At 49.2% G+C, this 67260-nt stretch overlaps 22 protein-coding genes across 22 annotated transcripts; 14 read left to right on the forward strand and 8 right to left on the reverse strand.

Moving 5' to 3' along the window:
• Nucleotides 1-5091: 5091 nt before the first annotated feature.
• Nucleotides 5092-5800, forward strand: FTJAE_7393 (DUF1014 domain protein; the record flags this gene model as incomplete). Its single annotated transcript, XM_037354105.1, has 2 exons — nt 5092-5243; nt 5299-5800. The coding sequence occupies 2 exons, from the start codon at nt 5092-5094 to the stop codon at nt 5798-5800; spliced, it is 654 nt and encodes a 217-aa protein (XP_037205515.1).
• A 1075-nt stretch (nt 5801-6875) lies between these two features.
• On the forward strand, nt 6876-7638 carry FTJAE_7394 (ubiquitin-conjugating enzyme; the record flags this gene model as incomplete). The annotated part of the gene is made up of 2 exons (XM_037354106.1): nt 6876-7502; nt 7558-7638. The coding sequence occupies 2 exons, from the start codon at nt 6876-6878 to the stop codon at nt 7636-7638; spliced, it is 708 nt and encodes a 235-aa protein (XP_037205516.1).
• Nucleotides 7639-8843: 1205 nt separating this feature from the next.
• Nucleotides 8844-10304, forward strand: FTJAE_7395 (uncharacterized protein; the record flags this gene model as incomplete). The annotated part of the gene is made up of 4 exons (XM_037354107.1): nt 8844-8981; nt 9033-9087; nt 9139-9244; nt 9308-10304. The coding sequence occupies 4 exons, from the start codon at nt 8844-8846 to the stop codon at nt 10302-10304; spliced, it is 1296 nt and encodes a 431-aa protein (XP_037205517.1).
• Nucleotides 10305-10405: 101 nt separating this feature from the next.
• Nucleotides 10406-11368, reverse strand: FTJAE_7396 (ribokinase; the record flags this gene model as incomplete). Its single annotated transcript, XM_037354108.1, has 1 exon — nt 10406-11368. One exon carries the CDS (start codon nt 11366-11368, stop codon nt 10406-10408), a length of 963 nt encoding a protein of 320 aa, XP_037205518.1.
• A 2044-nt stretch (nt 11369-13412) lies between these two features.
• FTJAE_7397 (cytochrome p450) lies at nt 13413-15117 on the forward strand (the record flags this gene model as incomplete). The annotated part of the gene is made up of 9 exons (XM_037354109.1): nt 13413-13632; nt 13677-13809; nt 13874-14223; nt 14287-14402; nt 14487-14636; nt 14691-14857; nt 14918-14940; nt 14999-15055; nt 15113-15117. 9 exons carry the CDS (start codon nt 13413-13415, stop codon nt 15115-15117), a joined length of 1221 nt encoding a protein of 406 aa, XP_037205519.1.
• Nucleotides 15118-17771: 2654 nt separating this feature from the next.
• On the forward strand, nt 17772-19479 carry FTJAE_7398 (Purine-cytosine permease FCY22; the record flags this gene model as incomplete). Its single annotated transcript, XM_037354110.1, has 4 exons — nt 17772-18034; nt 18092-18259; nt 18319-18720; nt 18783-19479. The coding sequence occupies 4 exons, from the start codon at nt 17772-17774 to the stop codon at nt 19477-19479; spliced, it is 1530 nt and encodes a 509-aa protein (XP_037205520.1).
• A 279-nt stretch (nt 19480-19758) lies between these two features.
• Nucleotides 19759-20556, reverse strand: FTJAE_7399 (riboflavin biosynthesis domain protein; the record flags this gene model as incomplete). The annotated part of the gene is made up of 1 exon (XM_037354111.1): nt 19759-20556. One exon carries the CDS (start codon nt 20554-20556, stop codon nt 19759-19761), a length of 798 nt encoding a protein of 265 aa, XP_037205521.1.
• Nucleotides 20557-23280: 2724 nt separating this feature from the next.
• On the reverse strand, nt 23281-24620 carry FTJAE_7400 (CUE domain protein; the record flags this gene model as incomplete). The annotated part of the gene is made up of 2 exons (XM_037354114.1): nt 23281-23982; nt 24036-24620. The coding sequence occupies 2 exons, from the start codon at nt 24618-24620 to the stop codon at nt 23281-23283; spliced, it is 1287 nt and encodes a 428-aa protein (XP_037205522.1).
• Nucleotides 24621-25037: 417 nt separating this feature from the next.
• Nucleotides 25038-26197, forward strand: FTJAE_7401 (peroxisomal targeting signal 2 receptor; the record flags this gene model as incomplete). The annotated part of the gene is made up of 3 exons (XM_037354115.1): nt 25038-25210; nt 25274-25499; nt 25550-26197. 3 exons carry the CDS (start codon nt 25038-25040, stop codon nt 26195-26197), a joined length of 1047 nt encoding a protein of 348 aa, XP_037205523.1.
• A 386-nt stretch (nt 26198-26583) lies between these two features.
• Nucleotides 26584-28685, reverse strand: FTJAE_7402 (ATP-dependent RNA helicase cyt-19 mitochondrial; the record flags this gene model as incomplete). Its single annotated transcript, XM_037354116.1, has 2 exons — nt 26584-28267; nt 28324-28685. The coding sequence occupies 2 exons, from the start codon at nt 28683-28685 to the stop codon at nt 26584-26586; spliced, it is 2046 nt and encodes a 681-aa protein (XP_037205524.1).
• A 546-nt stretch (nt 28686-29231) lies between these two features.
• FTJAE_7403 (uncharacterized protein) lies at nt 29232-30273 on the reverse strand (the record flags this gene model as incomplete). Its single annotated transcript, XM_037354117.1, has 2 exons — nt 29232-29818; nt 29880-30273. The coding sequence occupies 2 exons, from the start codon at nt 30271-30273 to the stop codon at nt 29232-29234; spliced, it is 981 nt and encodes a 326-aa protein (XP_037205525.1).
• Nucleotides 30274-31271: 998 nt separating this feature from the next.
• Nucleotides 31272-35207, reverse strand: FTJAE_7404 (inner centromere related pic1; the record flags this gene model as incomplete). Its single annotated transcript, XM_037354118.1, has 3 exons — nt 31272-34838; nt 34890-34977; nt 35032-35207. 3 exons carry the CDS (start codon nt 35205-35207, stop codon nt 31272-31274), a joined length of 3831 nt encoding a protein of 1276 aa, XP_037205526.1.
• Nucleotides 35208-35826: 619 nt separating this feature from the next.
• On the forward strand, nt 35827-39590 carry FTJAE_7405 (structural maintenance-chromosome 2; the record flags this gene model as incomplete). The annotated part of the gene is made up of 5 exons (XM_037354119.1): nt 35827-35853; nt 35916-35956; nt 36005-36125; nt 36183-39271; nt 39326-39590. The coding sequence occupies 5 exons, from the start codon at nt 35827-35829 to the stop codon at nt 39588-39590; spliced, it is 3543 nt and encodes a 1180-aa protein (XP_037205527.1).
• A 383-nt stretch (nt 39591-39973) lies between these two features.
• On the reverse strand, nt 39974-40870 carry FTJAE_7406 (mosc containing protein; the record flags this gene model as incomplete). The annotated part of the gene is made up of 1 exon (XM_037354120.1): nt 39974-40870. The coding sequence occupies one exon, from the start codon at nt 40868-40870 to the stop codon at nt 39974-39976; it is 897 nt and encodes a 298-aa protein (XP_037205528.1).
• A 7263-nt stretch (nt 40871-48133) lies between these two features.
• On the forward strand, nt 48134-50444 carry FTJAE_7407 (transcriptional regulatory moc3; the record flags this gene model as incomplete). Its single annotated transcript, XM_037354121.1, has 5 exons — nt 48134-48442; nt 48488-48515; nt 48572-49227; nt 49283-50082; nt 50153-50444. 5 exons carry the CDS (start codon nt 48134-48136, stop codon nt 50442-50444), a joined length of 2085 nt encoding a protein of 694 aa, XP_037205529.1.
• A 533-nt stretch (nt 50445-50977) lies between these two features.
• FTJAE_7408 (Mps one binder kinase activator-like 4) lies at nt 50978-52525 on the reverse strand (the record flags this gene model as incomplete). The annotated part of the gene is made up of 3 exons (XM_037354122.1): nt 50978-51322; nt 51373-52251; nt 52310-52525. The coding sequence occupies 3 exons, from the start codon at nt 52523-52525 to the stop codon at nt 50978-50980; spliced, it is 1440 nt and encodes a 479-aa protein (XP_037205530.1).
• Nucleotides 52526-53079: 554 nt separating this feature from the next.
• Nucleotides 53080-54440, forward strand: FTJAE_7409 (dopamine-responsive protein; the record flags this gene model as incomplete). Its single annotated transcript, XM_037354123.1, has 6 exons — nt 53080-53179; nt 53226-53309; nt 53358-53369; nt 53420-53516; nt 53568-54063; nt 54108-54440. The coding sequence occupies 6 exons, from the start codon at nt 53080-53082 to the stop codon at nt 54438-54440; spliced, it is 1122 nt and encodes a 373-aa protein (XP_037205531.1).
• A 1352-nt stretch (nt 54441-55792) lies between these two features.
• FTJAE_7410 (cell division control CDC36) lies at nt 55793-57193 on the forward strand (the record flags this gene model as incomplete). The annotated part of the gene is made up of 5 exons (XM_037354125.1): nt 55793-56252; nt 56302-56623; nt 56674-56883; nt 56936-57077; nt 57128-57193. The coding sequence occupies 5 exons, from the start codon at nt 55793-55795 to the stop codon at nt 57191-57193; spliced, it is 1200 nt and encodes a 399-aa protein (XP_037205532.1).
• Nucleotides 57194-57865: 672 nt separating this feature from the next.
• Nucleotides 57866-58493, forward strand: FTJAE_7411 (coupling of ubiquitin conjugation to ER degradation 1; the record flags this gene model as incomplete). Its single annotated transcript, XM_037354126.1, has 2 exons — nt 57866-58135; nt 58194-58493. The coding sequence occupies 2 exons, from the start codon at nt 57866-57868 to the stop codon at nt 58491-58493; spliced, it is 570 nt and encodes a 189-aa protein (XP_037205533.1).
• Nucleotides 58494-59917: 1424 nt separating this feature from the next.
• Nucleotides 59918-62818, forward strand: FTJAE_7412 (uncharacterized protein; the record flags this gene model as incomplete). The annotated part of the gene is made up of 3 exons (XM_037354127.1): nt 59918-60005; nt 60059-61090; nt 61140-62818. The coding sequence occupies 3 exons, from the start codon at nt 59918-59920 to the stop codon at nt 62816-62818; spliced, it is 2799 nt and encodes a 932-aa protein (XP_037205534.1).
• A 1248-nt stretch (nt 62819-64066) lies between these two features.
• FTJAE_7413 (uncharacterized protein) lies at nt 64067-64700 on the forward strand (the record flags this gene model as incomplete). Its single annotated transcript, XM_037354128.1, has 4 exons — nt 64067-64114; nt 64170-64368; nt 64446-64541; nt 64597-64700. The coding sequence occupies 4 exons, from the start codon at nt 64067-64069 to the stop codon at nt 64698-64700; spliced, it is 447 nt and encodes a 148-aa protein (XP_037205535.1).
• A 1247-nt stretch (nt 64701-65947) lies between these two features.
• Nucleotides 65948-67156, forward strand: FTJAE_7414 (solute carrier family 40 member 1; the record flags this gene model as incomplete). The annotated part of the gene is made up of 4 exons (XM_037354129.1): nt 65948-66017; nt 66071-66228; nt 66283-66807; nt 66860-67156. 4 exons carry the CDS (start codon nt 65948-65950, stop codon nt 67154-67156), a joined length of 1050 nt encoding a protein of 349 aa, XP_037205536.1.
• Nucleotides 67157-67260: the final 104 nt, after the last annotated feature.

The following is a 67260-nucleotide window of genomic DNA, read 5'->3' on the forward strand; positions in this document are numbered from 1 at the left end:
GGCCTGACCGCTGTTCGCCCCGGTTCTTGATAGAAATTCTCGAAGGTTTCGAAAAGGGGGCCAGGGTATGAATTTAGCGTGGGTTTGCGAACTCGAACGTGCGGGTGGGCGAAAAAAAAAAAGGACAGCGAGAGGATGGAAGTGAGGGTGGAGGGGGGATACCTCAGGTAGACAAGGTCACGACGGGACGGGAGGGGGTGATTTTAGTGAGGCTGGAGAAAGAGCCAGTAATTTCAAATTTTTTTGTGTCTGTCTCTTTTCTTTTGGGCTCTTTGACTTGCCTGTGACTGACAATTGCTTTTTGTTACTGGGTATGATCCGCTGTGTAAGGATCTGACTACAGCAGAACAGAGAGAGAGACGGGAGGGTGACGGTGGCTCTGGGTCCCGTGATTTGCATATCCATCTCCATGAACGGGGAAGCGTCCTTTGACGATCCGGACGAATTGGATCTGGACCATCCATCCCTTTCGACCGCAAGTAGAAGTTACAGATCCTACGTTAACTCTTGTAGTGGTAGCGGTTGCGGTAGTCGACAAACTCGAGCAACTCTAACCGCGACACCACAACATAACGCGACACGACATGACAAATTGATGATGATGACGATGCTGCTGATGAGGGGGAAATATCACACTATCATGGGATGATGATACAGAGACTGGTCATAATTACTCTTGTCTCCGGTTGCTGTTGTTGCTGTCCTCTCCACTATCACTCCTTGTTTTATGAGGAATTATCACCAATAACTCACAGACAAGTTACAAGCTGAGTCGAGATTGTGGAACCTCTCCCTCCTCTACGCACGCACGCGGGTAAAGCAAATTTCTGGCCGGTTTAGTCATGACTAGACAAAAGCTTAAGCAACAATCAACAAGATTATTACCCAGTAGAGTTTCGTCTACATACATCCTCCCCTCTCCTCTAACTAGGCTCTACCTATAACAAGAAATAACCCAACAATGGAACCCAACTCGGGCACTCACTGTAAGTTTGACTATTAGAGCCTGAAAGATAAAAAAGAGCCCCTACACCCGGCCCCGCTTCCTCGTTATCCGTCATGGTGATCGCTTGGCACCGTTGCGTTGATGACGTCCGTTCGCTCTGAGATGAGGCCGCATTGACTTTGTCGCGATACGATATGAGGGGGTTACATACACTCAACTTTGAGTTTTGCATGTTTTATTAGCTATTTGGGGGTTAGAGATTTACAGTGCCTAGCGCTCAGCGATGTTCAGAGATTGGCCATTCCAACATTGAATCTCATCTCACTGTTGATCTGGTGGTCTATGTTAGTTACTACACCAGAAAACGGACAAGGGCTGATCCAGATCACTGGGTCATCCTCCTTTTTTTTCTTTTTGCTTCTTTGGACATTTCTTGGGAACGGCCTAGGAAAAGTCCAGCCCAAACATAATCTCCCGCATGCAGCCTTGTTCACCAGCCGCATAATACAAAAGCAAATACAGGCACTAATAAAAATATGTTAATAAAATCTTTTGCCGTTCGTACGGTGTAAAAATCCAGGTTGTTTTGTCGGATGATGTTGAACTCGGTGAACGTAAATAACCTCACCGACTTAGACCAGCCTAGACCTCGCTCACCAGAACAACTCACTCACTCACAGCATCCATATTACATTACATTACATTACATGACATTACGGATACACTTCCACTCTCACCACAAACGAGGCCTGCTTTATTACCCTTACCCTACTGCTACTCCCCAAGTCCGATCCCCTGCTCGTCTCTGCCCTGTCTGTCTTGCTTTGGTCTTGTTCCAGGTCCCTTGCTGTCGATCCATTCCTGAGCACCCCATGCCATTTTCTACTGCCTTGGCTTTGACTCAGATGCCTTGCCTTACCTTACCCTGCCCTAGCAGGCCACTCACTCTAGTCACTGTACCACCTAACATTCTTTGCTGCCAGACCAACAGCCCAAAATCTTTCACCAACAGCGCTTGGATCTCACCGGCTCCCCGCATAAATCAACAACACCATGACTGAGAGCCGACGTTGCACAGCAGGGGCTCTCTTCTCATAGTCCACGGGCGTGCATGAGTGTGTTCGCTTAGGGAGCCAGGGGGGGACATATCCTCAGTGTTGCGATGCTCACGCTTCTCATGCTGCGGGCGGCGGTGACAGTATTGCATTGTTACAGTCCCGAGACGAAAACGAGTTCTCATCCTCCTCCTCTCCTCGGTTCACCTGCTTGCATGGCTGAGTGATTCGTCACTTCTCGCTTCAATCATGCAGTCTCGCGTGCAAAGAAAGAGTCGTCAGAATACGTGACATCCTGGTCGTGAAGCCCATTAATCCTAGGGCTCAGACACGGCACAGTCTCGCAGCCTACTTACATCCTTGACAAAGTGAGTGAGCAGCAGGCAGCCCGGGCTTCACGGGATGTACTGTAAGTGTGTTGTATGCATGTATGTATCCGTACATATCTCCATCTGCAACTATATACATACAGTACATACATGGAAATTTGGTGGCTTTGTCAGAACTCATATGAGCGCCCTCAAAGTTCGCTTCCCGTTTTATTCTGCTGTTGCCAACATGGTTCTCCTGGGAATCCTTGGTTCAGTAAGACCGGCCTGTTCCGTTCATGACCCTGAGACTTGTATGCTTGTTGTTGTGATTGGCAGGTATAGTAGTATTCAACCACCCTCTCCTATATGGTTCCTTGGTGACAGATCACTGATACAGGCCAGTCAGTGCTTAATGAAATTGGACGGGAATAAAATGTTTCATTTCTCTGATATGCTGAAACATGGTCCCTCACATAATCAAGCTTAAAACACCCTATGTTCAACCTCTTGGGTCTCACATAGGCCAAGACCTGATCAACTCGTAACTCGTCCTCTCAGGAAACGGCACCGAAACCCGAGCACGGAAATAAAAGCCACCTTATTCCATGTTATACGAGGATTTGGATACGACTTCGCAGTGGAAGGATACGTATTTACAAGGATCGTTTGCTATTTTCAGCCCTTAAAGGATCTTCCTCCAACGGATCTCACTTCTCGGTATGCATCCAACCAAAACGAGAAACCGGGCCAAGGGATATTCGAGCCCCGTGCCTTCTAATCTGACGTATCTCAAAGTCTCACTTATCGGTGAGGATGGTTCTTGTCTCGCGATTTCGACTGCGAGGTTGCAGAATAGCAGGGTTGAAACGGGAATGTAAAGGGAACAAATGTTGATATTCCTACGGACACTGAACTAACAAGGCACGTTCGCTTGGGTACACCATCCGGACGTGTTATCTGGAAACATTGCTGGCAATGTGCTACCTACTGAGTCACATTATTCCCGGGATGTGTTTCTTTGCAAGGCGAAGCTTCAAGGGTCTGCATGGCTCGGTTGAGCGTAAGCAGGCTGCCTAGATACATATCTTAGGAATGGAAATCACAGTAGTAGCGTTATATGCTGACCGCAAGTGATAGTGGTGAGTTGATGTTCATGCCGTCTCGCATGTTTCTACACCCGATAATTCCGGGGAAAGGATTCGTTGTCATGTGCGGTAAGCACAGGTGCAAGTTCTTGCCAGCCCCCAACTCTTGATTGTCAATATTGGTATGGATTCAGCTCCCATCTCATAGACGAGGATCCGAGTTGGTTGCCTGTTGTGAGAGTACAACTACCCTTTGGGTGATGTGACCGTTCGAGCGTCCCGATACCGCGGTTCGGGGAATGCAAGAGGGAGGCAAAGTTGTACCCGATTTGTATATTGATCATGGAGATCTCTTGTTGGTGTTGTCGCGGGCCGATTACAGCCAGCCAAGTACCGTATAAGTCCGTAAGGTCATGGATAGTCTAACTTGACAACCACATGTTGCCTCTAACAAAGAGCGTGTGGCTTGATTGTGATACGCCTCGTTGTAATAGTCGTTGCTGAAACATTAGCAGTTGATTGGTATAGATGATAAGCGCGATACAAGGCAAACGGTGAGTGGTGCGAGGTGATGATGCTGGGGTGACGGGATCTTCAAAGTCAATCGCAAGCTACGGCCTGCTCAATAGCCTTATTTCCTCACTCTCGGTCTTGATCTCACACTTGTAGTCTCGTCGAGCTAACACTAATCGACACCAACAAGTCATTAAGAACCCCTGCTTGTGTAACCCGAAGCTCTGTGCAACCATGAGCTAACTAACCCATGCAAGGCGCCCATGTATTTTTGAGGCTGAAGGGTCAGCATGTGAGCAGCCTGGTTCGACTATTGATGCAAGTCGCTGGTATTGTACTGTACTGTGAGGCAGGGGCATGATACTACTGCAGTGTAAGGCAAAAGGGCAAAGGCCTTTGTTGTCGAGTCTGTCCAAGTACCTCTCAAGTCTCACAACTTACAGGCTCTGATTCGCGCATGACAGTTCACGTCATGATTTGACAAAAGCGTCACGGAGCATTTTAAGCGAGCGTGACGAGTAGTGGACTAATGCTGATGTGATGCTACTCAATATTTCCCAGGTTTAATGGTGATACCGTGGTATCATGAATTGGATGGCAGTGCGTGTGCGTGTGTTGTTATCTTGCTCATGATCAGGTTCGCCGATACTTACTGCAAATGGCCAAGACTGATATCAACCTTGAGAGTTGAGATTGAGAAGTTATGGCTGCCATACCACGTACTCGATCATAGAGGATAGACACTCGATTTGTTAGTAAGGTATTATTCGAAGCAGTCAATATGCCTACTATGATTTTTAGGCATGTTATTATTATGGCCAAGCAGACTCAAGCTATCCCGTATAAGTGATTGCTAGATAGAGCACAGTAGAAGCAGGCCCCAAAAGCATATATCCACACAGTACACCAGAAACTCAGGACCCAGGCATCCGTCATTAGTTGGGCACCATCCTCCGACTCTGTCTCCGACGTTACGACATCGCAACTTTTCCCAACTCAACCCCAGACAAACCCCAGGAGAGCCACATTTCTTCAGCTCTCCCTAGCAACAACAACAGCCGAGCATCCCGTTCCGTTTCGCACGCCTATCTAGTACTATTCTCCGATTCGATTTGCTACTCGTACCACGTAGACATCGTCCCCACCACTCAAACGCATCACCCACTTTCCGAGCTTTCGCAATGGCTGGCAAGAAGGGTGACAACAGCAAGAAGGTAGCGGGCAACGCTCGCAAGGCCGAGGCTGCCGCCCAGAAGCAGGCCGCAAACGACGCCCGTCAAGAAGCTGCCGAGGAGGAGAAGTGGAACAAGGGTGCCAAGAACACCTCCAAGAAGTGAGTCCTGGTGTCGCTTGAGGGCGCAGCTATGGGTCACTGACATCGCATTTAGGGAGGCTCAAGCTGCCAAGGCTGCTGAGGCTGAGAAGAAGAGGGCCGAGAAAGCTGCTCTTGAGGCCGAAGACGACGCCAACACCCCCGGAAAGGCCCCCAAGAAGTCCAAGGCTCCAGTCAAGAAGTCGCGCGGTCTTGATCTTGCGCAGCTCGACGGTGACGATAAGCCCTCTGCCATCAGCGCATCTGGTATCGACAACGCTCTCGACGCTCTGGCTCTGACAGGCGGAAAGGACGAAAAGGTCGACCGACATCCCGAACGCCGATTCCCCGCCGCATTAGCCAAGTACGAAGAGCGACGACTCGAAGAGATGAAGAAGGACGGCAGCGGTGTCGGCTTGCGTCTGGATCAGAGGAAGACTAGAATCCGAAAGGAGTTTGAGAAGCACCCCGACAACCCTTTCAACCAAGTCACGGCTTCGTACAACGCTACAAGAGACGATATGGCCACGATCCGGGCACAGGAGAAGGCCAAGATCGAGCAGCGTCTCGGGCACTAGATCTGGTCTTTGTTTCTTTTATTGGCATTTGCGAGATACCATCATGAGAAGAGGACATGCATGCATGCATGGTTGAGGATAGGATTTAAAAGTTTCATGACGGAGTACTTGCTTGGGAATAGACCATGGCTTGCATCTTATTGAGATGAAGGTGCTGCTACGATTTACGATTATGAGTCTATAGGAAAGTACTCAGAAAAGTATTTGAATAGACAAATGCTTCTCATTCGTTTTCACTCGGCATCGTGATATCACAACTTACCCCACCAGCATGAGATGACCCCGCGGTTAGCCCATGGCAGAATCTGCGCAACTGTAGGGTAGTGGAAGTAGCATCATGACCTTGGATCTAAAGCTGTCATGATACGTGTTACAGCGTGCCTATATTTCCTATAGTTCCTGTAAGTAAGTAAAAGAAGAATAATAGAAATTAGGGTTCTTCATTGTAAATGAGATCAATATTTATTCTGCATTTGGTAGGTATATGGCTTGGAGCGCATGAATACACACCACCAAATTGTTAGCTGTAAGCCTTCACCGCCTGCCAGATAGCATCCGAAAGCTCTCAAGCTTGGAGATCTAATAACGACAAACAAATGCGACACGATCTCCAAAGCCAATTCATTTCCTACGCCTAGATTCCCGATATAATACAACTCCACGATACACAGCATCTCGATACCGGATTGCACCTGTAACACCAATGCCGCCCTTCAATAATATGAGCGCATTGCCCTCGCTGCGCAAACAGCAGCTCCTCTCAGAATTGTTTGTTCTCTACTAAGACACACCATAAAGTACTGTGTTAACATATAAACTAGCGCTGGACTCAAGCAAGCATGCCCTGATGGTATATTTGTTAGTCTAACCCCAGGCGATGCCACGCTCTGGTCTGGTGTTCTCTTCGTTCGCAAAGGTAACCAACACTCGCATGCTTCCTCGACTCCAGGCCTTGACATATGATGCTGATCTTGTGATTCTCATAGGCCCCTATTGCCCTGCTATACTAAGATTTCAAATATCGTTTCCCGACTCGTATCCTCAACTCCCACCTCTCGTCGTCTTCTCAACAGACATGTTCCATCCTCTCATCACACCCTTGACAACATACATGTACACAACCGACATTCAAGAAAGCGGCACAGTGAGTGCCTCAGATCAAGAGCGATTACCGCCAGGAGGCTTCAGCTTACGACATGGATTCCCGGACTGGTTCGGACGAGGACGACGGAGTATGGTGGAAGCGAAACAAGCGCCAGTGACGAGTCCTGTTTCGACCAGTAACTCCACAACATCAGCAAACCCATCATCAGGAACACCTTCGTATATGCGCACTGGAAAAAAGAGTGTCTCGGCTTATGAAGTTCTACACTACATCCGCAGCGCCTTTGATACAGAAGAAGTTCTCGACTCTGTACCCCTGGCGGCGGCAGGGAACCCAGGAGCTTGGCACGCATGGAGAACGCACCGCAAAGCAACGGGGAAGCTGGTGGAAGATACAACTGCGGAGGAAGAGCAGAAGGAACAAGAGCAGAGCGAGCATAGGCCAGAGAGCGTGAAATCGGGGTCATCTGCGGCTACGCCAAGACGACCTGGAGAATGGAATTGGGATGGAGTCTGGGAGGATAGAGTCAAGAAGAACGTCTCTGCAAGCTTGTCGGAGCCTGTCCTCTATGGAGAGACCAAGAATTCCGATGACCTGGTAAGTCTTCTGCCCCTATCATGGCTAGCGAAAGAGCTCTACTAATTCTACGTAGATCAAGTTTCTTGCGATGGAGGACACCGATATCGACTCGGTGAAGGACAATCTGCGGCGAACACTTGGGCAAGCTACATGAACTTCAATTTACCTTAGGACTCCTATATGCTTAAGTCTCTGGTGTTTTCGACTTCTCTGGATGTGGCCTTGCAGTTGTGCCTTAGGTAGCTGCTGCTCAAAGGCATTGCTCTCGACAACAAGGCAGCAACTCTTCACCTAGGTATTGTCTTACCTTAGCATAGCATGATCTTCCGTTTTACTCTGTTCGCTCGAATAGCAAGAGCAACTCTGATACCCCTAAGAACCCTCTCAAACTACTAGGTACCTACCTTAGGTTGCTTTACGCTTCGTTCGTCTCCAGTAGTTGAATCTCAACCAAGAATGTTCATCACAACAACAACATCGTCTTCCTCCTCATTGTATGCATAAAGCATGCTACTGTTGCATCTCAAAACTTTGATCGTTCTCAACATTCTTGCAATCTCACATTACTTACCGCACCGTATAAGTTCCCTGACCAAAACGGAACAGCCACCATCGTTGACCATAAACTATATGAGACTCGCAAGACCCAAATTAAAAGCTCACCGATTCAATTTCATTACTTAAAAGAACCAGAGATACACATTAAAGGAGGGCCCAGTCTCATCCGCCACTACAGTATACATCTCGATGTCGAACCAAAGTTACCAAGATCCTCCCTACTGGGGCATTTGCGCCTCGGATCCTAGCTTTGCCTGCGAAAAGCCGAGCCCTTTGAGAATTGTGAAAGCTGACGGGAACATGAATAAGCGGCATACAGCAAATCATTCTAACCAAAGTAGCTCTAAACACAGGCGGTCAATTCAGGGGGATGGGTCTCTTACAGTCGCCAAGAGACGCAAGATCAACTCAGGACAAGCAGACGCAGATAAAGAAAACTTGAGATGGCCACATGATGACCCAGAACAAGGAAGCCCAACCCTGCGCGAAGCCAAATGCTAGGTGCAGAATGAGGATAGTCCACCCCTACGCTTGGGGGTCACGCCCTCGCCCCAGCTATCAGTCAGGAAGACGAGACAGACGTGCCCAGAGCCCGGGGGCCTACTGGGACAAGGCCACCCGTTCTCCGCCCCGATATCGAGTGAATTGCCTGGGGTGTATGATCTACGGCGACCAGTCAAGGTCCGCCCACCTCTGACCAATATATATGACAGGGCTTTTATGTCTAATGCACAGTTACCGCTGGCGCCTCATGCAGCAAGCCGAGAAGAGGAGTCGCCACTATTCAGAAGAAGTCCACCTATGGCACTGACGGAGTCCTTCAACACACTGCCCAGGCCAAGGCTAGAACGTTGGCCAACACCACAGATTACCATCACACCCGAAGCCACGACTATCGAAGAAGGTTGCCATAGATTTTGGGTGGCTATCGAACTCTCTGTCAGACTTTGGCCGGAGAGTTCAATGAAAAGCCAACCAGGGGCCTGTTAGGAGCGGCCAGATCTGTTCACGGATCTTGCTGGCTTCACGCAATGTGACCAAGAGAGTACGCATAAAGGGCCCTTTCTTGAACAAACACCACTGACGGCATACATAGCTGGGGGTATTGGCGATGATGGTGGTCTCAACGATTTGGACGTCCAAATTCTGCCAACGGAAGAATCTTCGGTTGTCCGTATTCTCCAGGAACAGCCCTTTCCCATGTAAGTACACAGACGACCGAGATTGCCATACTGGCCAAGGCGCACGCTGATTCACGGGAATAGTCACCGCTTGGACCCCGGATCTAGCATCTTTCTTCTAGCTCAAGTGCAGGTCCGTGTCTCAAAGGGTATGCGGCGATGTAAACAGAAGTGTCCACGGTTAGAATCGGACAACCTGATAGAAGCGCTTAAGGAAGAGTTGGGTGATTCTACCGTGAGCTACATGACTGTCCGGCTGTCATATCGAAATTCGGCGTTTCCCATGTGTCAAGATACGGGATTTGCGGAGGACGACATGTTCAGCATGCACAGCAAGATTGAGACGGTAGCCACAGCCTCCGTGAAACTCCACAATGCCAGGTCGCTTTGGTCTCCTCCTCCGGTTTCAAGATCCAACCCACTGTTGCCACTGGTAGAGAGACACTGGGGGACCATGAGCGCCAGGAAGGTAATGGCACAAATTGCTGCAGCAAAATACGACCCCAAGTATTCAGAGCAAACATACTGTTGGCAGCAGAAGCATTCAGAAAAGACAGGCTATAGAACACATGGAAAGCCCACTTGGAATCATAGCCCTACGCCTCGGATTCCTCCCAGAAAGGCAAGCCTTCAACGAGACTGCACTGAAGTCGATCTCGATGATAGAGGAAAGCACTCTCAACCTCGTCAGAGATTGAGACAAGGGTCATCCAGATGTGGCAGCTATGCATCAAGCTACTTGTCTAGGCAGAGTCGTGAAGGTCTGCCAGGGCCGGGAACCTTTAGGGGCGCGGGGGTGAGCAATTCGGCCCATACACGACCGAAAGAAGAGCACAGCCGAGATGGAACTGATACTCCTGCTACTCAAGGCCGAAGAGCCCTTTCTGGCAAATCTGACAGCAGCACGTTGTGGAAGAGGGGGTCACTCGGCGCCGACACCCTCAGGGGCTTATTACCTTTGATGGCGGGTTTGTCAATAACGACAAGGGAGCGGGAAGTGGAGGAGCCCCGAGGAGCATCGCCAGCGCGCAGCAGAGGCAAAAAGGATGCAAGCAAATGGGGATGGGCGTCCTGGTTTTAGACTGACCCAGGTAGTAGACAAAATGGAGAAACCGTACACGTATTGAGATTCGAATGCTTTTTGTTGGATTGTCTACGAAGAAAGCGGTATTGCTACCTTGTCTAAAGTTCGTCTTTCCAGGGGATAGAGATCTGCGCACCCTTTCGCGCAACGGTCAAGGCAGCAGCTCGATTGGCTGCCGCGACAGCTGCTTCGATATTAAATTGGCCATCTTTGGCGGCTACAACGGCCAGGGCGTAAGAACCAACAAAGGTATCACCCGCGGCCGTGGTGTCCACTACGTTCGTCTTAGTTGCCGGAAGCAATGCACTCTGGCCTTGTTTATTGACGAAATAGACACCACGGCCTCCGAGGGTGATGATGACATTGTGGACTCCGCGATCAATGAAGACACGGCCAATGCGGTCCAAGCCTTGAAGGTCATCAAGCTCAGACTCAGCACAATCTGCAAGAATGGCGGCCTCGGTCTCATTAACAACGAGATGGGCCAGCCCATCGTAGGCATCCATAGGCAAGGGCTGAGCCGGTGCTGGATTGAGAAGGACAGGAACACCATCCTTTTTGGCAGCTTTCAGAGCCTGCATGACAGTATCGAAAGGAATTTCGAGCTGCATGATCAGAAGGTCAGGACGGGGGCCAGGAAGGGTCTCAAACTCAGCAGGCTGAAGAGAATGATTGGCTTCAGGAGACAAGATAATGCGGTTCTGGCCAGAGGGCTCATCCACAATGATGATAGCTAGGCCAGACTTCTGGTCTTGGCGGATGGCTACAGAATCGACAGCAACGCCAAAGGAGCGCAGGCTATCAAGCAGGAGGGTGCCATAAGGATCGGCGCCAACAGCACCCACCATAGAGACGACGGCCGAAGGATTGGACAGGTCTGAGTCTCGAGAGAGCTTGCCACAAGCAACAGCTTGATTAGCGCCCTTACCGCCTGGCGAAGTGTTGAAATGGTTTGAGGTGAGGGTTTCACCAGGAAGGGGATGATGTGGGACATAGGAAACGAGATCCATGTTGAGGGAGCCCAGAATGGTGATGTGTGGAGTGCTAGCGTGAGAAGCCATCTTAGAGGTGGGTTGGAAGAGATTTGCTGAACGGGTTACTGCGGCTGAATCGAGGCTGGTGTTGCTTTCGCAATATGATGATGTCTGTGTGTAGTTGAGGATGTAGTAGTATCCGTACCCCGTAGTTGAATTGTCACGTCAGGGGTGAGTATTGACAGCCGAAAGCCGATGGCCCGCGTGTCTGTAGGTGGCGTCAGAGAGAGGCCGAGCGCAAAAGCAATGATTGAAACAAGTCCGTTTATTTGCTTTTCTCAGCGTTTGCGCACAAGGATTCGCCGGTGAAGCCGCAAACTTTAAAGATGGTTCGTTCACAATATGTATTGACACGTTCAGCTTGCGGTGAAGAAAGAAGTTGTCAACTTGAGCCGCTGTTATTGAGACGACCCGAGTCATGTGGAAAAGATGGATCCCGCCTGCCCGAGGAAGGTTAGAGAGCTGAGGGGCATGTGCAAGTGGAAGGTGAAAGTCATCAAGTTTGGTGTGGGGTTGTTTTGTCCTGCCCTCCTTGTCGCTATTAAAGCCATTGTTTACCTGCCCGTAGATGGAGCAGCGAGGATGGGAAATGTTTCAAATTGAGAAGGAACTGTTTCTTCCAATCATATTCCCGGGACCGTATTCAGACCACCTATCATCAGCAAAGACAATTCCGCAACTCGTGGAGCGTCATGAGCTGTAATGTACCCTTGTTTACCTCCGCACTCCCTCCTGCAATGCCCAAAGGCACTATTGAACCTAGGCCTTATTCTAGGTGCATATGCAACAGACCAGACCAAGGACAGTTATGACAAGACAAGTGCCGGCTCCTGACTTTAGCGTCGGTATTGAGCCACATTGTCTCGCCCAATCTCTATTTCTGAGCCGCCGATCCGTAGCTAAATCAGCACATGAATCAGTTCGACAACGACCTTGTACAGCTGCGGCAACTAAATCCTTAGCTTAGAAGCAAGTCGAGTGCTACCTAGCTTATTAGCGGACCCTTCTCGCTCCCTTTGTTTACTAAACGAGACGGTGCGCTCTGTTTCCCAGGGGTTGCAGCTTACGGCGGATGCTTTGACTTTCGCGTAGCGAGAGGTAAAGCAACCAGGATCTGGGCCCGAAGGAACGGAACCGAGATTTGTTGAGGGAACAAATGTAGCCAATCGCATCGTGGGCATCGCTTGGTCGCAGACAAAATGTGACAACAACCGAGACAACAAGGCAAACATTTGCATCATATGAGCTGGTATTGGAGGATCAAGCTGATATTCCTTAGGCTAAATGACTTATCCACAAAATGCGTCATATTATCGGCTAAAACCTTTTCTGTATTAACACGACAGCCAAGTCGTTTAGAGACTGTCCTGATGTGTAAATGTGAAGACTAGTTACAACTCTAGTAATTCCTTATCTCTCACGCAACCAGGGTCAAAGGATGCACATGGGAAGGTGGGTCCGGAAAGAAGATCAGTTTACATATTCCCGGTAACCAGAAGCTTCTTATTCTCTCTCTCAATGCCCGTTCGACTGTTGCATTTTCTGTTGGTCTCGATAATGATACATCAGAAAGCCAGCAACAGCGTTTGCTTTTAGAGGATGTCACACCTTCCAAACCATTCCCTGCTCACTCTGAGTACTGGACAAGTACTTTGCTGTTACAAATAAATCGGTAAATTGAGAGACTTGCAACAATTCCCCGGCCATCCTTGGTTCGCCTACTTACTAAGTCCTTAGTTACCCGCCTTAAGGTGCTAACCTTCAGCTACCACATGGGTCAAGGATGGGTGGAACCGGAGAGATTCAAGGAAGGAACGATGGATGGAGGTTATTGAATGCGGATGGCTCATAGATAGTTGGTTGCTCTGTCCCTGTTAGGAATACCTGTGGCCATGTCGTGCGTGATTCAGTGAAGCAACTTGAGATCATTGCCTGATTCTTTAGCTGGACATTTGCTTCCTTCCCTGGCTTATTCGCTCCAATTATCACTTCAACTCTCTCAAGCAATTCTTATCTCTTCCATTCACTTAAAGTGACTCAAACTCGATCTCACTTTGGCCAAGCTCGAGTCATGATAGAGCACTACCAATCTCAAGCCTTCACTGGGCTGACGCTTGCCGTTGCTACTGGTTTGCTTCTTGCATGGGCCCATTGGCGCTCTCGACCTACGCTACCACTTCCACCTGGTCCGCCTTCTGAGTTTCTTCTTGGCCATTCCCGTGTTATACCCAAGGAGAATGCTGCAGCAGTATACGCGAAATGGTCGAAAGAATACAGTCAGTTTGACCTCAGTACATGCAGATGAATATTTCGCCCCTGACATTACCTTCAACAGATTCAGATATCATACATGTCCGGTCCCTAGGTCGTTCCACAGTCGTGCTCAATAGCGCAGATGTAGCCAGGGACATCTTGGACAAGAAAGGCGCCAATTTTTGTGACCGACCCAGATTCACGCTACTGGAAGTGTAAGCCAACCCCTGCTTCTAGTCTATCTAGAACGAAACTTGGTCCGAATACCTTGCTCATCAGAGCCTTCGATAGCATGGGATGGGGAAAGACCCTGACTTTTCTTCCTTTTGGTGAAAGTTGGCAAATGCACAGAAAGTTCCTCCAGACTTCGTTCAGCAATACGAATGTCCGCCAATGGCACACTCTGCAGATAACAGAAGCCCGACGAACGATTCAGAATATACTCAAGAGGCCTGAAACTTGGGAAACGTCGTTACGCAGGCTTGCGGTTGCCATCGTTCTGCAAGTGAGCTATGGCACCCAAGTCCTCGAGGATGATGATCCCTACATCCAAATCGCCAACGATGCCATGTATGCCACTGGCAATGGTGGAGTTCCTGCCAATAGTATTGTTGATCTAGTTCCATTCGGTACAAGATATCCACATGATGGACCCGAAACCTTTAGAAGACTATGCTAATGTGCCAGTCTAGTTCGCTACCTCCCCGACTGCATTGTCCGCGACTGGTCCCTGCGGTTCGCCCGACAATGGCGCTGGGCTATTAAAAAGCTCCACGACGTCCCATTCGCTGCTGCACAAGCTGAAAATGTGAGTTGAAGGGTAGTGGGTGGTTTGGGAAGACAGCTCAAGAACCATGCCACGTCTTGCCATGTAACTGACTTCCTTCTGCAGCACAGATATGATCATTATACAGACACTTCTCTAGCACATCACCTTCTACGTGAGTACAAAGACAAGGAGTCCCGTGGCCAGGAACAACAATGGTCCCTTGATGATATCAAAGGTGCGGCAGGAGCAGTTTTTATTGCGGGGGCAGATACTGTGAGTGAATCTACATGACAGTTGATTTTTGGAAGCTAAGAACGTGGCCTTCAGACATGGGCTACCTGCGTAATCTTTATTCTCAACATGGTTCTTCACCCAGAAATACAGGAGAAAGCACAGCAAGAGCTTGATGCGGTGGTTGGATCCGATAGACTTCCCGACTTCTCGGATCGGCCCGCTTTGGCTTATATCGAACATATTGTCCAGGAGATTTATCGGTGCGCGCCATTTAATCAACCACTCACACGAAATATAAACTAACAGGCATCTTCACAAAGCTGGTCGCCGCTGGCTCCTCTAGGTGAGTTGTTCATGGCTGGCAACGAAGACACCGTGTAATGGCTACTAATGCGCGGCAGGGATCCCACACAAGTCGCTCCACGATGATATCTACAAGGGCATGCTCATTCCCAAAGGTACATCCATGGCAAACGTCTCTTTACTTCTTGTGCAAGTTGACTGATGATTTACAGGGTAAGATACTCTCTTACGATACTGTCATCATAGTGATGTTACAAGGTGGGGAGGGTATCTGATAAGTACCAGGACTGTGGTCTATGCCAACGCTTATGCGATGGCTCATGATGAGCGGGTCTACAAAGACCCCCACGATTTCAATCCCGACAGATATGAAGCTGGGGAACCGTTTCCTGTTGGAAATTTTGGATTTGGGCGCCGGTACGTGACAGACCAACCCCAACCGAGACGCGTGCCACGGCTTTGAAATCTAGAGCGAACTAATCACCACTAGGGTCTGTGTCGGTCGGTTTCTGGCCGACAATAGTGTCTGGATCATGGTAGCAACGATGTTGTCCGTACTTCGGTTTTGCAAGAAGATGTCTTCAGACGGGAAGCCCATTGAGCCCCGAGTCCGATTTACCAATGGAGGAACCTGGTATGTTGACTCCCCCTGTCTTGAACTATCCCCACTGCCCCCCGATACCTTTGTACCCTTGCCAAACTGGAAACATGCACATAAGTATTTGATAATGTGATTGACACACGACTGACAATGGTATTGCTGCAAGTCACCCTGAGCACTTTGACTGTGTCATCAAACCACGAAGCCTTGCAGCAGAGGCACTTGTCAACAGCGACTAGGAATAGCGACCAGCTATCCCTCCTAACAGCTTGGAAGAGTACTATAATAGGTTGGACTAGGTATCAAGTAAGTCATGCTCAGTATGTCTTGCGATGACTGGTCAATCCTCACATGCTGTACGGAAGCATGACAAGTACTCATGTGCCCATCGATATGAGAAAACAAACGCAGATATCACACTCTTTCACTGCAACCTGACGCTGGTAGATATCGGGCTGTATCTATTGATAGACACCAGCAAAGTCGCAAACTTTTGCCATTTCTGGAATTGCCCTTCACTTTTCCTTGCTCAGCACATTATAGTATGTGTTAATGCTGGCTCTCTCCCCACTGGACTGGCTGCACCTATGGCTTACTTCGCCCTTAACCATTCTCTGCAATGAAGATGATTGAAGCAGGCCGCAAAGGTCACCGTGGCTAACGCGGTTTCCCAAGACTGGCAGTCTATTTTAGCCGATCCACAGGACCCTGTTGTTCAAGAAGGGTCCCAATTGGTTCTTGAGGGAACCCTTTGAGACCCTTGTCCAGGTGGGGTATCTCGGCAGAGTCATTCGCTTGTGTTGTGTTACCTCAGCCCAGCTCGTTGGTAGTCGAGTCAAAGCGCAGGATTATCAAGGCAGTAATACGTCTCTCAGTCAGCTCTGTGGCCACGACTCGTTGTAGACTTAGTGCAGCAAGAGGCACCACTCACTGGAGCCTCATTCATACGCTATTGCAAAGGGCCATGTCTGTTTACGGTCACAGCATGTATAGTGGATGGAGATAACAAGCTGGCCAAGAGACGAGACAACAGCGATATATGACATCTTTTCTTGGCTGCTCTATAGAATCCCTGCAATGTCGATTGGCATGCCCCCCTTGGGATTCACCCATCACTACGAAAGAAAGGCAGGACTTCGGACTTAATGGCGCGTTCTAGGACCAGCCCTTGTCATGAAATTTGGGTGAAGGATGCGAAAGCTGCATCTCCTTCGCATTGTGTTGCATCGAGGTAACAGGGATCAAGCAAACATTCTCCATGTCCACCCTATCCCCGCTAGCTGCATAAAGAAGTGGTTGCTGTCAAAAGCCCGCGGGCTTTTGACAAAGATAGAGTTGTCCTTGATCCGCATTCGTACGACGCTGACCCGCTCTGCAACTAACGATTGGCGTTCCATACGAGTCGTGGGTATATAAAGGCGAAGCAAGATGATGACCCCATATTGAAAGGTTGTATCTATCAAGATTCTTGTGAGTATTTAAGGCGCATGTTTCATCACAGTCCCGCAAGGATTTAGCTTGGTTGGGCCTTGTACACGGGCCGCCGCGCCGCACTTTCATCTGCATTAGAGCAGAATCATGATCCTCAAGGTTTCGGGCCATTTTGGTGTTGGCCCAGTCCCTGTCCTTATGCAGGTAGAGAAATCTTCATGGCTGACTTTGATGAGCATGTGAGTGACAAGCAGCACATAACGCAGCCAGTCGTTGTCATGGGTCTATCTGGTTAGCCGCTCGAACCAACCGAGAAGCACACCACACCTCAGCCCTAAGTACAGTGATATATCAGCCAAGTTGGTTCGGCTCAGCCCCAGAAAACAACATGACTGTTGTGTTGTTTAGAACAAGCACACTGCAGTCAACTCCTAGGCACCAACATACATGGATGCCAGCAAGCCACACTTTATTGTGACACATCAATCGGGAGCAAAGTTGCAAAATCCGGTTCAGCATCCGATTGTGCTCCTTGAAAGTGAAATCTTGGCCTCCCAAGGTTATTGGCCGATGACTGTGATTAGGTCGACTGCAAGAAAAAGATCACAGCGTCTAGACACTACCATTGAGCCTATTGTGGAACGACTGTTAGTTGGGGTAGACTGCAGGAGGCAAACAGACTTCAGCGGCGCATGCAAGAGCTACATGGTTCTTCGTTATCTTAAGGTCGGGTTTGACATACCATGATACTAGAGCAAGTTAAGCTTATCAGATACTTAAGTCCTCCCTTGCATGTCCAGTAAACCTTGGGCTTTTCACAACTGATCACCAGCATCGCAATGGCAGTTCCCAAGGACTTGGAAGCTAACCAAGGGTTCCATTCATCCGAACACGCCAGAAACAATACTGGAAATAGAGAAAGTGCCAGTGTTTCGACTACCAAGAACGCCAAGACTGGTGTGTTTTCGAGGTGGTATAGGAAATTGCTTGACGCTGGTGTCGAGGAGAATGGGGTTCGGCCAGTGCCCATTGAGGAAAGAACCCAAACCCAGCACAGCAACCTTTTCACTGTGTTCTTCACATGTCTGTTGTGTATTCTGCCGTGAGTTGATGGCATAACCTAACCAATAGATGATCACATATGCTGATGAAATCTCAGGTTGCCAACTGGTGCTCTCGGCACGGCTGTATATGGGCTGGGATTGCGAGATGTGTCGTTGATAATCATCTTTTTCAACATTCTAACATGCATACCCCCAGCTGTGATCAGTATCGGGGGATGCAAGACTGGGATGAGACAAATGATACAGGCTCGATATTCCTTCGGGTGAGTTTCTCGAGTTCAAATATCATTGCAAGGAGATTGCTGACATTTCAATTTGCCAGGCTCTATCTTGGAATCATTCCAATCCTGCTCAACGCTGGAACGGTAACAGGTTTTACGCTCGTGGGATCGATTGTGAGCGGACAAGCCATCGCAGCTGTGAACGAGAAGGCCAATATAAGTGTAAACGTAGGCATCGGCATCGTTTGCACTCTCAGCTTTTGTCTCGCATTCCTAGGATATCGAGCGGTCCACGTCTGGCAACGGTGGCAATGGTTACCGAACTTGGTTGCCATTGTCATTGCCGTCGGCTGTGGCGGGAAGCATCTGATAAACCAGGCTGACCATGAACCGGCATCTGTGAAAAGTGTCATCGGATATGGGAGTCTAATGGCGGGATATTTCATGACATTTGGCGGGACTGTCTCCGATTTCACCGTCTATCACGACCCCAAATCATCCAAGTAAGGATTTCTCGACATTGTGTTGTGATAATCAAAGCTGACAACCCTCACCCAAATCGCAGGCTCAAGGTCTTTATGTACGTTTATCTGGGCTTGATCACTCCATCGACGCCTCTGCTCATTCTTGGAGCTGCCATTGGTGGTGCCCTTCCTAATGTCGAATCATGGCAAACGGCTTGGGATATTTATGGGATCGGCGGCGTCATGGCTGAAATGCTCGCACCGGCAGGGGGGTTTGGCAAGTTCGTTCTTGTCGTTCTCGCTCTGAGTGTTGTTGGCAACATGGTGCTGTCTAATTATTCAGTCGCCTTGTGTTTGCAGATGCTTGTTCCTGCATTTGCCAAAGTGCCACGCTTCTTATTCATCGTAGCAACGCTGGCTATCATGATTCCCATGTCGATCTATGCGGCTGCTAAATGGGAGGAGTCCCTTGTTAACTTTCTGTCTGTGATTGGTTATTGGGCGGGATGCTTTGATGCCATTATCATTGAAGAACTCATGGTTTTTCGAAACATGGACTACCATTCTTATGACCCCGAGATATGGAATCAAGCACGACGGCTTCCGATTGGAATGGCGGCAATCGGAGCATCTTTGGTCAGTCTTGGGTTGGTGGTCCCGTCAATGGACACGCCGTGGTTCACTGGGCCCATTGGGGAGCGAATTGGTGACCTGGGTTTTGAATCAGCCTTCGTGATCACTGGGATGGCCTACTACCCGCTTCGGTCCTTGGAAGTCATGTTGATGGGTCATGTCTGAGGCATATGCTCCTATAATCCAGTATGCTTGACAATGTTGAAGAATGAGAAACGGACCTTTCTCCCAGTATTGCTACCGGAATATCCATATCATACTCGGTGGCATTTAGGTCCAATACACCAGTCAATGACAGCAGAAATCATGATAGAACAAGACTACAGGCAGAGATGGGGGTTTGGGTTGAGCAAGGGGGGTTTCCAAGAAACATGTTGAGAAGAGCAGAGGGATAGCTAAAGCTTGATTGGAGGCTTGTATATAAGTATAGCCTAGCTTTAGGCACTAAGCATGCAGCGTGCCACACAGGACAACGTCTTCACCAAAAGGATGCCATGAGACATTCGATAGCCGCGCAGCAGGAATTGGAACACCTGCTGAATCCTGAAGGCGATCTGGGGACACGACAACGCCTCCTTGACCAAGCCAAGTTGGTGCAATAGTAACAATAACGGAGTCAACTAGTTCGTGATATTGAGGATCAAGCAAGGAGTTGATAATTTGGCCGCCTCCCTCGACCATGACGCTGGAGAGGCCTGCATGATGTAAGGCTCTGAATACATCATGCCAGTCAAAGCGCATGCGTTCGTTGGGTCCTACTTTGGTCGGGACATGGATATACTTTCCGCCATGGTGTTCGAGTAGCGCAACGTTTTCAGCAGGCAAGTCCTGGCTAGACACACCAGTCAGGACAAAGGGAGCTAAACCATTACCGAGGCGAGAAACCTCTAGGACTTTGTCGGAGCTGCTAGGAGTCCATCGGAGATGAGGATCAATGACGATGGGCCGAGGCTGACTTGTAGCACCAGTGATACGACAATTTAGGGCAGGCGAATCGGCCAAGAGAGTGGAAACGCCGATGAGAATAGCATCATGCCGTGAACGAAGATAGTGAGTCATTGCTTTGGAGTCGGGCCCGGAGAGTCGAGTTCGGACGCCAGGGGCCAGAGAAAGCGATGAATCAAGTGAGGTTGCAAATGTGAGTGTCACAAATGGCCGTGAGGCTCCAGAAGTGTTTGCTGATGATGGAAGTCTGGACTCTAGCATAGCTGCTGAGGATGCGGGGAAGGTGAGCGCCGACATTTTGAGTTCTTTCCCGTGGTAGTCAGGTTGAATCTGAATAGCCAGGATACGAAGTTAAAGAAAAGATTTGCCCCAGAAGTCAAAGAGAGCTTTGATGCCAGGCACTGTTGTCCTAGTAGCGCCGTTCTGTAGGTTGTATGAGCTTCCAATCTGCGGCCAACAACTTCTTCAAGAGACTGGGTGACGTGGCCAAGTAGAGGAAGAAGATCTGATTTAATCTTTCATTGGGCTCTCGTCTTCTCGATTGATTTGACGCGAAGATGATACTTCGCGGTCGTTGGTGTTAGATTGAAGGATTAAATCGATAGTACTTCCTTTGGTTGGGATGAAGTTGAAATTGGCTTTCCTGATTGGAAGGAAGGATACAGGCAGCGGCTGGCTGAAACCGCTGGCGGGAATGTGACAGCGGCAGGCGCGGCCCACATGCCGTTCGCGGCCCTTGGCAATCAAATCAGCCAATGAATATAGAGATTGTTATGATAAACTTGAACAGTATGGAATTCTTAAACTTCTATAGGATAGGCAGCGATTAATACCTTCAATAAATACTCATTCTCTTTCATTTTTGATTTATTCTTGGTGAAGAATTTTGCTGAGTCCATAAAGAATGCTGGTCATTTATCCTGCCTTGTTACCAAGTGCGAGTGCCGCTCCATATGCGATGTTCTGAATTGAGGCAGTTCGTTTTCTGGTTACTTGGATCATTGGCGACTGGTAGGTCGATTATATCTGTCAAAGATGGTTGTTCAAACAGATCCGAGGAAGCCTGGTTTTAGATCCAAACTTGTTATTGCTCGAAACAGAATAGCTCTCCACGGAACATCTGGCACTGATAATTGATTCCGCCAGCTTTGGACTCAAAACAACTTATATTCACATTCCCGTATATTCCTCAGCTATAGCAGCACTAGATTTAAATAGTAAACAAGGCACCTTATTGTGGAGAGTGAGTGACATACGGTTGAATACTTACTGACATATCTACGGATGGATGTAAGGTTGAAATGAAGTTGCCTAAATTCTTGTTTTTCCACCTAAGTACGAAGAAGATATTCAATCTTCACTTTATGGATTATAGTATTGGACTATCGAATATAAACTTTGGCTGTAGCTATTTCTGGCATGATAATAGCCGATTAGGCTAGATTTCCAAGACTCTGAATGGGGCAATTGGGTAATCCAAGTCACATGAATAAGAGCATCTGCGGATGCTGCGGGGCAGATCGAATAGATCTAAGACAGTTCAGATCGGGTCTGTATCCTCATATATATACTCTGTTTATATCAAGGACCGTTTCAAGCAAGCTATGTGAGCATTTGTGGATTAAACTTGTCACGGTTCAAATAGGAGGAGCACGTCCTCGGTAGTTGAAGCCTCACGCTAACATCGTGTAGATTCGTTGAAATAAATAGATTAAATGCTAGCGCTTACTGATTATAATGGCGAAACATAGAGCTCATTAATGGCCTGGTACCGTACTGGTGGTACGGCTGCTCACAAAACCCCCGAAACTTCCTACCGGGACTCGGCGGAAACATGATGAAATGATAGCGGCCGGGAAAGAAGGTCATATCAAGTCAAGAATTTCAAAGAATCAGGTCCAATTGAAACGGCCCATATCTTGCATGGATCTCGCCCCCAAAGTCAACGGGCTGCTGGTTGGTGTAGACCACATATCTCACGAAGATCTAAATTCCAATGGTTAGCAAGCCATCGCGTTACACAAGAAACAACCACGCACTTTCTGAAGCCTTGGATTTTCGCCATGAATTGCTTTCTATCGGGCATTTCGGATTGAATCTTCAGGGCAATTTGACAAGGCAGAGCAGCCATATTGGTAGATAACCTATCAGCCTGACCACCACCTAAGGCTTAAGTACATAGACGTCATGTATTTCGAGTGAGCATATATCTTCCCATTACATTAAACCATTCTCTTGCGCAGGCTGAGCAAGTGGAGGCAGTTCGATCTGCCACTATTCCTAGGGCTACGTAAAGGGAGTCGTGGATGTTTCCACTATGTCGGTGATTTACCTGGCCCATTCAACAATGAATCAATGATAAAAGCGTCAGTAACATTTGAAATATCACGCTGGAATCCTAGCCGATTGTGATACCGTCAATCTACTTCAGCTAGCCATGGCCTGCCGATTTGGTGCCCTAGAAGAATGGACTGGATCAAGGCCTACGAATACTGCAAGTATATTCGTTACATAAGGATCGCTTAATGCTAACATCATATATTGCTGTATCTGTGTGTCATACAACATATATGGGTCGATAGATGGATTTGGATGTCATGTTGGGGGGCTTATATGTTCCATTATCTGCAAGATGCTTGACATTAAACTTGTAGATACGCAACTACAGGCTACCAGAAGTGCGCATCGAGGGAATTGGCTGGGCCAATACGACTGATTCCATTTCATTCATAGTAAAGTTCAATCCACATTCTTCCGCGTATCATATGGTGTGGTTTCTGTGGTAAATACTAATCTATGGCCCCAGTGTTTGGCCAACTTGCAAACGAAAGTGCAAATTCTATCTGGAAAGCCGTGGCGCATCTCACCGGTATGTTTATGGCCGGTATCTATAGAGCCATTGGAAGGACAGTGGTTTCTCAGTTGGATAACTAAGTATCGAAGAGGGCATCACTGCATCAGACTCATTCAAGAGGCACGGGAAAAGACGAGAATTGGTTTGACAAGGGTTGTATTGATTCCCTAAGTCTTAGTGCCAGCTCCTTTTCTAAACACGGGATTCCCATCATCATCAAACTCAGCCCACTGAAAGAACCCGCAGTTCTCCTGTCCAGGAGAGTTGGCATAACACATCCAAAAGTATTTTCCAAAATTCTCCTTCTTCTTCGTCACAGCTCTCAAAACACACGGCAGCCCACACCGACACTTTGGTGTAGACCTTGGATGTAGGTTTGCCTTGTAGTCTCGGTATGTAATGTTGATTCGAGTCGTGCCAGAGATAGGATGCGGATCGATAGACAATGCCGGGGCGATGCTATGCTTCCACTCTTCTTGCATCTCGGCATGCATCACAAGAAGAGAGTTGTGCGGAAGATGAATTGATATTTGACCTTCTGCATCTTGCTCTTGAACCGTCTTCGTATCGCTGTCTCTAGGAATCACGCGCCTGACACGAAATTCGCGAGCAACCCCTAGTGAAATCGACCCGATGACGGCGCGAGGTCCAAGATATGTGAGATGGTCGCTATGCCAGCCAACATTCTGTTGAGGACCGGTGTATGCATTGACAAATGCTGAGTTTGGAACCCAGGGGTTGGGGGATTGATATTTCAACTTTTTCCCGCCAGGGTATCGAGTCTTGATTCGTTTCTGAATCTCGGAATTGACAGCTTCTTGGACTTTTGGCTTGACCTTGATAAGCTGAGGTGTAATTCGCCGGACATCCTGCACACGATTAATCAAAGACTGTGAGGTGATGCGATCACATAAAGATTTACCGTAAGTCGACCACCATTGTAGTGGTACTCTGTTTTCTGGCGCTCGATCTCGTCGTAGCTCTCGACATAGAAGCTTGACGTGTGGGGACTTGATACTACGTTCTCAAATAGTTGGAAAGTAATCTTCTCGAAAGATTTTGATTCTTCAAGTAGTTCTTGCAGTAATTCGTTGGCTTCTTCAGGTGGTAAGAAGTTGTGTATAATCGTGCACGGAGTATGTTCAGCCACGTCTTCCGGATCATATAAGTGCAATGTGCTTCCGGCTTTTGACTTTAATTTCTTCTTTTTTGGTGTAGTATCCAAGGATGTCGAGTCACTTGGGGTTGCAAATTGCTTCAAGGATTGTTGGTATCCGATAACTCGATTGCCCTTCTTCACCGGGGCCTGGACTTTAAGGGACGCGGATGCCTCCGAAACGGAACCATCATGCGCTAGTAAGATGTCTAGTAGAATTTCCTGATCAAGTTGAGGATGCAAAGACGATAATAAAGCCAACTTGACTTCGGTTGACTCTTCTGGTTCTGCGATTTCCTTTTGAAGCTCTGGAGATGATTTCCGCTTGGGACGAGTCAAAAAAGCTTTCATAGCTTGATCCCCGTATATCCAATAGTACAAGTCATGCGCTGTAACTGAAAGTGCTCTCTGGCAGATGCGCCAGCATTTCGCAGTTTGGGAGACGTGATGAGGGGCGGTTGGTGACACGATATCGCGAAAGGTGCGAAAAGTTGAGACACGAAACCACGTGACTAGAATGACTCCGGTTATCACATACCCCCGCATGACGTATGACCCGGTTAGCCACATAAACGCGACACTTGTGCCCCGCGGGCTTGTGAGATTACCGAAACCGAGGCACATGTCAGTATAGCTTCGAGGGGCTTCGAGGGGAAGCTATACGATCCAAACAAGCCCAAGCCCATTGTCCACTGTAGCTTTCTTTGCTCTACCATAATACCACAGCTAACACATGCGCGCGGTCTCTCAAGACCAATTTTCAGCGCAATGGCTGCAATGCTAGAATTCCGAACCCAAGGGTACAATCCCTACGCCGTCAAGTATTCCCCGTACTACGACTCGCGAATTGCCGTTGCGACGTCTGCCAACTTTGGCATTGTGGGCAATGGTCGGGTATTTGCGCTCGCTCTGACGGCGCAGGGTGTACAAGTTGAGAAAACGTATGCGACGTCCCGTTGCTGGAACTTGTGGAGTGTTACTGGAAGCTAATATCGCTGTCGCAGTTTCGATACAAACGATGCGCTGTACGACTTGGCTTGGTCCGAGATTAACGAGAACCAATTGATCGTCGCATGTGGTGATGGATCGTTGAAGCTATTTGACTTGGGAATTGACGATTTTCCGGTTATGAACTTTCACGAACATAAGCGAGAAACCTTCTCCGTCTGTTGGAACCCTATAACCAAGGATACTTTCATATCGAGTTCCTGGGACGGCACAGTCAAGATTGTACGCCAACTAATCACCTATACATAAACTATGGTTCTAACACTCGATAGTGGTCGCCAACGCGAAATCACTCGATAAAGACGCTGCCCATCGGAAACTGTACTTACAGCACATCCTTCTGCCCCTCCAACCCCGCCTTGATATCCGCCGTCTCCTCCGACTCCCACCTCCGAATCTTCGACCTCCGAACGCCATCTTCGGCAAAGTACCACCTCACGGCGACGATACCGGTCCACGCTTCTGGGCCGCAACCGTCACCCGGGGCTTCTGCGCCTGCCGAGATTCTTACTCACGATTGGAATAAGTACCGGGACACGGTGATAGCTACAGGTGGTGTGGACAGAGTTCTACGAACCTTTGACATACGGAACCCTAACGGAGGTCCGCTGTCTATCATGCAAGGCCATGAATATGCTGTGCGGCGTCTATCGTGGAGTCCCCATTCGAGCGACACTCTTATAAGTGCCAGTTACGACATGACTGTTCGGTTATGGAATGACGGTTCAAGTCAGCAGCAAGTTCCGGCAATGGGACCGGCAATAGGAAGTCAAATGGGAATCATGAATCGTCATACGGAGTTCGTCACGGGAGTAGACTGGTGTCTTTTTGGTATGGGCGGTTGGGTAGCTTCTGTGGGCTGGGATGAGAGAGTGTTACTGTGGGATGCCAATATGTTGATGGGCCAACGAATACCATGATGTTAAGCATTGTTAGTTTGGCGTTGATTGGAGTAAGCGTATCTACGAATACCGTTGGTATAACAGGCGTTGGGATGTATTCCATGGGCTGAGTTCATCAGTATGCAAATCTGCTTGCTGGCCAAACAACCACATACATTAAGCGCGAGTGCCACAAAGCAGGATGGTCATTGAGATTATCGTCATTTCTTAAGTAGAGTTGTCGTGGAGTATACCCAGTGACGCCTGTAGACATGTCTATAAACCAAACCCCTTTTCCCATATCTTACACTAGTATAAAATACAAAAATGCCCAATTGAAGTACAAGTCATACACATCCCATCCGTCATAGGTATCTGGTCTTGTTATTACATTTTCACCATTTTCACGGCATGCCCTTCATCGCTTAGAATGAAGAGCGTCCTCCGCCGTAGCCTCCTGAGCGGCCACCACCAGAGCTTCGGTCACCGCGGCCACCACCGTAGCCTCCTGAACGGTTGCCACCGTATCCTCCTGAGCGGCTACCGCCAAAGCCTCCTGAGCGACCACCGTTTGAGCCTCCGCGGCCAAAACCACCAGATCTACCACGTCCAAAGTCATCCCGGCGAGCATTGCTTGCCATGGAATCAAAGGGATCATCGCTTTCTCGGCGTGAAAATCCACCGGATCGATCACCGAACCGTCCACCAGATCGATCGCCAAATCGCTGGCCATCCGAAATTTGCATGCCTGGTGTATTGGCCAATCCCAGCTTCTGAGCCCACATGGAGGAAACAGACGGGGGTTTATCCCATCCCCAGCCAAGACGCGTCCATTCGTTGACCTCTTCGGCCATCTCCTGCTTATTAGTGGCCATGCCGAACATGGACATATAGGCTGTAGCGAGAACTGAACGAGGCAGAGTACCAAAGAGCGCCTTGGTCTTCTCGTGGTGAGTAGTAGTCTCACCTCCTGCCACGTCAGTCTCAGCACTGCTGAGAGAGCTGTTCTGCTGAATGGGAAGACCCTGAAGCATCTTTCGAGCGTTACGGACGGAAGAGTTAGGGATGATCAACCAGCCTTGGCCCTCCTTGTTCTGTCGGCCAGTTCGTCCAAGTCGGTGAATGTAAGACTCACGTTCCCGGGGAGTGTCGATCTGGATAACGTGTGTCACATTAGGGAAATCCATTCCTCTGGCTGTGACATCGGAGGAAAGAAGAACACCGGATCTAGCCTCGCGGAATCTGTCGGCAGCTCTTTGGCGTTGTTGTTGATTCAGCTTTGACTGCATGACATAGGAAGAGAAATAAGGGGTGCCGTCGTTCTTGGCATTCTGACGTTGCTGGTAGAACAGCTCGCCAGCCAGCTCAACCAAAGCAGTGGTGTTGAAGTAGACAATAGCCTTCAAAGGCATGGCACCAGGGGTTTGCCTGATCGTTGCATCTTCACGCTCCAGAAGCTCAAAAAGGGTGGGGAAGACCTGAGACCAACCGGAGACGGGAACGATATGCTGAGGAACCTTGTCGTGGGTAAGAGACTCGTTCTCGGGGATGGTCTGGACAAACTCGAAGTCGTTGGCTCTGACCATGTTGCGGGCCAGGCGGATGACACTGTCGGGAATTGTGGCAGAAACGAGCATGGTCTGGCGAACCTTCTCTTCGGGCTTGGGAAGGCACTTGATGATTTCGTTGAGCTCTCTCTCGAAGCCGACATCAAGCATTCGGTCGGCCTCATCCAAGACCAGAGCAGCCAGGTTGGGGGCATCAATGCCGCTGCTGGTGTCCTGGAGAAGATCGTTCAGACGACCAGGAGTAGCGACAAGAAGATGGCAACCATTTCGTCGAGTCTGGTGAAGCATGCTGCGCTTGTCAGTGCCACCAACAGCACACTGAACGACGAGACCAGTGTGTGAAACCAATCGGCGAGCCTCAGCGGCGATTTGCTCGGCTAGCTCTCGTGTGGGAGAGAGAATAATTCCACGGATATCATCAGATCGGGCTTGACGTCTAGCGGTCCTGTCGGCAAGTGTGCTATCCTCCTCGATCATTCTTTGCAGGAGAGGAAGAAGGAATGCAATAGTTTTTCCGGTACCAGTCTTGGCTTGGGCAACGCTGATTAAATGTTAGCCAATGTACAATATCTTTATCTTGATGTAAAAAGAACTCACATGTCAGTACCCTTGAGGGCAGGCTGAATAGTCTTGGCCTGGACAGGAGTCATGGTATCGTATTTCATGTCGTCCATGATGGGCTTGAGAAGGTTGGGGTGAATGCCCTGGAGATCGGCGAAGCGAACTTCAGGCTCAGCTTCAGCTGAAGGAGTAGACTCAGACTCATTCTGCTCAGCAGTAGCCTCGTTGCTGTAGGCGCGTGTGATGGAAGCAATTCGGCTGATGGCAGCGATAGAAGAGCGGCTTGTCAAAACCTGACGGCGAACAGCAGGCAAAGCAGTTCGGGTCTGTGTGAGGAGGGCAGCTGTAGCGGCGGATCTGGCCTGAGTGGCACAGCGCCTAAGGCTGGATCGAAACATGATGCCGGGGTATTAAAGACAAGAATTGACGCTGAGATTCCTGTTCTGCGATTGATAGAAACTACAAACCCAGAAGCAAGAATTGGAGGAGGAGAGGAAAAGAGGATGATGATATGGGAGAAGGTTAGGTTTGGATGAAGATTGGCAGGCGTCCAAGGGTCGCGCGCCGCTACTTTTGGGAAAAATGAAATTTTTACAGCGCTACCTTATCTTATCGCCTAATTGGCAGCGAAGCTCTACCCTGATTGGGTTAGGTCCCGAATCTGTCACGTGCTCCACCGGAGGTCAGCACCGGGTTAGAGGCGAAAAGGCTTGTAAGGGTCCTGGAGCATTGCCACTAGCTCAGTATTGAGGATGAAGATGGAACAAAATCCCCGAGTATGAACTGTAGAGTGTGTATGTATGCAACTTCCATTACCTTATGCTATGTAAATGCCAGTATAAAAACAAAACTCCGCTGACCAATGATCACTCTTCTATCTCTATTTCTAAATCCCCAATGATAAACTCCCTCTGATGCAAGTCCCCTCCAGCAGCTTCTAGGCTCTAGCCACTCATCTTTGGTTTCGACCCCACCATCGAAAGACCCTCCCCGAGTCCATCCGAGATACCCTGAGTTACACCATCAACAGTCCAAACAAACACTTCTAATAGAGCCTGAGCAACTTTGCCATCGTTCATCTGCCCGATTGCGTCAGTCAAGGAAGCGCTTTGCTTGCCAATTGAGTTGACCAAGTCCACGCCGTGACCTACGACCTTCTCGGAGATCTTGTACTTGCGCTCCAGTCGAGCTGCGCATCTAACGAGTAGCAGCAGATATGGCATTAGGAAGCTGAGGAAGAAGATGAGATTGACGACTGTCATTTGGACTCCGCGATGAATGATTGAACGGGGTTGACTGGGGCGAACGCGTTGTGAGCCGGGTTCTGCTCGAGTTAGGGCCATATCAGACAAGTTGACTTGCTCTGGCAATGCGCATTGAATTCTCCTAAGTTCGCCTTCATCAAGTTCTTGCGGGAGAGCTTTGAGAAGATATGTCACCCCGTCAACAAAGGCTTTCCGTTCAAACGCAACGTCTTCATCTGCTACAGCAGCTTTGCCTCCATCTATAGAGATGTTGACGAGATTCGTCCCTATTGGGCCATGTCAGCATACAACACTATTTCTTACAAGTTAGTCCTTTGAGTTACTTACCCTGCCGTGCAAATTTCCAATGCACACCAGACGCTGCTCGCATAGCTGGTTCATCCTCTGGTGCTTCCGAATAAAGGACTCGACTCATCGGCTGAGGATTCAAGTCTCGTGACTCTACAAATCCACCCGAGTGCTTTACCATGTCCGTCTGGAGTGGCTGGGCCATTGTAGCCGAGACATCAGCTTCTGAAAGAGGCCGAGGTTTTGTTTGTGACCCAGATATCGTCACACCAGGACGTAGAGTGTGAAAACTGATACTCCGTCTGAGGAAACGAATTGGCCCGGGGAGTGAGTTTGGAAGCATGGAGACGACGTTGAAGATCCTGCTTTCGGTGATTTGATCGACTTTGATCTCGTCGAGAGATGGAGCAAATGATCTGAGATGAGACGCCATGTTTCAAGAGCTGCAGGCTAAAGGATGAATGAGGTCTCGGGAGAGTGGAAGTGAGAGAACAATAGTTAAAATGTCGTCAGGTTAACTCGGTGATGAAGTGAGGCTTAGGTCTAATCAGTCATGATGTGAATGTGGCAGTATTGTTTGACTTTAAAGTGAAGGGACCTCTCTCATAAAGACCTCCTGACAAAACCATCAGATGAGAAAGGCCGAAGGAAAAAGAGAGGAGCAAATGCCATATCATGAAACAACCGCATCAAATAGAATCTTGCACGAGGTCTCGCCTCGCCTCGCCTACAGTTCCTTATCATTTTTTTACTGGGTCCTAACTATTCCGTCGTGCTTATGCTTCTGACATGTGAAAACGGTTAACTAAGAATTTGTTGAGACCATGGCTTTTTTGCATCTGCAGATAAGGTTGATCTTCCAATAATGTCTCGTTTCTTGGTGGAGAATTATCATGAGCAAAAGGTCAACTTTGTTTCCTCTTGGAGAGGTTGGAAAGCTAGGTACATACTATTTGTAACTCTCACTACCAACACCGCAGTATGTACATATTCATGAGCATCCATCATCACAAGCAATCGGACACTTCCTCGGAGCCATAATAAACGAATAATGATTCTCATTCGGATAATTCAATAGACAAACGCCCCAACAATGTATTCCATGCATGCGATATTATACGTCTTGCTTGACTAAACGCTCGTTCATCTCTTCCTTCCTCGGTAGCCTTGATAGACACCCTATTCCATTTCGCCATGCGCCAAACCAGAAACCAACCAACCAACCATTGTCAAAATGCAATCTCATCTATCACAAATGCGCTCAATCTGCTGCATCCGATGCCCATATGCCAATAAACTCGACCAGAGTCAATCACTCGCTCCCTTTTTTCCGTTTCATTATTGTAGCCATGCTGCCGCTGCTTAAGCTTAATCCCTCTGAACACCCAATTAATCGACTTCATCAAGTATCCGTATCATATGCATATGCCATTACATCATGTCTTTGCTCAGTTCGTAAGACCAGCCTCCCTCACGTCTGAGCTTGTCTCTGGCAGCCAGGTTCTTTCGGATGTCCTCTTCAGTAAGACGATCTGTGCCGCTCCAGTTGGCACTGGATGTTCGGGCGCGGAACTTGTGGTGTCTGTCTTTGCTCTTGTCAAAGACCTCCTCCATGTTCAAGGGCGCGGGAGGTCCGAAAATTGACGCTGGGTCAATATCTTCCTGTCTAAAGAGGGCATCCCGAATGTATGGGGAGTTAGCCCATGCTGCGACCGTGCCCGCTTGAGGTTCATCGTCGTCCTCGTCTTCATCGTCTGTCTGGATCTCAGGAAGCTCAATGGCCTCGCCATTCTGGAATCGTGGTGATGATCTTGGTACAGACTTGGCGGCAGACTTCATTCCATTGACGGGACCGGGACGTCCAGGTGTCTTGTAAGAAGGTCCCGCCGGGTTGGGGTTCGGGGCGAAAGGAATAGTTCCTTTGTGAATCTGAGCCATGTCCATAGGGTTGCCTCCCTTCATTTGACTCTGGGGAACGCCAGTCTTGAATAGGTTTTGCGCACTGGCCTGGGAAACATAGCCACTCGTAAGAGTCTTCGTCTGCAGATCCTGGTACTTGTTAACCTTTGTTGGAATACAAGAAACGCTTTGATTGCTCACCCTCTTAAGAGCGCTGGATGGACGGACTGGAGGTCCCTTGATATTAGGAGGCTGCTCCATATCAAGCTCATCAGCGTAGTCATCGCTCGTTCGACGGCGCTTGGCATCCTTTGCCTGGTATTGGGGCCCACGTGCAGGTGGAGGTCTTGAAGGCCCATCCTCATTAGCATCTCGAAGGGGCCTCTTGGGGCCAGATTTAGAACCATTTGTCAAGTTAGCATTGACGGGTCGTCCCATGTCATCTTGTGATCTGAAGATGCCAGAGTTCATACGAGAAGGAGGGCGAGGTGGCCCCTCTCGCTGTACCGAGGCAGACTTGTCCTGTTGTAGACTGTACTGAGGTGGACCATTTGGCTGTGACCGAACAGCTGGGGGTGGCGCAGGGGTCTTCTTGGCTTTCTCAATGATTGCCAGTCGGTCTTGAGCTGCTTGGCGCTGAGCAGTCTTCTCACGCTTTTGTCGTTCTTCCTCTTGGCGACGGATGGCTTCTTGCTTCTTCTTGTCGTCCTTCAATGCTGCGCGATCACGCTCAATCTTGGCCTTCTTCTGTGCAGCCAAATCGAGAGCTCTAGGCCGCCCATTTGATCCGGTAGAAGCACCAAAGTTTGGTGCGGATTGCTTGGGCTGTGTAGAGGCCTTGCTTGCTTTGCTGATTGTTTGAGGAGGTTGAGAGCTTGTTGAAGCACCGAAGTCCTGATACCCACTAGCCACAGAGTTGCCAGGATGTAATTGTGAGCCAGTGTTGACCTTGATGTGAACAGTAGGTGCCGCCTTTGTCTTTGTAGCTGGCTCTCGGCCTGGCTTCGCAATTCGCCTCATCTCCTTGGGCCGAGATAGTTGTCCAGGAACAGCAGATCTGTGAGCAGAAGGAGGGGGTACCAAGGCAGGTGCATCGCCCATATCAAACTCCTGGTCAGCGGCCTTGGCCTCCGTTTCCTCCTGAGGCTTTGCCCTTCGCGGGCTGGTTCGGGTTGGCTTAGGTGTAGCCTTGGGAGCAGGTGGTTCAACCTCTTTCCTGGCAGCGACCTGCTTTTCCATATTGGCGAGCTTCTCCTGCTCTTTGCTGAAAACTCTGGCCTTTTCCCTTTCCTTTTCGCGCTCCTTCTCCAATTTCTCCATCTGCTCGGCTTGGACTCTAGCCTCTTTCTCCCTTCGCTTCTCCTCCTTCTCACGTTCCACTGAAGCTCTTGTGCGCTTTGCAACTGGTCGAGGTGCAGTTGACTGCTGATCGGTAGCAGTGTCGCCACTTCTATGGGAATCGATGCTTGCCTTGGGGACGATTGAATCCAAAGAAGGGTCGGGGAATGTTCCTAGGTGAGCTCGAGATGGCGAGAGCAGGGACGATTTGCCTTCGGCGCTCAGAGCTGCACTGCTGGCGATCAAGCCCTTGGAAGTGCTGAGAATGGATGACATCTTGTTCTTTAGATGCTTCAGAGGACTGTCACGGAAGAGCCTCGTAGGAGACTTTGAGGGAGAGGAGGAGGAAGGTGCAACAGCAGTGGCTGGTCTCACAGAAGCATTGGTTGATGATATTGTCTTCTTCAATGGGCTTCCCTCCTCTGGATCCGAAGCTGGGATAAGTGGAACAGCAGGTACCGATACAGACTTGGAGTGTCCCAGGTATGCCGGTCGCTGAGGCTTGTTGGCACGAGCTGGTGATCGGATACTGTCGCGGGCTTCATCCAGGTCAAAGGATCCAAGAGTTTGCTTGCCATGGATTCCTTCCATAACATCGGCAGTTCGGCTCTTAGAAAATGACGGCCTTGTGGGTGTAGGAGCAGTGACAGGCTGTTGTGTAGTGGGAGGGACAATCCAGTCATCGTCATCATCTTCGGGGAAAGCACCTGGTGTTGTTGTGGTCTCCAGCTTCCTGGGCGATGATGATTTAGGTTCGGGTACTGATTGAGATACAGTTTGTGGCGGCTGAGAGTTGGTAATGCTGTGAATTGACTTGGAGGGTCGACTTCCATTTGGCTGCGATTTACCGAGTACACTAATTCGGTCCTGTAGCATCTGCGTGTACGTCTTGTTGTGGTGGATAGCAAGCTCCTCAGCGTTCTTAGGCTGCTGTGGCACTGTGGGGAAATCATCAACGTCCATCTCGTCCTGATCCGACTCGTCTGAGGCACTCTGTTCTGCGTGACTAGCCAGGCTTTTTCCTCTCGTGTTTCTCCCCAAGTAACTCGTCCTCTTAGGATCGACATGACTTGTTCGAGAAGCTCTGGCACCAATGCTCTTGCCTGCTGTGAGAGGCTCACGAGCAGGGAGAGAAGGGAACTGCAAGCTGTTGCGGAAGCCTGGGCGGACGGGACTAGGGCTGTGGCGATCGGATTGAGACTGTGCATCATCCTGGATAGCGTTCTCATCCTCCTGGGGCTCGGCCTGGGCCTCTTCCATATCGACGTCAGTTGTCGCTTGTTGTGTCTTGATCGGTGAAGAAGTCTTGATAGGGTCCTTGGCAAGAGATGTCCGCGAGGGGCTTGGCTGAGGGAAAGCAATGGCTTCATCCAAGGCAACAGGGTCGATATTTGAGGTGTCTTCGTCCTCCAGAGGATCAAAACTGGGAGGGTTGATATCTTGACTTCCGAAATAGCCAGAGTCGCCTTGCGTTGCCGGTTGAGATTTGACCGTTGGGGCTGGTTCCGATGCTTCTTCAAGTGTCATGTGGGCGTCCTGGTCCGAGTGAATGGCTTGGGCTTCATCTGAAGGCTGTTCTGGCGCGTCTTCGACTGGTTCGTCAGAGGTAGGAGGCGCTGTCCTGGGCGATGGGGCGTGTCGTCTAGGCGAAGAAGACTTGGCTTGGTTCACAAGCTCTCTTTGGGGAGACTGAAGAAGAAGATGCTGCGCGAATCGGTTTGCTGAGCTCGAGGGTGTGCCCCCAAATACATTGGACAAAGGCTTCGAAATGTTAATGTGTGTTATTTGGGGACATTTGGTAGCTAAGCTTACTACTCTTGGCTCTGTGATCAATTTTCGTGCTGTTCGAGGTGTCTTTCCACGAAGTCTTCCAGGTGTTTTGAAGGTTTCGGCGATATTTCTATCAAGCCGCCAGTCAGTATATCGCGTCAAAAACAATGATCAAGACGCGTACGTTTCGTTCTCGTTAAAGATATTGGCCATGTGCTCATTGAGCCATGAGAACTCGTTGTGAGCCGCGTATGTGAACTCGTCTACCTCAACATCAACTATCTGAAGGGCAGAAGCGCGCTCATCAGCGACCCAAGCAGCTGAGCCGGTTGGAATGCGCGGTCCTCGCATGGCCGCCATTGCGTCGGTTGAAAAGGGGCGCGTGTGGAGGTGATTGATTGGAGTTGCTTGTCAACTATTGTTCGTGCGATATTGGTTATGTACTCATCGGGTTGGAAGGTCGAGATGAAGTCGAAAAGTTTAGTGTGTTTGAAAGTTGTGAACTCGAAGTGCGAGAGGAGCTAGGTCTCAATAACAAAGAGGGATGTTTACCCGTATGCCGAATCCAGACTAGCGTTGATGGGTTTCCCAGCTCGGAAGTGGGGCTTACTCAAGCTTCTATTCACGGCCAGTGGACGAAGACGATGTATTTCTTGTGAAACAGAGGCATGTAAACAGAGTATTATAGCCTCTAATGAGTTGATCAACATCATACCGAGGTTTTTATTCGAGTATAGTTTCTACAGAACTGATTGTAACTCAATTTGAGCTACAGGGCTATAACCGTTGTGCCGAAGCTAAACTTCAAGTACCTTTCTTAACGCCCTGCCAGTTTAATGATATCAGCCAACACGTGCTGATAACGTCTTATCGGTCGCAACTCTCTTGTTTACTTTCGCGTTCCCCTCCCCCCTTGAGATGCGGAGCGACGAAACATAGCAAAAGATTCAACGAAGCCGCGGACTCGATCTTGCCCAACATGAGGGTTATTGAAATAGTAATTGACGTGAGTACTTGATTTGCACTATTCTCCTTCTATATCCATTCTGACTTTTTCTTTTTTTACAGGGCTTTAAGTCTTATGCCGTGCGTACCGTGATCTCAAATTGGTAGGCCAACCATCAAAACATTCGAGGAACCATAACCAACATATGCAGGGACGAGAGTTTCAATTCGATCACCGGTCTCAATGGCAGTGGAAAGTCAAACATCCTCGATGCGATATGTTTCGTTCTTGGAATTACAAACATGTCAACCGTTCGAGCGCAAAATCTCCAGGTCAGTCCAGTCACCGCCGATTCAACCACCCTCAGTACATACTGACGACAACCACAGGACCTGATATATAAGCGCGGTCAAGCTGGTGTCACAAAAGCTAGCGTCACAATTGTATTCAACAATCAAGACACCAAGAAGTCGCCGATCGGTTTCGAAGAATATGCCAATATTAGTGTTACACGACAGATCGTTCTTGGAGGAACATCCAAGTACCTCATCAACGGCCACCGCGCTCAACAACAGACAGTCCAAAACCTATTCCAGTCGGTGCAGCTCAACATCAACAGCCCCAACTTCCTCATTATGCAAGGTCGCATTACCAAAGTCCTCAACATGAAGGCTGTAGAGATCTTGGCCATGATAGAGGAAGCTGCCGGAACCAGAATGTTCGAGGATCGTCGAGACAAGGCGCTCAAGACAATGGCCAAAAAGGAAACCAAGCTAGTCGAGCTTCGAGAGCTTCTCAAGGACGAGATTGAGCCCAAATTGGAGAAACTACGAACAGAAAAGCGTGCTTTCCTGGACTTCCAACAGACTCAAAACGACCTGGAGAGACTGACTCGAGTGGTTGTTGCGTACGATTATCTGCGCTACCAAGACTCTCTGAGCCAATCAGCGGCAGACCTCGAAGGAAAGAAGCAAAGGCGGCGGGATTTGGAGGAGTCAGCAGCTCGTCTAAAGAGTGAAATTTCTCATCTTGAAGAGGATGTCAAGAAAGTGCGAGCCCAACGAGACAAGGAGCTTCGAAAAGGAGGCAAGGCTTCAGCACTGGAGGAGGCATCCAAGAAGCACTCGAATGAGCTTGTGCGACTAGCCACCATTCTCGATCTGAAGAAGTCCAGCTTGGCAGAGGAGGAAGAAAAGAAAGTGGCTGTTGAAAAGACCGTCTCAGAGTTGGAAGCCACCCTACAGGAGAAGACGGCCGCTTTCGAAAACGCAAAGGCCCGGTACGATGCCGCCAAGGAAGATCTGGAACAGCAAAACAAAGACGCTGAGTCTAAGGAAGAACTTCTTCAAACTCTGCAGACGGGTGTGGCCTCCAAGGACGGCCAAGAGAACGGCTACCAGGGTCAACTTCAAGATGCAAAGAATCGTGCAACGACAGCAGCCACAGAGCAAGAGCAAGCAAAGATCAAGATTGCGCATTTGGAAAAGCGTATCAAGGAAGAAGAGCCTCGTGCGAAAAAGGCCAAGGAGCAGAACGCCGATCTTCTGCGCGATCTTGAAGGCCTGAAGGCACAAGCCCAAAAGTTGGAGAAAGAACTTGGCCGATTGGGCTTCGAACCTGGTCAGGAAGAGCAGATGTTCAAGAAGGAGTCAGAGTTGCAACAAACCATTCGCAATTTGAGGCAAGAATCTGACAAGCTGAAGCGTCAAGTCGCCAACACAGAGTTCAACTACGCGGATCCTGTGCCCAATTTTGACCGTTCCAAGGTCAAGGGTCTTGTCGCTCAATTATTTTCTCTGGACAAGGAGCACACTCAGGCCGGCACTGCGTTGGAGATCTGCGCTGGAGGACGCCTATACAACGTCGTGGTTGATACTGAGGTGACAGGTACACAGCTGCTACAAAGGGGCAAGCTTCGAAAGCGTGTCACTATCATTCCTCTCAACAAGATCGCTGCTTTCAAAGCTTCGGCACAAACCATCGCTACGGCTCAAAAGATCGCACCTGGCAAGGTTGATCTGGCGCTGTCCCTAGTCGGCTATGATCATGAAGTGTCAGCAGCTATGGAGTATGTCTTTGGCAATACTCTGATCTGTGCTGATGCAGATACTGCTAAGAGGGTCACGTTCGACCCGAACGTGCGCATGAGGAGTATCACTCTTGAAGGAGATGCGTACGATCCATCTGGTACACTATCTGGTGGAAGCTCACCAAACTCGAGCGGTGTTCTGGTACTTCTCCAGAAGCTCAACGGCCTGACTCGTCAACTGAGCGAAGCCGAAGGTGCTTTGAGAGAGCTCCAAGCCCGCATATCCAAGGAGAAGGCCAAGCTAGACCAAGCTCGCAGAATCAAGCAAGACTTGGATCTCAAGAGCCACGAGATCAAACTTGCTGAGGAGCAGATCAGCGGCAACTCTTCGTCTTCCATCATACAGGAAGTGGCGAATATGAAGTCAACCATCCAAGAACTCAAAGAGAGTATATCCGAGGCCAAGACTCGACAAGCCAAGGCAGCCGCAGATATTAAGACCATTGAGAAGGATATGAGTGACTTCGACAACAACAAGGACGCCAAGCTCGTCGAACTGCAGAAGGCACTTGATAAGCTGCGAGCTGGCCTCGGTAAGAACGCGGCCGCCGTAAAGACTCTGCAAAAGGAACTCCAGGGTGCACAACTTGACGCCGAGCAAGCGGGTGTTGATTTATCTGCTGCTCGAGAACAGTTACAAGAAGTTGAGATCGCTATCAAGGCCCAACAGAAGGACATTGAAGACCTAGCAAAGCAAAAGGCTGAACTTCAGGAGACGCATGACACCGTTCAGGCTGAGCTTGATGATGAACGCGCCAAGCTGCATCAATTCGATGACGAACTTCGAGCTTTGGAAGATGCCACTCGCTCCAAGAACTCACGCATTGCTGAGGAGAGTCTCGAAATGCAGAAGCTTGGTCATCTTGTGGAGAAGTTCCATAAGGAGCAACAAGGTGCTGCCGAAAAGGTCGCCCGACTCGAGAAGGAGTTCGACTGGATCGCGGACGAAAAGGACAAGTTTGGTCGCAGCGGAACCCCCTATGACTTCAAGAACCACAACATTGGAGAGTGCAAGTCAACATTACACAACTTGACTGAGCGTTTCCAGGGCATGAAGAAGAAGATCAACCCCAAGGTCATGAACATGATCGACAGTGTTGAGAAGAAGGAGGTGTCGCTCAAGCACATGATCAAGACTGTCATCAGGGACAAGCGCAAGATCGAAGAGACGATCGTCAGCTTGGATGACTACAAAAAGAAGGCCCTTCACGAGACATGGGAGAAGGTCAACGGTGACTTTGGTAACATCTTCTCCGAGTTGCTTCCTGGAGGCAGCTTTGCCAAGCTCGATCCTCCCGAGGGCAAGACTATTAGCGATGGTCTTGAAGTCAAGGTCTGTCTTGGTAAAGTGTGGAAGCAGAGTTTGACGGAACTGAGTGGTGGACAAAGGTATGCAACCCCTGGCTATTCCTGACATGCAAAGGCTAATGCTTTGACTTTTAGGTCTCTGGTTGCTCTCTCTCTCATCATGGCTCTGCTCCAGTTCAAGCCTGCCCCTATGTACATTCTTGACGAGGTTGATGCCGCGCTGGATCTCTCACATACCCAGAACATCGGTCGTCTCATCAAGACCCGATTCAAGGGATCGCAGTTCATCGTCGTCAGTTTGAAAGACGGCATGTTCCAGAACGCGAACCGCATTTTCCGCACTCGCTTCAGCGAAGGCACCAGTATGGTGCAAAGTCTCACGCCAGCAGAGATGAAGTAATGATGTTGACGGCAACTGGGAAATGTCTGGAATGAGTGTATGACAGGGACTAGACCGGGTTTTGTACATGAGGAGTCGGGCTGGATGGAGAGGTATGATGTATTTTGGGCATTGGGATACCATGTGATACCGTTTGATTTAGTAACGTTAGGGCATGGCCTGCAATTTATCGATTGCTTTGACAGTGCTTCATTATCCATGAGATAAGTTGATCGCATGATATGATCGTGAATATTAGACTCATCTGATTCGAGCCTCCTCAAATGATATTGAATGTCAGGTAACTGTCTCCAGGAGTAGATTACCCTGGACATAAGAAATCATGATCCATACTATTCAATTTGTCAATATGTTGGTCAACTTGCTCCGGACCTCTCATATTTTTACATTTGGTCTACCCTGAAGATCCCAATTTGTTGCTCAGAACCAAGATACCGAGCCAGCTCGGCAGGAAGTTCAACATCCATGTTCAGTCCCATAGTATTTTTTCCGCCGATAGTGACTTCGGCAAAGGAATAACCTCTTCCTCGAATTTCTTCCTCGTTCGGGAATGACACTGGCAACAAGAATTCCTTTTCAGGTCTGGCTTTCAAGCCGTGGCTAATTTTGGCTGCTACTTGTTGCAGAATACCCTGTAGTCCTGAATCTGACCAGGGGAATCTCAAGACAAGAAAGGAACCTTCGATATGGCCCAACAGACGACTAGTCTTGTTTGGATCTGGAATCCAGAGGTCGACTTCGATGTTGGCCAGCAAAGGGAAGTGTTCGCGTGAGATGGCTTGCCAAACATCTTCAGAGTCCCGTTGAGCAAGCGTATACAAACGATCAAACTCTGAGTGCTTGAATGAGGCACCGTCACGCTCTAGCTCAATTCCACGACATGACTGAACAGGGAAAATACGCGGACTGTGTGCAGCAGCCCGGTTCCCTTCCGATTCTGCCCCGGGGAGCCGGCGATCGGGCGATCTGCCAGGGCCGATGTCCATGTCTCGGAGGGCCACGCCGGCCCGCGAGTGGGTCTGACGGAGGACATCGCTGCAATCCACGGGAACGGGAGGGAAGAGGATCAAGACGGGGACGAGAAAAGCGACGAGGGTGACGGTGAGAAGTATGAGCGACACGGCGTCTAGGTTGCACACAAAGTGCCTAGTGGCAACCATTCCATCACGGATGCGTATACCTGAAAGCATAGTTGTCATATTGCTCAGCCGCTGGGCGAGGGCTGAATCGCGACCTGCAGCGGTAAGATAGCCCTGCAGGCGCGGGATCAAATCCGCCATTTGCCGTCGAGGTGAGGGGACTGCGCTACTGCGCTAAACACTAGGGAGGGAGGCCTGAGTTGAGTTGGGTTGAGCTGGGCTGAGTTGAGTTAACCTCAGAGGTGCATGCACAGCAAAGCGCCTCTCGCACGAGCTGTGCAATAGGGGGGAACCAAAGATCTGAGGGCTGAAGTGGACGTTGACGTGCTAGTCCGATATTGATCGGTCTTGTTCTTGATTGAGTATTTGCAGATCTTTGTTGTTGTCGACCAAGTTGTGGTGGCCTTTGCTGTATGTATGTGTATGTACGTACGTACGTATGTGAGCCCACACACTGTAGGGTCGACTAGTGATTTAGGTTTGTTTCGAGTTTTCATTTCCCCTCAAGTGTCATGATAGGTCCAGGATGCTGAATCTCCAACTACTCACTGATGTACCCCTTCGGCGGCCACGGGCCTCCGATTCATTGGAAACCCCTCCCAGAGCGCACCTATCGCATCGTTTCGTTTTAAATTACGACCGGGATATTCGGAGTCTCAAAACAATCCCCTTGCTTGAGCTCTCTCAATGCCATGGATGTCGCGATATAAAACTCTGCTAGGCCAGGTTGCCTCGTGCTGGACTGGAATGGTAGGGTTGGAAACGTGAAAAGCTAGCAAGCAAGCACCCATCACATCCACTCTTTTATGCAAAGAGACAGGGTCTTGTTCCCCTGTAACTTAGGCACGCATTTTGACAAACACGTCTTCTCCACAGGATCCGGAATGCGTAGCCGCTCAGCACAGCTGCTCTGCGTTTAGTCGTCCCGCCTATCCGATGTAGTTTGATATCATCGTACACATAGCATGAGTGATATGTACCGTTCTTCCAAGGATACAAGACATACCTCCTCCCTGATCTGATAACGAAGGAGGAGACACTACTGTGAAAGATGCCATGCTAATTGCGACGCGCCGCCGATCATGGATTACGCGTGTCGGCCAACCAGATAGACAAATGCTTTCGCAGCACTTGAATGCTGCAGCCTCCTCGGGGGATCTGAGTTGGTCGGAGAGAAAGAAATACCGAGCAGGGTCACCAGCGGAACGGTTCAGCCGTTTCCCACCAAAACCTGTCAACGCCAGGGACCCTCTTTGACTGTCTTGGTCGTACCGTCGTCGAACCTTGGTGCCACCAACAAGAAAGACACTTGACGGTAAATGTATCAACTGCCAACGGTCTCACTTCAGCTATACTGGGGTAGAGGTATCGAATAAGAAGTGAGGATTACTCTGCTCAACCCTGATGAAGAGCCCTCGATTCTACGAGTTTATTGGCCAAAACAAGCGCGCTCCTCTGGGAATTCATGCTTTGTTTTGACTGCAACACTGTGCGCTGTCAAGCAGCGTAATGTTGTCTTTGATAATCACAAGTAAGTCCCGGAGTTACCAGGTAGTTTGTTGAAGAGGTGGGTCAATTCCCGTCTGATCCTGGTGTTCCTCATGGCGGCTGCGACCACCAGAAAATCCTCGCTGCATTGATCGCCATGAGGCTGGTCGGAGATACTTCTGCTTTCATCCAGAGCATCCATTCCTGGCTTCCCTGTCGTGCCGACACGCTGACTCGTAGTAGAAGTAAGCACAAATGGTTGCTGTACTTGGCCCAGAAGAGCCACGAAGCTGTCAAGCAGGGATCAACAGGTAACTGTAACTGGCAAAAGAAATTGCTTGATTATACCATTTTGGCCTCACTGAGCCAGATCGAGTCTCAGCGTGTCAGAGGTGCGTCGACGCCTTTACGACATGTCTTAGGTGTCTATTAAAACGACTGTCATAAGCCCGTAAATCTTAGCCCAGGTCGGAACTCCATACCCATAAAGGAAGTTGTGAAATGCAGTGAGATAGAGGCACAACCGTCCCCTCAGACAACCATATGGGACTGTTGGTAGCATGGCATACAGGCATAGTTATCTCACTTTGCTCTACCACAGAAGCCTGGGACCAGATTGACGGATAATGCTGAAGACAAAGCAAGCCGGAGACTCGGGTCCGCGCCCCACCGATTAACTTTCAGGCTGAAAAGCATGCCTTGCTGCAATTTCCACATCTTGTTACAAGGGAAGTCCTGGGATCTTGAAGGATGAACGAAAATGAGGCTCGATATTGGCAGCGGTTCTGATCCATCTCCACCATACCCTCCCCGCAACCCCTCAACGGTCTAGCGGTGACGATAATGCAGACAAACTCCGCCAATGCCAATTTGCTGTGGTTGGGATAGCTATGCCCAACGCAAGCTCTCGTCCTTTGAATGATCCTGGTTCCGGTACGTGAAACGGCTTTGAAACAGGTAAAACACCATAGGTGAAGACCTTTCGTGGACGCTGGAGATTTTATGCCTCAGTTGTATCGATACAACAGCAACAAAAGAACTTCAGGGATCCGTATTAGATAGCACCCTGGCTCCTTCTCGGACATTGCACTTCGCACGATGCTGCAACCATCTTTCGCTCTGATAGAAGCTCTCACATCCTATCAAGATCCTAACAGCTGTAAGAGAGCCCTTACTCCCTAGATATGGAGACGGCCAAGGAGTGCCGGTTAGTTTTGGGTTGAGTTCAATCCTGACGAAGGCTTGCGTTTGTGAATCGAGGAATCAATTGATTGTAGTGCCGAGTTCTACACCCACTTCATCAGCAACTACAGACGCTGGCCGTGATAGTGTTGGTTTCGATCTGTCAGATCACACTTGCAGTAATGCTCTTGTAAATCACTAATGCCCCAGTCAGAGTTACCCCGACGGACTATATGGTCGTATCAGATCCAAGTACATTGTAGCTTTAGTCCACATCTTGTCGAGGAAGGATGAAAGAGAACGTTTGAAGAGAAGTGGAGGACTCATGAACAAGGATATAAATCTTCCGAAGCGCGCGCTGACCAAGAGTGCCAGCATATGCTCGGGCTTGAACGCTTTTCGATCTGCATCCGGTTTCCAACACCTGTGATACATAATGAAGATGTAGCCTTTGTTAGAGGAGATGGATCAAATACTATGTCCCTTGATGCTTGGCAACTCGGCCAAAGCGGATCAATGTACTGCGGAAATTCGGTGACCTGACCCAAGACGATTTGAGCATAAGTGGTGGGAGCTGAGTGAAATGGGCTGTATTCTTTGTGGGCCGTTTGTTGGTTGTCGCGTTTGGCTAGACCAGGGCCAACACCGTAATCCTCCAGACTGGCGGCGTGTTTCCTGTCCACTGCACTCTGGCACAAATTGTCTAGGATTATGCGGGCCTTTCTTGAATCGAGGTATTCGTGTTTTCGAACAGTAAAGGGAACCTAAAGAATATAAGTATTCGGCATGTAAGTTTACGACGTTCAAGTAAGTTAGTCTGCTCGACCCGATCACTCGGATTATTGGCTCGTGGCTTTGGCACGTTCCAGAAAATAACTAAGCTAGCTTGGCGGGAAGCTCCTGGTCTACGATAACCAGGGCTCCTCCATTACCACTCACCATCTAGTTATAAGAGGATAGTTTTGTCTGTGCTCAGATACACATGGACCTTGACGGCAGGGCTTGTTAACGCCGACGAAAGTCGGTGCCGGCTCCGATAATCAAGGCGTTGAGGCTTGAGGAGCAACACCAATATCACCGCACAGGACTATGCAGCGTTATAGTACTGCATACATAACCTGCATGTGCAAGATGGAGCTTGCAGAGTTAGTTCTGGCTAGCTTGCATGGTATCACTTAGCACCACGTCTGCAAGCTTCATGCACTGAGGGTACCAAAATATGCAGCGTTGAACCAACAGGGTATAGTCAACTGTTGGATCATTTCAGGGCTGTTTTGGTCTCGAACTGGTTTGGCGGAGTAATCGGAGGTCTCATGGTAAAAACATAGGCCTGTAATAGTAGGTAGATCGTTTCAGGATGATCAGTACTCGATCAGGTCTCTAGGGCCTCTAGCAGAAGCATCGGAGGCTCATCTGTGGTTGTACTAAATAGCAGTGGTGGAAACCATCCTCTCAAGTTATCCAAAGACTCTGATGGTATGATCTGGTTTGATGCAGGATGGCAGAGCTGAAAACAGGGAATCAAGGACGTGTATGCCTGAAATTTGCCACAAGCTCGCCCGTAGTTTGAGTCTCGAGAACGAATGTTCAATATCCACCATACATCGTCATGATGTCGATGACAAGACAAAATAAACTGTTGAGCCAGAGTCAACTCCTGACAGCCATGACCCACAGAGGCGTTCATTGCTGGGTTCGGCCACGCGACTACCCACACAGGCTGCTGGGAGCGGGACTTGATCCAAGCGTCAAGACATCATTAAGCCGTTTCATTTGCTGCCAGTGGCTGGGACGGATCCGGTGGTTGCTGCTCCGCGGCGCCTCTGTCAAGGGTTTCATTGGGACATGAGTGTCCTCTCCCACTGTTGCACCCTTGTTGATGGTGCCCTATCAGATCGCCATCTGGAACCAGGGACTACGGCCGCATTTTTAACGCCAAGCCTGCCAATGACAGGTACAGGTTTGTAAGGATGAGGAAACACCTCAAGGCTGCTTTTCTGTACGTAAGAAGTGGTGAACAGGATAACAAGGCCATCGAGTATCCGAACAACAGAGGTAAATCATGCTGCACGACTAAGAACTGCGACATGTACCCGTGCGGATACTACTAAGGCATATCCTTGGGGAGTCTGTCAGTTTTTTGGTCCAAGCCAATGACTTCCATCCTGACAGCCCTGGGAGGTTGCATCACCGTTGATGATTGACCTTGTCCATGGGTGATCCCTGAAGTGCCTCCCGACAAGAACAACGTCAAAAGCACAGACACAGCCTTGAATGACCCCCAAGGATTCTGTGCCATCATTGTGGTCGGCGTATCCTTATGTCTCAGTATTATAGAGGTTCGTACTGATTTGTTTGCACGTTATGTCAGCCTCATTTCATTGATTGTACCAGGCTGTCCACTCGCGTGGCTGACTGAAGACTGAGACCATTATGTCTGGCCAGTAAAAAAACGAGCTGGAACGATCGACAATGCGATATCGTTTTGTATGCAAGAAGATAGTCGTACTCCGTATATCTGGACTTGAACGTCCTGCTGAGCAACTTTTTCGAGTTGAGTAGGGGTCAGGAGGAAGGCGAAAATTAGGACAAGGCTATTTCGCGTTCTTTAGCTGCATTAGGTCAAGGCCAGATGGACGAATACATACCTGCAGGATGAATGAATACATCCAGCCCTTCCCATCCATCACAAACTTTTTAACTGGAACATGGTAGCTCATCAAAGCCAGGGGAGCGGTTCCGACTGCAAAGAATTAAAGCCAACCCATCAGCTGCAAATGTCCGTCTGCGGCTTCGGCACTGTCCCAGTATGGTAAAGCTTTAACGGCATTTCGTAGAGGTGCGTAGGAACAGAGAAGAAACAAGACCCAGGAGATCGGGCGCATTCCAACCATTCCATGTCAAACAAAGCGGAGCTGGTTCGGGGGTATTCGAATCCTTGTCAGTCAATTATCCATGAAATACAAGATTTCGGGGGTAGAAACGAAAATGACCAAAGGGGAGAAGATTTTGTTGCTGTATGTACCTTGGGCCAAGTGCATGGAAAGAGGAAAGAAAGAAATACCCATCTATGCTTAGGAAGGCAAGATTGGATCGGATTGGCAGGCATGAACCTAATGGATGAGGTGTAGGCAGGCACGCCTGTCATCGATGCAACTGGGGCGTGTTCCTTCCCTCCCGTCCCCTTTCACTCCATCCCTCCTAACTAATCCCATCCATCCCAACCCATCCAACATCCCCCCCAAACTCAAGCTCAGCCCGCCCCGCGCTCCATTTGGCAATAACATCATCCATCTCGTCGACCCAATCTTTGTTATTCACCCCTGTCTCTCGATCACCGTCCTGACTAACCCTATTAAACGCGCCGTTCGAGGGCTATGTCATCGTCAGCTCCAAACCTCATATCACAATTGTCGCCCTTTACTCGACGCGTACTAGTTACTTTAGCTGTGGATTCGAAATCTGCCCCAGCCTTTACAAGCGCTCTCAGAGCCTTGTCTCTCTCCCACCAATAAGTCATATATGTTAAGACAACTTCAACTGCCTCTATTATTAGCTGGCCCAGCTCTACCGAAATCTTTCGAATTTGTGGAAACTCAATACCGTACGGATACCGGGACACACACATCCACTTGAACCAGTACTCCGTACAGTACCCTGCTCGTCTTACACTCACTCCTCCACATGTCTATCCACGTTTGTTTGTGCTCGAAAAGCTTTTCTTGACAGAACCCTTATCCTTCTTCGTGAGCTTCTGATACTGTCACCTCTGCTCAAAGTCAGCTCTTTGTGTCTTATTCCCAGTGCCAGAGTCACATTCCAGCCCGGGCCTCTACCCGTGGTTTGGTGACCTGCTTGTCAGTGGGCGTGGGATCGGTCCCCTCGTCAGGCAGTCAAAGAGCACCAAGCTTAAAGCTCTTGGCCGGTTCCCGGGACCCACGAGCCCAAGCTCTCTCATTGAACAACGATTTAACGCCCCGTCAGGCTTGCATCTTGCATACGACAGGCTCTACTTCAGGGAACAAGGACGTTTTTGGCCTTCAACCTCATCTCCAGGGGCTCAGCCAACTGCTTGACCAGTCCACTCTGAACTCGACCGTGTCCCCGCTGCTGCCGTTTTTCTGATATACGCCCCCTACGTGGATCTGGAATCAGTGACCAATCCAACATCTTCCCTGCGGCAAAGGGCCCTGACAACTTTACATCGATCAATCTCTCCTCCCTGTCACAGGTGACAGTGCCCCTCCGTTGCCCAACCGCGATACATGCATTCCCTTATTGTCGTTGAAGGCCCCTCTCACATTACCTTACAACTATCTCAGACCTCCCTTGTCAGTGACCGAAGAACCATCTTGCAAATCGCCGCGTGACACGAGAGCTAGGTTCAAGCTCCGTGTACGAGATTTATCAAAGTGTGACAACAGAGTCACAACTATTGATCCTTCCCTTCACCTCGAGTTCTTCTTCGGCACCTCTGTAAGAAGCTTTTGGACTTTTGAAGGCACCGTCTTGGACCTTTTGCTGTCCTTCAGATCTTGAAACGGATTTGGGTATCTCGAAGAACGACCCGCCCTCCTTGCTGTTTAACGTCTCTACTCCATAACTGAAGCAGCTCTAGCCAGTAAACAAACTTTTGGAAAGCATGCGAATCGCGACCTGTTGACTAGATTATTTCCTACTTCAGCACTACTGAAGCATCGAGTCACTTAACATCGCATTAATCGACTAATCACAATGGGAGACTACTACCATCACTTCCTGTCTTCAATGTCCGGGGCAGGGATGAATCCCGCGACGTCACCGGAGGAGATGCTCGACCCTCGAATGCATGGAGCACCGATACCAATGGTATCTGCGCCGTTACCCGGTCCGTATCAGCAACTTGGATATTTTACTGGGTTTCCAGATCCCATGATGTTCAATCAGAACAAGTCGCAGAAAGCTCGCAGAAAGTCTGCGGCTGGTACCCCTGCGGCAGTTGACCATGTCAAGCATCGAAGAACACGATCAGGCTGCTTCATGTGCCGCAGTAGGAGAGTCAAGGTATGTAACTGAGGACCGAGTAGAAAGCATGCCTAACTTTCCCAGTGCGACGAAACCAGACCTATATGTGAACGTGCGTGTAGTCTTGCAAGGACTTATTGATTTGGGGATGATGCTAACATTCCTCAGGCTGCAAGAAGGGAAACAGAGAATGTGTCTACCCGGACCCCCCATCTTCAAAAGGTTCCTCAGCTTCAAGCGGTAAATCCAAAGATACCGCAACTTCTGCTCAACAAACGAGTCCAACTTCGTCAAAGTCAGAGGACGACGAGGACACCGAGCAAGAGAGTAAACTAGAAATGATTGTGGACGAAGACGAAGATACTGAAGATCAAACAAAGTCTTCGGTACCCTCCAGACAGTCAAAAAGCGTTTCGCCATCGACCGCAACTGCAACACCAAGTAGCCTTGCAGCTGTCTATTCCTCCTCCGAGTTTCCTATACAGACGGGTGAAGCCGACTGGTCACATCTACCACCAGAGTACCAGCAAGGCCTCTCCTTTTTTGTGGAAAACCTCAACCACTTCAATTATTGTATACCCCTGGACTCGGATGGCTTTTTTACAAATATTCTTCCCAACATGGCCACTCGCCACGAGCCCTTGCTCAACGCGCTCGTAGGCTTCTCTGCATACCATATTACTCTTCGAAACCCACAGGGAAAGCTCCAGGACTTCTTACAATATTACAATAAGAGTGTAACACAGCTCTTGGGCTTGTTTAAGAGACGAGAAAAGCCCAACGTTGCCACTCTTCTCACTATTCTGCAGCTTGCCACCATCGAGGTATTTGTCAATCTTTCTTACCATCCAACCTTCACGTTCTGACTGTACTACTTAGGAATATTTTGGCGACTGGGTTAATCTAATGGGACACCAAAAAGCAGCTTTCGAAATAATAACGAGTATATTCACCCCCCAGACAGTGATGCAGACGCCCGTTGGCCGCATGTGCCTCAGCTGGTACGCCCGATTCGATAACTTCGTTGCCCTCATGGGAGGATTCCCTACCGATCTGCCGCGCGAATGGTTCCGAGCGATGTTGGATTTTTATCAATCCGGGATTACGTCGAACCCAGATGAGTTACATTGGAAGATCGATGCGTGGTCCGCACGACTTCGCCTGATCTCTTACGACATGTCGATTTTGTTCGCCCGAGGCAGTAGAGGCCAGATATCCCAGGAGGACTTTATGAAAGAGCATGAACTTTTGAATCAGCAGCTCATAGAGTGGAAGGAGAAACGCGACCCCGCCTTGCAGGATCCCAAATATCTTATCAAGGATTTTCCTTCAGCAGAAACTCTCGATCCGGACGACTTTGTCAATCCCTATACGGTTGGAATACTTTACGATTTCCCCCTATTCGATGTCACAGTTCTTTGCGCAGAATGGAACAGCATCATGATAATGCACAAATGCCAATCATCAGGAATGAGGCCGGACCAACTGTTCGCGGATCTAAACCGCCATGCATATAGGACATGTCAATATTTTGAAACATTGGAGTTCTGGCCTTCAACTCCCAGAGGTGTTTTGGTTCTGATACAAGCATGTATTGCTATTGCAGCTCTTTTCTGTCCTCAGGATGCGAGACATCACATGTGGTTCCGTCGGAAGTTTGCTTTACTAGAGACTATGGGGTAAGAACATAACTCACCTGCATACTCCAGTCGCAAGGTCATAATCGAATTATTGCTAACTATTGAGTAGGTATATTCATCCTCTTCCGCTACGTACCAAAATGGCAGAGTTATTCCGAGAACCCGATTGCGTAAACTGGTGGCTGCCAAATGAAGAAGGATTCAGCCCAGTATTACAGGAAATCCGTAATTTTGCGGATGAACGGAACGCTGCAGCTGTCACAGCCCAACAAGAGAGTGTTCGTGAGGTTCGACATATTTTCGCCAAGATGTCATTGATGGACGATGCAAATGCCCCGTCAAGCTCTAGTCCGGACTCTGCTTCAGGGCCCAGTGTTGATTCACCCAGTGTGAAGCGATGATGTATCCAGGGGCTGGGACTTATCCCGGACCACGCAAGTGGACAGAAATTGCAACACCAACTCATCGTTATTTAGATTATCCTCCTATTTTTCTTCTACCGATCACCTCACCTTTGTGGGCAGATGTTCGAGGTGGTTGTTTCTCCAGCGGGCCAAGATTTCGAGGCAGGCAACCAGTTACGACACTTCTTTTCTTAGGCCAGAGAAGGAAATTTTGTGGTTTGTTTGGGGGTTACACGAGCGGGAATAGACTAAGGAGCCATCGCGCGAGGTATGGTAGATAAAACGTATTTATAGCCACGGTGCTGGCATGTGGAGGAGTTATTGGAAGATTGTGTGTTTCAACAGGCATTTTGACGGTGACAGTACAACCGTCAGTTTGGTTATGTATTGACTATTGAGGATGATTGTGTGGTCAATTGTGTTATTATACAGTGGGCAGGTAACTCTGCCATGCTATACTACCATATCCTGAAAGACAAGACATGGAATCAAATGGATATCGCCTTGATCCGTCTATTACTTCTCGCCCTTTAGGTTTCGTCCTCTGACTTGGTATCTGTGGTCTTTGCCGCATCCTCTGAGGATTTGTCCTTGGCCTCTGAAGATTCAGGGGCATCCGCATCTGGTGCTGCGTCTACAGAGGCGTTTTCCTTTGTCGGCGCGTCCTCTGCACCGCCCGTATCTGTAGATTGCGTTGACTCAACAGAGTCCGCAGCTGGCTTATGTTCATCCGTTTGAGTATCATCATCGTTTGCAGAATCGTGTTCCGAAACAGACCCGACAACTGTCTGGTCGGCATCATCGTCAATTTCTTCGTCTTCATCGTCATCATCATCGTCGTCATCTTTTGCCTTCTCAGCTGAGGGACTGCGGGACTGCGGGACTGTGCCCCGGGTTCTCCCATGACTGATTGCTCAACAATAACAGGGACATCGGCCACTTCTGGCTCCTCCTCCACGGGCGAGGGAGCGGTCAGGTGCATATCCTTTAGTTTCCTGGAAACTCCAGCGGGTTCCTCCTCCTCGGCTTCAATGACAGTTGTTACAGCACTTCCCGTCGAAGGACTACTTCGAATGTGTCGTCGAGTATTTGTTCTTGTTGGATGCATGTTGTCTTCTTCGGCAGGAGGGCCTCGTTGATGAGATGAAGGTTTGAGAATGGTAGGAGGAGGTTTCTCGGGCTCCTGTTCAGTATGGGGTGCCTCGAGTCCCTCCGCCTCGGGAGGCAACTTGTAGTTCTCAGCAGGCAGCAGATCATACAAGTCGCATACCGTCTTAAACAGGACGTATAGTCCTGTCTCGGCCTCTACAGACCAGAACACACCACGATGCTGAAACCAGGCATGGGCAAATATGCGATGTAACCTGCGGAACACATTGACGAGATTCTTGACACCCACATTCTTACTGTGGTTGTCATTATGGACGACAAAGCGGCTGGGGAAGATCTTCTGGTCGGTCACAACGTTGGCAGCCCAGTCCAGGGTGTGACAGCAGTAGTCGATGGCGCAGCAGCTCTTGGGCTGCTCGTGCACAGCGCAGAGGAACTGCCATTCGGAAGCGCGCATTTCAGGGCACGTGCTCGCGCTGCATGGCGGGGTGTCGAAGAGGAAGCCAACGATCAAGGAGTTGCATTGCGAGATGAGGAAGCGACAGAGCTCATAGAGCCAGATGGTCCGGTCGACGCCATTGGGAGGTGTCGCGAGCTGTAGCGCGGTGCCGCGGGTGATCGGCTGGGTGTTGGAGGACGTATGGTAGCAGTGGAGGGCGGCAAGGTGTTCTTGGAGTTGAAATGCAGAGTCGAGCTGGTTCATGTTAGCCTCAATGTTCCAGCATATTATTATGTCGGCGTCAATAAGGTACCTCTTGTAGCGGTATCAAAGGAGGACCAGCCGCCATGTCTGCTGCTTTTGTTCCTGGGTGTATCCGCCGCCTAGAGCTGGCTTCGAGCTGCGATTGCTCCTGGGGTGTCGTATGAAGACTGGCTGCAGGGCCGCCAGAAGGAGACATGGGTGCCATTTGGATCTCTGCAGCTGGCGGAGGGCTTGGAAGCCTAGGGGAGCTCGGTGCTAAAGACATGGCTGGCAAAAATATGAAGTAGTTGCTAATAAAAACTCGCGATGTTGAGCGCAAAAGATCTGGGGAGCTGGGCGGTTAATAGTTATCACACAAGGCTGCGCTGGGTTGACAAGTGGCTGGCATGGCAAGGGGAGGCAAGAAAACCCAGGACCATTATCTTTAGCGACGAAAAGATCGAGGTAATCTTAGTGTATTTTAGCACACCTTTAGACCAGTTAAATTTGACACCCTGCTCTAGCGTTAGCAGTTTTATTGCCCTTGAAAGACGGAGCAGGGCTACCTAAGCTCACCCGGGGCCTAGGGTGGGGATTCGCTATATGCATAACAGAGAAATGCCCGTGGCATGCAGCTAAGGGGGACCGTGCAACTTATACCATGGAGCCTCTGAATGCATGATTTCAAGATATTTTGTGAGTGCTTCTTATTGACTGAGAAGAGTCCAAACTAACGGCGAAAAGAATTCAATATTCGCCGGCCATTAAAGCTGTTTCCTGAGCGTCCCTGAACTTCAAGAAAAACTTGATCTAAACTACCAAACGTTAACTACAACAGTCATGGATTTTGATGACGATGCCCCGCCAGAGCTGGTTGATATAGCCGCCAACGATGTGGATGAGGAGATTACAGTCAAGGTTCCTATCACAATTGTGACAGGTACTACTACTAGCCACTATTTATCTCATTGTCTAATATTTGATAGGATATCTTGGTGCTGGTAAAACCACCTTGCTAAATTACATCCTTACAGCTCAACATGGCAAGAAGATCGCTGTCATCATGAATGGTTAGGACGGACCACGACTTGTTGGAAACAGCCACTAACATGATATAGAATTTGGAGACTGTAAGTACTCAGGTGTGAGATTGTCCTTACGTTTCTAAGTCGTACTGCAGCGCTCGACATTGAAAAGTCCCTTACTGTGAACAAGGGTAGTGAGCAGGTTGAAGAATGGTTAGAAGTTGGCAACGGATGTATCTGCTGTTCCGTAAAGTACGTTATGAATGTATGGCAGCCACATACTACAATGCTAACTGGATTCAGGGATACAGGAGTCAATGCGATAGAGTCTCTCATGTCAAAGAAGGGTGCATTTGACTACATCCTCCTCGAAACAACTGGCTTAGCCGACCCTGGAAACTTAGCTCCCCTCTTCTGGGTAGACGACGGACTTGGAAGCACCATTTATCTGGATGGAATAGTCACGCTCGTAGATGCGAAGAATATCCTGCTCAGTCTTGACGACCCCAATGGTGTTGTCGAAGGACACGACGACCACGGTCATGGCCCTGTCATGACTACAGCACACGTTCAGATCTCTCATGCGGATGTGATCGTAATCAACAAGGCCGACATGGTTACTGAGACGGAACTCGACCAGGTCAAAGAGAGAATCCAATCGATCAATGGACTTGCCAAGATCCATGTAACGGAGAGGAGTGTGGTCCCTCAACTGGAAGGATTCCTGCTTGATTTGCACGCATATGACCAGTTCAATGAGTCAGACGCAAATGCCAAGGGACACAGTCACCTCGACCCTGTAAGTTCCCGCCTGGTATATGATATTTGTAAGAGGTTATGTAGCTAACCGCTCAGACCATATCGACCGTCACCATACCCGTTGGCCGCCTTGAGCCAGGACAACTGGACACAGTTGATCGTTGGCTACGATCGGTGCTGTGGGACAGCAAATTACCTGAAGATGAAAAGGAGGGTGATTTTGAGATTCACCGCTCCAAGGGACGGCTTGTGTTTGTCAATGGAGACGTCAAGATGTTGCAGGGGGTGAGGGAGGTCTTTGAGATAAATGACGGGCCGCTGGGAGATGAGACGCCCAAGGAGGGGAAGATTATCCTGATTGGAAGGAACGTAGCAGGTGTTGGATTTGAAGACAGTTTCAAAAAAGCCCTGAGCTAGTTTTTATTGTAGTAAAGAATAGAGGTGCATGATAACTCTATGATGTCTGAGGTCTTTCACAAGTGCTCTGACTACTGAATGCAGACGAAGCGACTGAAGCAGTTGAGGTCTGCTGAATGAACAGAAATTGACTGGCGTATATTCTCGCCTATATTAATCAATGTGATCAGTCGAAATATCACAGTGTCTAATAGAGGAGTCGTTTAGGCGTTGTTTGTTGGCAATGTTTGCCATGATGTTGAAGGGTCCCCACTTATTCCCGCCTGGATCATCGTCCATTCCACCTCATTCCAACCCAAGTCCAGCCTTCTCTCTCAGTGAGTGAGCCCTTATCCAACCAGTAGCAAACCTAAAGCCCCAGGCGAATAAGGCCAGCTCTGAAAGCAAACGATCGCATCTACAAACATCCCTACCATTTTGTCAACCTCCGCACAAAAACGCATCGACGTCGCACCGAACGAACCCTCTTGCTACGACACTTCGAATTAACAACATTGTATTCCAGCAGCACACCCGCTTTGTTGATCGCGACAAACCTCTATAGTCAATCATGAATAGGCCAGGTAGGACGCACCCCCCACGACGTTATTCCTTCGCAGCCCAGACCCCGCGCTGCCAGCGAAATCTGCAAAAACCTTCGTCATCTTTCGTATATTTTTCGGCATATCATCACGCGAGAGAGAGCTGTGCGCCAGCACTTACGCTCACGAGCCTTGTGAAACTCCCTTGACGGCTTTCAACCCCTCCGCGACCCTCATTGACCTTGTTCGGATGTCGCCACGATCGCTTCAATGGATCTAAACGCGGATCAGGATCAGGCTGGGGGCATGTCGGAGAGATTGCCGTGAGCAGAGTCTGGATGGTCAAGCAATAAGCAAGCAAGCGAGCAATGGCAGGATAACGCTGACGATGTCATCGAATCGTAGGGGCAGTGCCACAGACACTCCGCGGGATGCCTGGTGGCTTTGGAGGTCAACAGCAACCCCAACAACCAGGACGAGCAGGAACGAGCCGATTACCGAACGGAAAACTAGGTATGCGCTTCAGAAGTGATTGCGATCTCCGCGCTGTTGTTTTGGCTGGGTTGCATCGAGGACGGCCTTAGGCTAATACCGGGCGACAAATATAGGGAATAACAACTCTGGCTGGGCATTTGGAGGGGTTCCCATGGCGGGAGCAGGTCCCCAAAACGCTGCTCGTCAACTTGGCGGAAACGTGAGCTTCGCACAGAGCTTGTCGGGATCTCAACCTGCAACATCACTCGACCTATCGTACGTATATGGCTGCGGCACACGTCATCGGAGCTTCAATACCTCTCTGGTATTGAGTTATTCGAATCGAAGCTGGTCACAATGACGCGCTTGCTAATGCAGACTAGCGAATTCCCATCATTATCGAACAACGCGCAGATGTCGAACCCCAACCAGTCGTCCATGTGGTCGACAGCCGGATCGCGAAGCCTGGGTGGTCCCAGTCCGCGCAACCAAGCTACCCCTCAGCAAGGTGGCCAGGATGATATGTTCAGTCCCACCTCTTCCAGAGGGCAAGGCGGGTTCAGATTCGGTAACCAAGGCAACATTGGACAACAAACTCAATCAAGCAGCGTTGACGACTTTCCACCACTGAATCAGACCTCGAATGGCGAGATGGGATCAGATCGGACGGCGAGCTTGATGTCATCTCTGGGCTTCAGCTCTCAGGCCGCCGGCGCTGGACCGACGGCAAGCAATAGGGGGAATGGTCTTCTGAACGCATTGTCGGCTAACAGCCGAGCAAATGAGGCCAGGTCACCGCCTGGCATTGGAGCCCCCGGTCGGTTTTTGTCATTCTTGCTTGCGATTCCAAATGCTTACTTTCCCAGGCTCTTCAAGACCGCAAGACGGCAAGCCTCCTGGCCTGGATGAGCCCCGGCAAAAGTCTTCCAAGGAGGATGCGGTGCCAGACGATGCTTCTAATGCAGCGGATTATAACAACGCGGACTATAGCGCCACAAATTATGTGGCACAAACCATGCAAAAGAGACTCGATACTGCGGACGTCATTGACCCTCTAGAGGGTATGCCAGCATCCGACAAGTGGGGTCTCAAGGGCTTGACAACGTTGATGAACAACTATCCTGACTACCACGCGATGGTTGTGGGAATGGACCCCAACTCGCTGGGACTTGACATCAATTCTCAAGAGTTTGTCTTCTCAAGACTAGCGATGGGGGCCTTGCTAACATGCCTCTCAGGTTGTTTTCGACTCAGATCTACTCGCTGTTTGATGACGCACCTCCTCGGCCAGTCCTTTCCAATGGACGATTTCGATTGCCGGATTGTTATAATGTGACAAATGTGCAACCTATCGAGAGTAAAATTCAGAGCTTCAACGAAGAGACTCTATTTTGGATCTTTTACAGCTGTACGGCAGATGTAAAGCAACAAATGGCTGCAGTTGAGCTGTAGGCGACAACCTATTTGTGCAATTATTGAAGACAGCTAACTTGTTGATAGACATTCACGAAACTGGAGGTGGCACAAGAAACACCAGATCTGGTTGACCAAGGACGAGCACATGACTCCTCAAATATTGAGTCCTAACCATGAGCGAGGCTATTACGTTGTCTGGGACACAAACTCCTGGCGCAAAGAGCGTGTATGTGCATCTCGGAGGGTTCTAGCCGATATCATCTAACAAGCGCACAGAAAGAACTCACTCTACACTATGGCGATCTAGATACAACACTGGGTCAGGCACAGGTTGTGCCTTGATAGGAGGAGTACTGAGCACCACGATTGGAGAGAATTTCCTTTGGAACAGGTGTGCATGGGTGACTGATACGTGAGAAACGTATAAAGGGGCGTTACGGCATCAAGACAGGGCAACTGTTTCTCGTGGGGATGGGATCGGACCTGGGTTATGAATGAACGCTCTTCCATCACTGAGGGCTGGCTTATCGCCTGGATATCGGACTGTCGTGTCAATAAATGATGCTTTTCAGTTCTGCGCAATAACTGTTTGCCTTGAATGTTGTGACATGTTTGGAAATTCACCGTGGCCGGATAGGATAACAGGCTATGGTTTGACTTCAATCATTATATTCTACTAACAAGAATCAGAATCTGAATGTGCCCGAAGGCATCGTTTTGTTCTGATATCAATCATATCAAGTTCGGTCATTAACATGATTATTAGCCGAGGATTCCCCACATGCAATTTGACGTAGCGCCCCGTCTTTCGAGGTGGGCTCGCTGCCGTAAGAGCAACGCTTATTTCATGCCACCGACCCACGACCCAAGCTCTCTCTAGCTCGTGGGACTACAACTGTACATACTTATCGTCATCTCGGCATCTTTCTTGGACGGCCACCTATTCTCGGTTGAACCTGTATAGCCTCCTATAATTCCTTCACACGTCCGCCTCTTCCTTGCGACTCATACATGATGGCGGACGACCAAATCTCATTGCCATATCTACTGGCCATCCTGGTCGTCTCGGGATTGATAATACGATATCTGTTCTTCGGAGGACCGTCGCCACCTCAGCCCACACGATCCCCTGAAGCTTTCCTCCGGTCAAGAGAGATTGCGGTTGAGAGAATACAGCAAATGTTTCCGCAGGCGGATCGACGGAGTATTCTATGGGATCTACAGCGCAATGGAGGAAACATCCAGAGCACAACCGAGCGAATACTAGCAGGACGACTGGACACGGTATGCTGAACCTGTGCTATTGCCCTTCAGACCTCTTGCTGACAAGTATCACCACTAGCCCCCCGTGACTTTCCAACCGCCGCCTCCTCCGGGCCAGTCCGCACCGAGCAGCAGCGCAGCGACAGCGTCTCGACAGCCGGATAAGCCAGCGCAGCCGGATCTTATCACCCGGTATAACCTCAAGGACAAGTTGGTTACTGCGTCGCAGGAGGAGCAGGATGCCAAGGGCAAGGGATGGAGCTCAAACAGAGACGAGAGGCAAGCTTCGCTGCAGAGGAGGAGGGATGAGATGATTCTTGCGGCGCGGAGGAAGATGGAGGCTAAGCTCGCGGCTGAGAAGGCAGATCAGGGGAGCTGATAGGATACAAAGGCGCATGATATAACTTAGTAGATAACAAGGTGGCCAAGCATTGTATTATTTTGACGGTGGTGTCATGTCGCGTGCCCTTTTGATGGGGACGAGTGTCCTGCTTTCTTCCATGATACTCATATTTAGACAAACCTGTATTTGGAACGATACTTGGTTATCCACCGCAAGAATCTAAGGTGCTTGTATATCGAGTTGTAAGATCTGCATCAACGCTTGTGCATGTAAGCCACCAACCCGGCTCTACTGCATATCGATTATATTCTGTTGATCACATGCCCATACAATTCAAGCAGTGTTGCCACCAGAGACTTAAAATGCCACTTTGCCTGAATATCTATCACAAGTCTAATAACACTAGGACACTTATGTAGTACTCACAGATATTTCTTTCTAACTTAACTTATTCCTCATACCTATTCTGAGATTTACACCTACCAGCCAAGCCTCATCTGAAGCTGATAGTCAGAGATGTGGCAGTGCTTGCGTGGCTCTGTGGCGATGGTCTCGGGAGATTGTCAGGAAATGAATGTCTAACTAGTAGCAACTAGCGCAGTTCTAGGAGTGCCAGAAGGCCTCCATACAACCAAAGCGAAGTTCAAGATTGGCCTGTGTTCCTGTGCATGACTTTGAGGTAACCAAAAGCTTTAGGGGTCCAGTTGAAGCTATCCATGTGAGCATGGACATCTCAAGATTTATTAACAGGAATACTATAAGCTCAATATATTATAGACTGGATAGAGAGACCATCTGATAGAACACTTGCTGTTACTGAAATAGTAATATGAATCATATACCGTAACTAACTCGGATGATAGATAGCTCATTGTTGGAGTTGTAGACAATAGCAACTGGAGCCTTTAGAATGCCTACCTGTTAGTGGGGTTCTGGGGTTGGTTGCTGGTACAAATACAAGACCCCGCCACATGTTTGTTTTCTTCTACACACCTCATGCGCCGGCAACCGAATGATACTCTGACAGGAATCTGCTTCAGCTGCGCCAACAGGTTCCAAATTCAGGACAAGATTAATTACCGCATTCCAAGATCACTTCTTTACAAAACCACCTCGAAAGAGGCGTTACGAAACATCTGCCGCCAAATTCAGGGTCTAAAGATCTCTGGAGCTGAGCCACAGCCATTCAACGCGGCCTCGTGAACTAGGGTCCTGGTAGTTCAAGTGTATCACCCTTCGACTTCACCTGTTCATTCACCCCAGCTCCGCCTACATCCAAACAACAACGACAAGTCTCTCGTAGACCTGAAACGCCACCCGATACAAGCGATACCGAAGACAGCCTTCATGCATTTCCACAAACTATTCGATTGTTGATACCCGAACCCTTCAAGACTACAAGTTCATTTCTTGAGGCTGCGTGAACCTAATTACCAGTGGATCGGGGCCCTTTCATCACGATGGGTACACCCCGAGACTACTATGCAGACTTAGAGCTGCCGCCGACGGCAGACGCTGCGGAAATTCGAAAACAATATCGGAAACTTGGTACAGACCAACGAAGCTCTTGCCCTTCATACAGCCGCTGACACGAATTGTAGCTCTCAAATATCATCCAGATCGTAATCCTGGACGAGAGGCAGAAGTGAACACACAGTTCCAGATCATTCAAACGGCGCACGAAATCCTTTCCGATCCTGAACAGAAGGCCAAGCACGATGCTTTGCGAGGGCGTGGTAGATTTCCAGGAGCTTCGGGTGTTAAGGGCAACCCGTGGTCAAATGTCAGCGCCCAGTATCCGCCCCCTCCTCGACGCAACAATGCAAATGCAAATCCTCGAGCTCCGCCATCGGGCGCACAAAGATGGCAACGCTTCTCTACGGGAGTTCCTCCCACTGCAAAGCAGTATACAGCATCAGATGCCGAATCGAAGAAGAACGCTGCCCGAGCATTCGAAAACATGCGAAAGGGTGCATCTGCCAAAGCGAACGACCAACCACGACCTCCCCCTCCCCCTCCGCCACCACGGACTGAATCTGCCAGACAACGCCAAGAAGCCTCGTTTGGTGCACGAAAGACAGGCTTCCATCCTCGGACAGCAGGGGGCGATGAACCACCTGTATCAAGTAGCAACTACAGCTCGAGACCTGCTTCGGAACGATATGCGCAGCGATTTGGCTCTGACATTCCACAACAAGAACCTCCTCCTATTCCCCAACGGCCGCCTCCAACTGCGATGCCTGATCCGTTAAGCCAATTCAGAGACCAAGACAGCACAGTAGACCCCCGGCAAAGCACTCCTTATGCGTCGTCAAACGGAGGCGAAAAGACTAATCCATTCGATGGCATCCCAATAATTCGGGCTAAGAGTACTCGGGAAGGCGCTCGCCAAGGCCAATCTGCCTCTAAAAAGGAACCTTTCATTTTCGCCAGCCGACAACGCAGCGCCAGTACACCGAAGGGTGGAAATGCTCAGGATGTTCCTTTGAATAACGAGGCTCCTGAACAACCTTCGATACCTCGGGACCCGGCAGATCGTCCTAAGGCGCCGTTGAAGAAAACTCGCAGTGGCTTCAAGAGTGTTCCGCTGGGACCTAACCAGCAGGCCACCGAGTTTCCCGCAAATGATAAGCGTCAGTGCAAATCGCCAATTCAAGCTTCTTATTACTAACTATGAGACAGCAACTGATTCACCTGGTGGCCCAACAATGTATGCCAATCCATTTTCTACAACATCCAGCCGCCCAATCCTGAAGAGTTCCAACAAGTGTCGTGGTCACCACGGGTATGATTCCTTGGGGAATCATTGCCTATATGAAATCCCTTTCAAGCCTTCTCAGTCGTCGCCTAGTGGTAGACAGGATTCAACACACCGGTTGACTCCGTTTGAGCGCCAGCAACAGGAGCTCTTACGGCAACTCATCAACAACGCGAGTCCTGACAGTCCTGCTAAGAAGCCGAAGCTCCAAGACTGCGACTCTAAAAACCCCAGCATGCCGAAATGTGCTAACGAAGTCTACTCGCACAGCTTTAGTTTCCCTGTCAATGATGACACTTTCTCACGAACATCACCTGACCACCATCGGTTCCCGCGACGAAGTACTGACAACATCAACACTAGTTTTGCTGACGAAGAAGATGCTGCTGGATGGGAGTTCAATGCTGGTGGAGCTGAACAGGACAGCCCAAGTAGGCCCCGAAAGCCAGGTCGCCAATCCCCTGGGATGCGGCCCCCAATGAGCGGCAAGAGTACACCAAATTTCATGTCTGATGCTGAGAGGTCCGACTCTGCTAAAGCCGAGTCGGCCTTTAACCCTGCAGGTTGGGACTTTGGTCCCCAAACGTTTGTTCCTCAGCCCTCGAAGTCTGTATCTCCCACACGGTCTACCCGAGCAACCTCACGAAAGCCGAAGGCGGCCAAGACAACAAGCTATGTCAATCTTGTGGACGACAGCAGCAGTGAAGATGAGGTATTGGAATGGCGTGGCCGAAAGGTGCAAGAAGAACCACCTGCTGCTGAGAGTCCCCAGGCTATGGACATAGATACTCCTCCTGCGCCGTCTTCCATGCCGCCACCTCGACCCCCCAAGGTACCTTCGCCCCAGCCAGTTCAGACTACACCTTCACCACAGCCTGCCCAGCCTGTGAACCAACCTCAGCAACCCATTGGGACAAACCAGGCTCCGGGAGAGGTACCCACTCCGCATGCTGCCCGTAACATCAACGTCGAACCCACCAGACCTGAGTGGCGACCTGGCAATGTTGACACTGTCAATGGTAACGAGCACAGACCTGAGAGTCCCGTAAAGGCATTCAATCCGAACAACATGGGATCTGAAGATAGCGAAGAGTTCCAAGCAAGCTTGGCGGACCTCAGAAATGTGGCACCATTCACTCAACAGAGTTCCGGCTTGAAGTCTTTCTCTGACCTGAAGGACAATTTGCCATTTGAAAGCAAAGCAGCGCCTCAGATTCCAATGAAGCTACCCAAGGTCCATCCATTGATCTTCCCGGCAGCACCTACTGCTCCCCAAATCCCAGCTGCGGCTACTGTCAACGGCGTTAAGCCAAGCGCACTTACTTGGGAGACATATGTCAAAGATTTTGAACAATACTTGAAGCAATGGGACACGTTCAACGCCCAAGTCGTCGACCATTTTGCCACCCGAAAGTCGCACATCACTCGTACCCGGGAAGAAAAGGGGTATTCATTCTTGGAGAACCGGGGTGATGCTGACATTCAGGAGTATTACAACTGGCTCGAACAGGATATGGATGTTCGTCGACGCTGGGCGGCTGCATGCGAGGAGCATGAGCACCGCTTCCGAGAATTCATGGCGTTTCGAATGAAGATGAAGTAATTGATTGGTTTTGTTTTGCGGAGTTTGACAGTTTATGGATTGGGTCGAATTTCGTCTAAATGTCTTTTTTTATCGTCAACATGGGATACCAAGAAGACTAACTACTTAGCTGTCGATCACTGGAGAGGATACCACATATAGCAACGCGATACAGAGTGATTTTTCGGGGTTTCTACAGGAGTCCACAAGATGACGAGGATAGCAGGTTCTGGATCTGGGAGGCAACAGGCGCGATGCAAGCATGTGGTGCGTGGAGCTGGCAGTTATGTTGCATTGCATTGCGTTACGTTTGATAGTGGTTTTTGTCGTGGATTACTAGGCAGTGGCAACTGGGCGATTTGCATCAAGGGCGTTCTCGCTGCAGACGAGACCGGAGCTTCACTGGCATCTGCGATTTGGTCTTTGGAGATTGGAATCCCAAGACGTGTATATGCTGGCACGAGTTAACCATAGAAATAGACGAGATGGTACCTCTCAAGGCGTTGGCAGTGTCAGGCACTGGCAGATTCACGGCGGCGGTGCACTAGCCCCTGGCTCGAGTTGTGAGATTTGAGAATTGAGAACCTTTGTGCGTGATTCATCCGCTGCCCTCTCTCTCTGAGATCGTGAGAGCTATATAATTCCCATCCTCCAAGATTTCTGCTTTTCTCTCTTCTTCTCTTCTTCACATTTTTTTCTTCCGTACGAGGCAGAAGACCAAGCTTGGCTCCTACTTGTTCACCAAACCCTTCAACAGGTTCTTTATCCTTACAAAGACACGATCTCGCAATCAACCTGCGAGCACACCAAGTAAGTTCTGGTTATTCTCTTTCTTATTGTTCCTCTCTTGTATCCGTTTGCTGGTGACCCTCGGACAACAATCGGAGTGCGTTAGGTGGTTCATTGCAATGGCCGTTTCGTCCGATCTTTTCTAGGAGCCGTTTGCTTTTCTGCAATTGTCTAGTGAGGGGGTGTCCTTTTGTTTACTGCCCTTCAACACTTTCTATTCTTCTAATCAAACGATTTCTCGCATCTTTACTTCGGATTTCTAGTATTTAAGTTCTCTCGTTAACAGACTTAGGAGTTCCTTTCTTCTTCTTCATCTTCCAACATCAACTCCCAACATCCTCACATCAGCGGTTTATCTGCAAGATCTTTGCTAGGACATACCGCTCCTTCTCATCTGCGCTTTATCTTCAAGCCCTTTGCGTCACCCTCGCTTTTTCTTCCTGTTATTCCTCACGACATCAACACGGTTCAACTGACACCATGTCTGACGCTGCTGTGAAGCCCAACGCCTGGACCGATGAGGCCAAGGTAAGTCCTGATCATATCTCCGATCTATCTACAAAGATTCTAACCAATACAATAGAACGAGCTTCTTCTGCGCATCATTGCCCAGTTGAAGCCTGAGGGCAAGTCCATCAATTGGTCTGAAATTAACATGGAGGGACGCACCGTCAAGAGTCTCCAGAATCAGTGGACTTTTTTCAATAAAAAAATTGAAGCATTCAAGGCCCAGTCCAACGATGGAAGTGCCCCTTCCACCCCTGCCAAGAAGGCGACTCCTGGTAAGCCATATGCCCCCCTTCTAGTAGCGATGTTCTAGTCGTGATATTCTAGTAGACCAACTGACACCTTCATCTAGGTCGCAAGCGGGTCTCTAAGGTTAAGAAGGGCGGCTCCGACGAAGAGGACGCTTACGAGACCCCCAAGGTGACCCCTCGTAAGCGCCGCGCTCCTAGTAAGTCGATCATCCCTAGCCCTCATATCAAGCCTTTTACTAACACTAGTAATAGAGACCCCCGACAGTGAGTCCAAGGCTGTCAAGAAGGAGCTCAGCGACGCCACCGTCAAAGATGAGGACATGGACGACGAGGACGATGTCACTGGAGAGATCTAGCTTCCCATCTTTTCTCTATGGTGCCGGAGAACGTCGTCGCCAAACTTTCAGCGGAGACAGGAAGAAGGGAATCTTAACTATTGATGTTATCTGCTAGAACTCAGATGAAAGGTGTTAGTGGACATCTAGCAGGGGGACAGAGGAAGAGCTCCATATATAGTCTACATGGGTGACTATGGAAGCTGGTATTCGTACTAGCTGATAAACATATACTGCCTCTGCACTATCTTGAGTCTTTGAATGTGTGATGATTGAGGAAGCCCTAGCTAGAAAGTTGAGATGCCTTTCCGACCCTGACACTGACTTGCTAGTAGCACGAATATAATGTTACCGCAAGTTTATTTTGATAGATATTGCAAGCATAAAGAAGTGTCTGTTTGATGTCGTTGTCTAGATATTGCCTTTCTAGGTCAAGTCGATCGGGATTGGGCCGACTCTAACGTTAGGTCGGTTGCTAGATCGCAATGGAGCCGGCATTTATAGAACCCGACAACCACGAATCAGGCGAGATACTAGTTAGCGATTGGCCATTCCTCAACAATCTTCAATTAATAGACTTAACTTTAGTTTTATATATAATTCTAAAGATTCCTCAAGTGTCTCTCTTTGTTTAATACTGATGTGATCGCTTGCAAGTATCTGAGGAATTGAGGAATTGACGATCATGGCTTCAACTACCGGTGTCGGAGACGAAGAAACGGCGCCTCTACTAGCAACATCACCAGCTTCATCAACTGGCGTCATTCATTCGCAGTATCAATCCTTAAGCCAAATTACCAGCAATAATGAAAGCGATGCTAGTAACACTAGTAATACCGACCCCGAATGGACCCTCAGCCAAAGCGCGCGCCGACTCTATATATCTCATACCCTCTCAACATGGAACTCGCGAGTCTTTGAATTCGGCAGCGTCTTATATCTTGCATCGATATTTCCCGGAACCTTGATGCCCCTTGCGATATACTCGATAGTAAGAGGTGCTTCTGCGATTACGTTGTCGTCATGGGTAGGGAGTTATATCGATCGTAAAGACCGTCTTAATACGGTGAGACTGTCAATCGGTAGGTCTTTAGAAGCCTTGATGACCAATGACCCTAACCCGAGTAGTCTCACAGCGACTTGTTGTTGCTGCCTCATGCATCATATTTTTCATACTCAGTAGACATGAGAGCCCTTCGGATGAGCTGCGGGTCGGTTTGCTTGCAGCCTTGATCTTCATGGCATGCATTGAGAAACTAGCAGCTATCATGAATATTGTGTCAGTGGAAAGAGATTGGGTTATTGTTGTGGCACGCTCAGATACTACTGCACTTAGAAGTATGTTTCCCCTCTAATGTCTTACGGATGTTGCTAACATACCTTGCTTATAGCCATGAACTCGCAAATGAGGCGAATTGACCTTGTTTGTAAGCTACTTGGACCTTTCTTCATAGGTATCCTAGATGGTGTTTCCACGGAAACAGCAATTCTTGTCAACTTGGCAATGAACTGTGCTTCAGTTGTTGTTGAGTATTTCACCATTGCTAAAGTAAGTCATATACGACTCATACAGCCTTAACACGATCTTCTCTAACCTAGGCAGGTCTATTATCAAGTACCCGAACTACAGCATCCAAAGACTACGCCCCCTATTGTACCACAAAATGAAGAACAGCAAACTCGCCACAATGCCTGGGTGTCATTCAAAAAGGCCATGCAGAAGACGTCCAGTGATCTTCGACTTTACTTTACACATCCTGCATTTGCACCCTCATTCTCAATAGCGCTTCTCTACTGCACAGTCCTGTCTTTTGGTGGAGTTATGGTTACATATTTGTTAGCGAGTGGATATACTTCAGCTCAGATTGCTGCAATGAGGACAGTCTCGGTTACTCTTGAGGTTCTCGCTACATGGATTGGGCCATGGTTAATGAAGAGAATTGGACCGGTTCGTGCCGGTCTTTGGTTCCTCAGCTGGGAGCTAGGGTGTTTGGCAGTCGGTGTATCGATATTCTGGCGATATGCTGACAACGTACTGGTCTCAACACTGGGGCTTGTCTGTGGTTCAATGTTGAGCCGGATCGGACTTTGGGGGGTAGATCTGTCTGCACAGGTCATTATTCAAGAGGTGAGTTCTGTTGTGGTATGAGTTGAGGAACTTTGCTGACCATGCATTGCAGGAAGTTGAGGCAGAGAAACGAGGAGCTTTTTCTGCTGTGGAAGCTAGTTGGCAAAATGTGTTCGAGATGTGTTCATACACGTCGACCATCATATTCTCGTCACCCAGTCAGTTCCACAACCCAACAGCACTCAGCGTCACAGCAGTATTCTTCGCATGGCTCCTGTACAGCTCGTTTGTCAAGAAGCGACGAGGACATCTCGTCCACTGGCCTACTTGCATGTCCCCAGAAAAGCAGCAGGCAACGATCGACGAGCTATTCGAGTCTGGGCCGTCGAGGCGAAGAGAGGGGCTCTGAGTGTTTGTATGATATGCATATGCAAGAGAGGATCGCACGAGACACGTTGGTGGTCACCTGGATCGGGAAGCAGTGCAACAATGATAGGATAGCACAGGATCTTG

This window comes from Fusarium tjaetaba (assembly GCF_013396195.1).
Source record: "Fusarium tjaetaba strain NRRL 66243 chromosome Unknown NRRL66243_c0000150, whole genome shotgun sequence".
Taxonomy (NCBI): domain Eukaryota; kingdom Fungi; phylum Ascomycota; class Sordariomycetes; order Hypocreales; family Nectriaceae; genus Fusarium; species Fusarium tjaetaba.